This window comes from Dama dama, chromosome 1 (genome assembly GCF_033118175.1).
Source record: "Dama dama isolate Ldn47 chromosome 1, ASM3311817v1, whole genome shotgun sequence".
NCBI classification, from domain to species: domain Eukaryota; kingdom Metazoa; phylum Chordata; class Mammalia; order Artiodactyla; family Cervidae; genus Dama; species Dama dama.
In genome coordinates, this window is record NC_083681.1 from 8142845 (window position 1) to 8214933 (window position 72089).

General features: G+C 41.5%; 2 protein-coding genes and 1 long non-coding RNA gene across 4 annotated transcripts; all 3 read left to right on the forward strand.

The window, feature by feature from the left end:
• Nucleotides 1-1091: 1091 nt before the first annotated feature.
• LOC133057152 (uncharacterized) lies at nucleotides 1092-6519 on the forward strand. Its single transcript, XR_009692979.1, has 4 exons — nucleotides 1092-1234; nucleotides 1539-1743; nucleotides 5665-5759; nucleotides 6129-6519. It is a non-coding gene; the product is annotated as an uncharacterized LOC133057152 (long non-coding RNA).
• A 920-nt stretch (nucleotides 6520-7439) lies between these two features.
• Nucleotides 7440-29320, forward strand: MMP8 (matrix metallopeptidase 8). Of its 2 annotated transcripts, XM_061143334.1 has the most exons (12): nucleotides 7440-7787; nucleotides 7987-8049; nucleotides 16556-16698; nucleotides 18940-19184; nucleotides 20076-20224; nucleotides 20312-20437; nucleotides 23009-23170; nucleotides 25122-25239; nucleotides 25951-26084; nucleotides 26663-26816; nucleotides 27465-27568; nucleotides 27728-29320. In XM_061143334.1, the coding sequence occupies exons 3-12, from the start codon at nucleotides 16594-16596 to the stop codon at nucleotides 27835-27837; spliced, it is 1407 nt and encodes a 468-aa protein (XP_060999317.1). In that variant the 5' UTR covers nucleotides 7440-7787; nucleotides 7987-8049; nucleotides 16556-16593; the 3' UTR covers nucleotides 27838-29320. The 2 variants fall into 2 exon arrangements, with proteins under 2 accessions (XP_060999317.1, XP_060999308.1); XM_061143325.1 differs by lacking the exons at nucleotides 7440-7787; nucleotides 7987-8049; nucleotides 16556-16698 and adding an exon at nucleotides 16851-17266.
• Nucleotides 29321-33521: 4201 nt separating this feature from the next.
• On the forward strand, nucleotides 33522-46681 carry MMP27 (matrix metallopeptidase 27). The gene is made up of 10 exons (XM_061143310.1): nucleotides 33522-33620; nucleotides 34416-34654; nucleotides 35762-35910; nucleotides 36002-36130; nucleotides 40593-40754; nucleotides 40930-41050; nucleotides 42838-42968; nucleotides 43930-44089; nucleotides 44857-44960; nucleotides 46159-46681. The coding sequence occupies exons 1-10, from the start codon at nucleotides 33522-33524 to the stop codon at nucleotides 46398-46400; spliced, it is 1536 nt and encodes a 511-aa protein (XP_060999293.1). The 3' UTR covers nucleotides 46401-46681.
• Nucleotides 46682-72089: the final 25408 nt, after the last annotated feature.

A 72089-nucleotide genomic window follows, 5' to 3' on the forward strand; every position in this document is an offset into this window, starting at 1 on the left:
TGCATTTGCAGGCGGATTCTTTACGACTGAGCCTAATCTGTCTTCCAGAATCCCAAACAAGTTGCTTTCATAGCCAATTTTTAAACTGACAGGCAGTAAATTCTGACTCTTTAAGGGAGATCAGATGCTTCCCAAGTTACCCCAAGGACATCCACAGTTCCTTTGGCTTCCCTGGAAGGGTGAGGTAAATCAATGCTGCCATCCAAGAGGAGGAAATTGGAAAGATGTACTTCTTTGTTGACAATGAGTATTGGAGGTAAAGACAGACCCTTGGAGATCTTAGCACATCAGATCCCTCCTTAGTGGAGGGAAAGTTGTCTTTTAAAATTACTCTCAAATTGGGATAAAGCTGTATCCTCTTCTGTGAATGGACGCAGCCAAGCTGAGTGTCATTTTGTCCCCCGGCTGTTGTCATCATGCCACACCTGTCCTTGGAAGGCAAGGGACTTTCAGGATTGAGTTCCAGAGAATTTTTAAAGGGTTGGAGCCTGAGAAAAAATTTGAATCAGATTTTTTTTAGAACCGATGCCTCTTTAGGTACGGTCTAGGCTGTCTCAGTCTCCTATAATCCTGTTAAACCAGGACACTTTCCAGTTAAAATTCCCTATTATTTTATACCAATGATGAACCCACCCACAGTTGCTTTAACCAGCCATTGGATTTCAGTACAGTGGACATAAAGTTAGCACCTACCTCTCAGATTTGTTGTGAAGATGAAATGAATTAAGTGTTCAAAGCACTTAGAACAGGGATTGGCATCTGGAAAGTTCTTTGTGAAGGCTATTAATCACACACTCTGATATTTTTAATCTATTTTTCACAAGTTCATGGATGCAGATTATCCCAAAGAGATAACTCAAGATAATTCATATCTCTGGCATTGGCAAAAAAGTTCATACTGTTTTCTCCATTTTTTTACTGTAGAAATAACATATGTGCTATTACTTAGATATGAAAGTAAATTACATTCATGAAAACTTGTATTTTTTTAAGAGTTCATGTGGAAAATCATTATTCATCTAATGTGATCATTATCTTTCATTTTATTTCCAAGATTTTTCTACTTCCTTCATGGAAAAGAGAAGTACAAACCTGATCCTAAAACTAAGCAAGTTTTGGTCTTCCTGAAAACTAACAGCTGGTTCAACTGCAGAAATAACTGACTGATATCTCAGTTGATTGATTGATTCTCACAAAGGAGATGGAAAAACTATTTCTACGTCATCCAAGGAAGGTGTGTTTTCTGAGAAACGAGGTATTTCAGTATTGTATTTGAATCTCTAGGTAATAACGAGGCACAGACATATAAACACGACCTTGTTTAACCTCAGTCTGGACATATTCCATGTTGTCTAGATTGTACTGGTTTGTGAACTTATACAACTTAGTTTTAATTGAGTGCTGAGCATGTCAAGGTCATAGTTCATCTTTAGGTTTTCATAGAGAAAAGCTCTTTACCAATATTCTATGATAGTTCAGTAATTACATTTCTCATAGTAACTACATTCTCAAATATTATATCTCTGTGGTCACTTCAGTCATGTCCAGCTCCTTGCAACCCCATGGACTGTAGCCCACCAGGCTCCTCTTCCATGGGATTCTCCAGGCAAGAATACTGAAGTGGGTTACCGTACCCTCCTCCAAGGGATCTTTCTGACACAGGGATTGAACCTGCATCTCCTGCATCTCCTATGTTACAGGAGGATTCTTTACTGCTAAGCTACCAGGAAGCCCAAGAACCAGGTAGGTGCTCAATGAAACATTTTACTAAATGTATGCAGAATTGATGCTGGATGCCAGCAAACCTGGGAAGTCAATAACAAAGTGTGAGGTCAGTTTGACCAACCAAGAAAGGATCCCTTTCTCTGTCCTTCCTGCCAAGATACTAGAAAATTACAGACATGGCAGCAACCCCAGAAATGCTTAGAAGCTGAGAGAAAATTTCTGAGTGGTCCCTCATGGGAGGATCCACTGATGAGAATGAGAAACAAGAGCCGCTGGGGGCAGCCTTCATCACCAAGCACCACATTCCGAGCTGCTTCAAATCCATCCCAGTCCCTAGAGTGGCAAAGAGAATGAGCCAGGACCCAGGTCTAACTCATCTGAAGAGGCTGGGGAAACTACAGTTCATGGAAACATGAAATCACAGGAGAAATATGTACTTGGAATGCATATGTATGACAAAAAGGACTTTCATCTAGAATATGTAAAAGGGCCCTACCAACTGTTAATAAAATGACAAATAATCCACTTAAAAACATACAGAGGTCTTAAATTAGATTTTTTTTGCAAAAAAACACATATAAATGATCAATAAACACATGAAAAATGTACTTATCATCAGTTATCAAGAAAAAAAAATTCTCATAAGGTGCTATATAAGTGAAAGTCGTTCAGTCATGCCTGACTCTCTGTGACCCCATGGACTGTAGCCTGCCAGGCTCCTCTGTCCATGGGATTTTTCAGGGCAGAATACTGGAGTGGAAAGCCATTCCCTTCTCCAGAGGATATTCCTAACCCAGGTCTGTCACATTGCAGATGGATTCTTTACTGTCTGAGCCACCAAGGAGGCCAAGAACACTGGAGTGGGTAGCCAGCTGTAACCTGTTCTCTAGGCTGTAGCTCCTCGGTCCATGGGATTCTCCAAGGCAAGAATACTGGAGTGGGTTGCCATGCCGTCCTCCAGGATAAAGCCACTAAAACAACTAATATTAGTAAGACTGACAACACCAAATGTTGATGAAAAGCCAAAATATCTACAACTCTCTTACAACATAGAAATTGCTCACAAAGTTAATTTACTGAACCTATGATCTCTGGCACATATTTTCCCAAGCTCAATGAGCACATAATATGCAAAAAACTCTTTCAAGTAGGTCCATGGCATTTTTATTCATGATAGCCCAAGTCTGAGTCATACAATAGAATATTATATAAAAATGTAAATGAATGACCCACTGCTACTACTGGCACACCTCGTTTTACTGCACTTTGCAGATCCTGTGTTTTTTTTTTTTTTTTACAAATAGAACATTTGTTACAATCCTGAATCAAATAAGTCTATTTTCCAACAGAATTTGCTTACTTTGTACTGCTATGTAACATTTTGGTAACTCTCAAAATATTTCAGACTTTCAAGGTATTATTATATGTGTTATGGTGATCTGTGATCTTTGATGTTACTATTGTAATTGTTTGGGGGCACCATGACCCATACCTGTATAAGATGGCAAACTTCATTGATAAATGTTGTACGTGTTCTGACTGCTCCAATAACCAGCTGTTTCCCACCTCCCCCTCTACTCAAGCCTCTCCATTTCCTGAGAACAACAATATTGAAACTAGACCAGTTAATAATCCTACAATGTTCAATCCTAAGTGTTCAACTTGCATGGCCCTCACTTCAAATAAAAAGCTAGAAATGATTCAGCTTAGCGAGGAAAGCACATCAAAAGCTGACTTAGATCAAAAGGTAGGCTTTTTGTACCAAACAGCCAAGCTGTGAATGCAAAAGAAAAGCTCTTGAAGGAAAATAAAAGTGCTACTCCATGAACACACAAATGACAAGAAAGCAAAGCAGCTTTATTCTACTATCACCATATAGCACGTGGGGAAAATTCGGTCACTTTCCTGTTAATTCTGAGAGTAACAGAAGGATGCCTACTATCACTGATATTTATTCAACATAGTCCTAGAACTCTGTCCAAAAATTAAGACAAGAAAAACAGTGATGGATATAAAGATTAAAACGGAGGAGTCCAAATTACCATTATTTTCAGATAATTAGATCATTTGCATAGAAAAACCCAAAAGAACCAAAACTCTTTAGACAGAAATTTCAACATTTTCAAATATAACATAAACATATCAAAATTATTTATATTCCTATATACTCACAATAAAAAAGTAGGTAAAATATAGAAAGTAAAATACTAATGGTTACAGTAAAATCTACAATCTATATAAATAATCTAGAAAAAACAGACCTTAACCTTTTAAATAAAATTTTAAGAGTTGTTAGAGATACACTAGAAGCCCAAACACCATATTCATGAATGAATGACTTGATACCCTAAAGATAATCCTTTTCCAAAATTAACTTATAAATGTAATGAAACTTCGGTTAAATCCAAACAGTATTATTTGGAAAACAAAAACTGATTTTGAAGCTTTTGTGAAGGAATAAATACAAACAAAGAGCTATGAATTTTAACAAAGCATAGAGTTGTACCATTAAGACAGCTCACAAAACCATTATAAAACTAACATAGCAGCAGAGATAGGAGCTTATGGAGCCAAATATGAGTCAAGAAACATATTCTTGATGTGATAGAGGAGGCATCACAATTTAGAAGGAAAACAAAGAGTAGTAAATAATGGTTGGAGAAATCTGGTATACTATATGGAAAAGATAAAGGTGGATTCTCTCTCCCATTCAGTGTTCAAGATTAATGCTCTTTACCATGTATTGGCTTGGCCAAAAAGTTCCTTCTGGTTTTTGTAAGATTTACAAAAAACCCAAACACTTTTTGGGCAACTAATATTTCCAGCTCTCCACCTGCTGGCCACAAGGAAGGATGATATTGATATTTCCTAGTCTACTTGCCGGAGAAGGCAATGGCACCCCACTCCAGTACTCTTGCCTGGAAAATCCCATGGATGGAGGAGCCTGGTAGGCTGCAGTCCATGGGGTCACTAAGAGTCAGACACGACCGAGCAACTTCACTTTCACTTTTCACCTTCATGCATTGGAGAAGGAAATGGCAACCCGCTCCAGTGTTCTTGCCTGGAGAATCCCAGGGACGGGGGAGCCTGGTGGGCTGCCGTCTATGGGGTCGCACAGTCGGACATGACTGAAGCGACTTAGCAGCAGCAGCAGCAGCAGTCTACTTGCAGTAGGTGGAGCCACATCACTAGCTCAGACAATGAACTGTGAGTGGTGGTGACATGTGGCTCTTCTGGGCTGGAACATTTAATTGCCTGCACAAAACCCTTCGGGTCTCTTTTTCCATCCAACGTAGGAAATGATGGAACTCAAAACTATGGCTCCTCTGGAAATCTGGGAAACGGGATTACTGCCACAAGCAGAGTCCCTCTGTCCAACCATGATGGTTGCATAGCATGAGCAAGAAGTAAACCTTTGTTGCTTTAAGAGACATTAAAGGATTCCAGGCTTACAATCACAGAATAATTTAACCTATCCTCGTTGGTATAAACCATGTATAAAATCAAACTTTGAATGGATTTAGGAATCTCAGTTTTCTTGCAGGTTCTTCTGAACCCCGTTCCTGTTGATGGTAAGTAGTCATCAAGTATTCAACTGTTACTTAGCAGACTTAAAAATTTTCCTTTTACTAGCAAATTGTGCAAACTGTCCAAAGCAAATTGTGACATGTGTGACAACCAGTGTGTCCATAGATGACCCTATCCGTGGCCTTCTAAAGTTGCTCCCCACAACATCACATTAAAATGTTTCTCTGTTAATGGAGGACAACACTCTGTGGTCAGGGAGTCTGTGGAGTTTCCCATTCTCTATGCTCACCTTCAGAAATTACACTTTTCTGAGCCTTGGTGAGTCTCCAATTCTCAGTCTGCCAATCAACCCGCCTTGTCCAAACCTTCACTAAAGGAGATAACGGCCACCTGTGTTCACGTTTGTTTCAGACTATTGACCTGATAGCTCAGCCGGTAAAGAATCCACCCGCTACGTAGGAGACCCCTGGTTCAATCGCTGGGTCAGAAGATCCCCTGGAGAAGGGGTAGGTCACACACTCCAGTATTCTTGGGCTTCCCTTGTGGCTTGGCTGGTAAAGAATCCACCTGCAATGCGGGGACCTGGGTTCGATCCCTGGATTGGGAAGATGCCCTGGAGAAGGGAAAGGCTACCCACTCCGGTATTCTGGCCTGGAGAATTGCATGGACAGTTTAGTCCATGGGATCACAAAGAGTTGGACAGGACTGAGCGGCTTTCACTTTCACTTTTCACTGACATGATCAAGCAGCTCAGTGCCCAGATGGACTCTGCATGCCCTCTAGTGGTTTCATACGCACATGACCACCGCTGGCTTGGCTAAGGAGGACAGGTCTGTCTTCCATGACTTTATTAGACCTTGTTTGCTACTCTACAGGGCTTCCTTGATGGCTCAGGCTGTAAAGAATCCACCTGCAACGAGAGACACCCAGGTTCAATCCCTGGGTTTGGTAAGATCGCCTGGGTAAGAGAGCGGCTACCCACTCCAGTGTTCTCGTCTGGAGAAGTCCATGGACAGAGGAACCTGATGGGCTACAGTCCCATGGGGTCCCAAAGAGGCACAGGACTGAGTGATTCACACACACACTACACCACATAGCCTTGAAGCATTCTATACTTTACCCTCGGGACACACTATAGTCCTGGAAACTTCTTCTGTATCTAATAATGACAATTCATCTTTAGCATTAAGACAGAAAAATATCTGGATGGAGACATATCAAAATGTTAACAGTGGTCACCTCCTGAGGAGGGAAGTTGAACGAGTGAGGGGCTTGGGCAATTCACATTTGCATTTCATACTTCTGAGTGTGTTTTATGTTGTTTGTTTGCTTGTTTAAACAAGTGAGCACATATTCCTGTATTACTTTTAAGTAAATGACTTTTAAAATAAGTCTTTGGAATAGCCCTTTATGGTTTATAGTCTGCTTTTGGTCTGTTACCTCCTTAGAACCATGGCTATCCTGCGAAGTACTTTCCTATTTAGTTGTCAGAGAACTCTTATTGTGCGCCATGTGCAGGCACTTGCCACACAAATCTATGTTTAATCTTCACAATGTTCCTACCATGTAGGTGTTATTGCCACCATTTTACATAGGAGGAAATCAAGGCTTAGGGATGTGAAACGAGTTGTTCAAGGTTCACAGCTATAAGTGTCCAGAGACATGAAATAGAAGCACAGAGATAAAGCAACCTGTCAAGTTCAAGCAAATGGAAGAAAGGGATCAAACCTGGGTCTTCAGACTTCCCCTCCAAATCACAAGATAAACTGGCTGCCTGTGGGGCCCTGGGGCTTCACTTAAGCTTCCTCTGAAGTTCTGTCCTCACGTGCTAGGCAACCACGCTGGCATAATTTAGAGGAAAGAAGGATCAAAATACTCCCATAGGGACCTTAGTGTACGTTTAAATTAAAGAAGCTAAGATGAAAGGTGGCCTTAGGCTATGACTTTATTGAGCTTTACTGGAAACAGTTTGAAACCAAAACAGAATTTCCAAATCCACTTACATTACAAGCCTGCTAGCTATGTTACCTTGGGTAATTCACTTAACTTCTCTGATCTTCAATTTCTATATTGCTTTAAAAACCCATATAAATAGATTCACATGAAAGTGATCTTGCAAAAGGAACTGCTATAGCCCCTGATTTAGAATGGGTGTTCAGTAAGTACTCACATGATATATTCTTGGCCCTGGAAGTCAAAACGGGGACCAAGGTGGGTGCAGGTCATCCTGGGGTCATAAGGCACGATCTCCTAAAGGACTTTAAAACCACACGCAGACCCACAGGTTCTCAGCTACCGTCCTCTGTGCAATCACCCTCCCCACACTAACCGGCCACTCCCGTCTCTTCTCGCTGAGATTTTCTGCCTGTGGTGAGCATGGTGACAGCCCCAGAGACGTCCACACCTGAATCCCTGGACACCTGTGAATATGCGCATCTATACAGCAAACGAGATTTTACACGTGTGACGAAGGTTAAAGGCTTCGAGCTGGGGAGAGTATCAAGGGTTATCCGTGTGGGCCCAGTCTAATTACAGTAAGTCCCCTACACACATACGTTCAAGTTGCGAGCTCTCAAGAAAACAAACATAGGTTCACGTGTTCAATCACATAAGTTAGCTCACGTGTGTGGTGCACAATTTCACAAGCAGGCACCCGCCACACGTGGCTGTGCTTTTGTGCACTTTACTGCACAGTAGTGAGGAGAATACAGATGACGCCCTCTTTATTTCAAGCCTAGGATGTCTGGAGGCGAGCCTAGCAGCAGCAGTGGTGCAGCTGGTCCTACTGTCCTCAAGGTACTGTAAGAGTCCAAAAACGTTTATGTGTTTGTTGTTTTTATGTACTATTTGTGTGAAAAGTGTTACAAGCCTAGTACAGTACTATATAGCTGGTTGTGTGAGTTGGGGACCTCGGCTAACTCTTGTGGACTTAGGAACAAAATGGACTTGGGAATGCACTCTCGGAACAGAGCGCGTCCACACGCAGGGGCCTTGCTGCTGCAGCGAACTTCTCCCAGCTGCCGCCAGGGAAAGACGTTGAGGGTTAGAGAGGGCGTGAAGGGTTTGAAGACGGAGGAAGTGGCGTCCAGGCCGCCTTGGGAAGCTGAAAGCAGCAAGGAAGCTGATGCCCCGGGGAGCCCCCGGCAGGAGACAGAGCCGCGCTGACAGCTGGATTTTAGCCCTGGAGACCCGTGTCAGACTCCAGACAACCAGACTCCAGGCACAACCGTCAGAGAACGCTCTCTCGTCTTAAGCTGTGGGCTGGCGGTGGTTGGTTCCAGCGGCTGCAGGAGGCTCACATGTGGCTGGAGGCGGGGAGCGGGTCCCCAGCGGGCGTGCACGTCCTTCTGAGGCGTTAAATGGGGAGACCCCAGGGCCAAGGCTGGGGGATCAGGACCGAATGGAGCCCTAAAGAGAGAGAGGTTCATTCAGGGGCGGCCTAGACTCCAGGGGCCCGAGTCTGCGTGGGGAAGAGATGGGGGAAGGCAGCTGGTTTGCCCTGTCTCTTTCCATCAGGAAGCATCTGCAGACAGAGGGGAAGGTGTCAAGGCAGGGACAGGAAGAGGGGGGAGAAGGTGGAAAGAGAACAGGCTCTAGGGTGGAAACAAGAGAGATCCGTGGACACGACGAAGGGCGGTTATCAGGAGTCTGGGATGAGTGAGATCAGCTTGCTTTGGGGGTTTTTTTGCACAGAAGTTTAAGTAACTTCCCTGTGGTAAGAAGTCATGTCTCTTGATGTAGCAAGATGGGATGTGAGGTCAGACCGCGGAGAGTGGAGAAGATGTGGAAATCACATAGCTCAGGAGAAATACAAACCCAGACACCCGATCACAGAGCCGAACCCCTTGAGAAGGGAAGAGAATTTGGGCAAATGCAGTCAGCAGGGATTCCTCTGGCGGCAGAGCGGTGAAGACTGTGCTCCCAGGGCAGGCGGTTACAGTGGATCCCTGGTCGGGGAGCTGAGACCCCACATGCCACACGGTGAGGCCGAAAACCAGAACCTTCAGTCAGCAGTTTCCTCCCTCCAGAAAGAGCTGCTTGGAAGGCAAATGCCTGTCTCTCATCAAGGCCTGTCCTCAGGAAAGTGAAAGTGAAAGTCGCTCAGTCGTGTCCCACTCTTTGCGACCCCATGGACATACAATCCCTGGGATTCTCCAGGCCAGAATACTGGAGTGGGTAGCCTTTCCCTTCTCCAGGGGATCTTCCCAACCCAGGGACTGAACCCAGGTCTCCCACATCGCAGGCGGATTCTTTAACCAGCTGAGCCACAAGGGAAGTCCAACATGGGTCTCTGTCAAATGGTTTTGTGCAGTTATTGAGTATCATCGGATCATTTTTTTCTCCATCTTGCCTTATCCTCAACACGCTCAAGTTGGGAGGGGATGTGAAGTGGTGGCAGAGTCAGCGAGGTAAATGGGAATGTTTGCAATTAAAGCACAAGACGGAGACTGGACCCTAGTTGCCCACTGTAACCGCCCTCTCGTGAGCCTGGGCCGTCTCTGCTCTCAGCCGGGCTTTAGTGGCCTCAGCTGCCTGCTGCGCTCACTGCCCCAGCTTCTGTTTAGTGACCCTCGCCTCCTGCAGGCTCAAGCTCTAACCTGGCTCTCACCTGCCATCCTCGAAACAACGGCTCTTTCTTCATGCAGACACGTGGTATTCTCCCCTGCGGATCCCCCAGCGCACATCTGCCATGTGAACGGTCGTCCTGGAGATGAGAGCTGTGATGGCCCAGGCTCCCTTAACCTCATATCTCCACCACCCATCCTCACACAGAGTGATCTCTCCTCCGCGTGTAGGAGGGCCTGTGGCCACCCAGCGTCAGGGCCTGTGGCCACAGCTCTCCTCCCGCCCTTTCCACGCGCTCCTCCCCACCCCGGCTGTCCTGGGCACTGTGACCCGCTCAGCCCAGATCATCTCTAGGCCCTGCCACCAACAGAGGCTGCTTGTGGCTGACCTTTTCGATATTCGGCTCCTGTCCTTCCCCCATCCGGTTCCAGCCTACCTTGTCAACCTGCTTCTCCTTATAAATTCTATCCTTCCAACCCCACAACCTTGTTAGTCTCCAGCTGTAATCCAAGGTTTCTGTGATGTTGTGGTTTATAAGAAATACTTTTTAATATTTGATCATTTGGAGCTGGAGAAGGCAACGGCAACCCACTCCAGTACTCTTGCCTGGAAAATCCCATGGATGGAGGAGCCTGGTAGGCTGCAGTCCATGGGGTCGCTAAGAGTCAGACACGACTGAACGACTTCACTTTCACTTTTCAGTTTCATGCATCAGAGAAGGAAATGGCAACCCACTCCAGTGTTCTTGCCTGGAGAATCCCAGGGATGGGGGAGCCTGGTGGGCTGCTGTCTATGAGGTCGCACAGAGTTGGACACGACTGAAGTGACTTAGCAGCAGCAGCAGCAACATTTGGAGCCACAGTTTCTGACGCACAGCTCACATAACCCATGGGATTTCCCAAGTGCTGAGGGTGATAAAGGTTGAGGTGACTTTTGGAAAGCACCTAAGAATAGAGGCTGGTCACTAAAAGACACAACTGCCTGATTAAAGGTTGGAACTTTTCTTCCCATTCCCTGATCTCTGGGGAGATGGGGTAGAAGGGTTGGAGACTGTGTCAGTTGCCAATGGCCAATGATTTAATCAATTGCGGTCATGCAATGAAGCATCCATAAAAGCCCAAAAAGAGGGGACTCAGAGAGCTTTCAGGATGGTGAGCATGTGGAGATGAGTGCCCCTCCCCACACACCTTCCTCTCTGGCCTTTCTTCACTTGGGCTGATTCTGAGTTATACCCTTTTATAATAAACTGGTGATTTACTAAGTAAAATGTTTTTCTGAGTCCTATGAACTGTCCTAGCAAATTAATTAATCCCAAGGAAAACGTGGTGTAAACTCAATTTATAGCCAGTTGGTCAGAAGCAGAGGTGATAACCTGGGCTTGTCACTGGCGTCTGAAGTGGGGGTGTGAAGGGAAGTCTTGTAGAACTGAACCCTGAAACTATGGAGCCAGATGTTCTTTCTGGGTAGTGTCAGGACTGAGCTGAATTCTCAAAAACCCTGCTGGTGACCAAGAATTGCTTGACGCATTTGTGGGGCCCTCCACCCCCACTTACCTGGTGGCTCAGAGGTTAAAGCGTCTGCCTGCAATGCGGGAGACCCGGGTTCAATCTCTGGGTCGGGAAGATCCCCTGGAGAAGGAAATGGCAACCCACTCCAGTATTCTTGCCCGGAGAATCCCATGGATGGAGGAGCCTGGATGGAGGAGCCTGGTGAGTCCATGAGGTTGCAAAGAGTTGGACACGACTGAGCGACTTCACTTTCACTTTCCACCCCCACTACACACAGACACACACACTGAAACTGCATCTCAGAATGCTAAAGACTCTCCGGTCTCTGCCTTTGCTCTTTGTTTCTTCTAATCCCACCCTCCTTCACCTCAACGTCGAGGCCAAAAAATGCAGCCCATTGTTTGAAACTTACTGCAAGGCCACGCCCTCCGTGAAGGCTCTGCTGGTCTCTTCAAGTGGGTTTCATTGCTTTTTCTCTTGAGCCCTTAACGTGTGAATGTTCATGTTCTCTATCCTTTTGGACAAAGGGGTTCTTTAACTCATTCTCAGAGTCACTTGGGATGCTCCCTAAAATTATATATGCCTCTGCTCCACCCCCTAGATTCAGATTCAGGGTCTGGAGCTGAGCCCATTGGTGGTGGTTGTTCAGACACTAAGTCATGTCCGATTCTTTGCGACCCCACGGACTGCAGCACGCCAGGCTTCCCCATCCTTCACCATCTCCTGGAGCTTGCTCAAACTCATGTCCATAGAGTCAGTGATGCCATCTAACCTCTGTTGTTCCTTTCTCCTCCTGCCCTCAATCTTTCCTAGCATCTAGGTGTTTTCCAATGTCACCTCTTTGAATCAGATGGCCAAAGTTTTAGAGCTTCAGCTTCAGCATCAGTCCTTCTGATGAATATTCAGGGTTGATTTCCTTTAGGATTGACTGGTTTGATCTCCTTGCAGTCCAAGGAACTCTCAAGAGTCTTCTCCAGCACCACAGTTTGAAAGCATTGTTTCTTTGTCACTCAGCCTTCTTTATGGTCTCACATTAGTACATGACTACTGGGAAAGGCATAGCTTTAACTATATGGACCTTTGTCGGCAAAGTGATGTTTGCCGGACTGCTGCTTTTTACTACGCTGGGTTTGTTATAGTGTTCCTTACAAGGAACAAACGTCTTTTAATGTTGTGACCAGGAAGAATCAAACCTATGCCCTCTGCAGTGGAAGCATGGAGTCTTAACTGCTGGATCACTAGGGAAGTCCTCCACTTATCTGTGTTTTTAATACAGACTCTGATATAGACCTGAGACTAAGAACTATTGTCTTATTTTGAATTTTTCCTCACTGGGAGAACAAATGGGAGATTACCAGGAAAGATAAATGGAAAGGAAAGTTTGAATCAGATTTCTGAACCTCAGTTTGGTTCAGAAACCTTTAAAAGGAGGATAATAACCCCGTCTTCCTTGGTTTATTATGAAGCTTAAGGGAGGCAATATGTAGTAAACATCTAAGACTGAGTCCCACAGAGTGAAGACACTTAATACACACATCCCACTCACTTAATAGTAAAGGCTGCCAGCTTCATGCAGTGTTTAATAAAGCTGGTTTCTGTGATCTTTAACTTAACTGCTTATACTCTATGTGAAGGATGTGTAAGTTACACCCTGACTGCCCTGAGCTCTGGATGCTGAAGAAAGCTGTATGGAAATTACTTCATCACTCAGTGGCTTAATGTTGAAGTACTTCTCTTTCTGGAAACGTGGAGCTTTTCACCACTGTTGACTCAGTTAACAGAATGAGCACAAGAAGAAGCATTACTTCATCCCATTTACAGTGCAGAGAAGAGTGCACAGGAGGGTTTACATGTGACTTTCACATGCACTGTCTCATCCAATCTCCCTGAAGCCGTGCCAGGGAGATGTTGGGGTCCCAGTTACCTAGATGTGGAAGTTGAGGCCCCGGAGAACTTAAGACAATTTGCTAAAAGTTACATAAATAGAAGTGGCAGAACTGCAAATCGAACCCAGCTAGTATTAGTATGATTTCATGTCTGACGCTCTTTACCTTCACCACAAATGATCCCGACAATGATCTGATCATTTGGTCAGAGGGTGGAGACATACATGCTGATCATCACAGTTCGAAAATGCGTGATGCAGGGAACAAGTTTGCCTGTTCACAAATGATTCAAAGACCCATCCACTTCACTGGGTGAACTGCACTCAGCGTGTACTCTTGCCTCTACCAGCTCACATTTGCGTTGGCAAAGTCCTACTCAGCTTTGAAGACTCAGGCCTCCCTGAGCACCTTCAGGTAGCTTTCCCTGATACCTCTGTCACCCAGCTAGCCAGACATATTCTTCTCCTTTTTTCTTTTCTTTAAAGCTCAAGGGAAAACAAGCTGTATCTATGCAATCAGTTTCTTCTTGGACCTAGAAAGCAGAACAGCTATAAAACGTCGACTTGCTACCTCTGCAGTGGAGTGGCACATTGGATGGTGAGATGAGGTTGCTGCCTCCAGGGGGGTGGCAGGATGGAGACAGGATGGCCCTTGCTGCCTTTCACGTCTCTGTCCAAAACTAAATTCCCACCATCTCCTTTGCTTGCTCTAACAAACCTTCATTTAAAAAAATGTCAGCTTTTTTTTTTTTTTTTGGTAAGAAATTGCCTTAAAAGGCAAATGGTTCCCAAGTTCACACTCAAGTGGAAATGACTGATAATTGGTCTTTGCCCAGAAGCAGATTTTCAGAGAAGGGAGGGCCTGAGAGAACTCTGTGTCCTAGGTACCAGCAGAAGGGAGGCGCAGACACCGTGGAGCTGTGTGTCAGTCAAATGTAGAGAAAGGATTCAGAAAGCAGAAGCCAGAGACCCTGACAACAAGTGTGGCCTTCTCCACCACTGTACTGGGGCTGGACCTGTCATCTGGGATCCAAGTCCAAAATTCTGTTTCTTTTTTTTTCCTTATATGTATATATTTTTTCTTTTTATTTTTTTTATTGAAGGATAATTGCTTTACAGAATTTTGTTGTTTTCTGTCAAACCTCAACATGAATCAGCCATAGGTATACAACACAACATTTACAGAAACACTAGAGAACCGAGTTCACTAAAGTTTGGGATTCTTGTCTAAATCATTTCCCATTATGTTCAGGAGAAAGTATATTGACAAACCTTGTAAACAAGACAGTGAATCAAAATAACTCAACATAGGGCGTTCTCATTTAGGCAGAAAAGGTTTTTCCACTAAAGACCTAACACATGGAAAGCCACATCGTGACTAAGCTGTGTGCCCAGGCAGTGTTAACATGGAGAACAGCTTGAACCACTTGGAAAAAGTTAGAACATGGGGACAAGGATCGGATCCCACATCTCTGCACATCCACATTCTGCTTTCCTCTGAGGACAAGCTCAAATTCTACCTCCCTCAGGAAGCCTTCCCTGATTCTACCCACCCTGCACTTTCTGCCAGACTCCCACAGTATTTCACTTGAACCACTTTAACTTAGCTCCAATAACCTAGTACTCAGCACAGCATCTGGCACACAGGAGGTGTCAGGAAATACATCTTGAATGAATGTAAGAATCTACATCATAAACATTCATCTGCTCTCTAGATAGGTTCAAACCCAAGCCTTGTTTCTTCAGCTTGTTTTAAAAGCTGTTAAAAGACTTCAGGAGGGAACTGAAGCACTTACCAAAGCCTCTCAAATAGAGATATTATTGACATATTAACATGTGCTATACATGTTGACATATACATTTATGCACAAGAACATCCTGCCATTACAGAATACAGTTGACCCTTGACCAACATAGATTTAAACTGTAGGCCCACTCACACTTGGTTTCCTTCTTTATCTCTCATTTTATTTACTGGAATATAATTGTTTTCCCACGGTGTGTTAGTTTCTGCTGTACAATGAAATGAATCAGCTGTATGTACACACATATCCGCTCCCTCTGGGAGCCCCCTCCCACCCCACACCCCCATCCCCACCCCTCTAGGTCATCAGAGCACTGAGCTGAGCTCCTGAGCCAGACATCAGGCGCCCACCAGGCATCTGTTTGATACATGGGAGTGTATGTATGTCGATCCTAGTCTCCCAGTTCATCCCACTGGATTTTCTCAATAATAAATACTGGAGTATGACAGGCATGAGCATTGGTTGAATCTGCCAACACAGAAATGAAGATACAGAGGAACTGAGTATACAGAGGGCTCAGTATAAATTACGTGCAAATTTTCAGTTGCATAGAAGGTCAGCACCCCAACCCGACCCCTTGGTAAGGGTCAACTGTATACATGTATGTGCTTAGTTACTCAGTCATATCCGATTCTTTGCAACCCCATGGACTGTAACCCACCAGGCTCCTCTGTCCATGGGATCCTCCAGGTAAGAATACTGGAGTGGGTTGCCATGCCCTCCTCCAAGGGATCTTCCCAATCAAAGGATCGAACCCAGGCCTCCCGCATTGCAGGCAGATTCTTTACCATCTGAGCCACCAGGGAAGCCCAAGAATCCTGGAGTGGGTAGCCTAACCCTTTGCCAGGGGATCTTCCTGACCCAGGAATCAAAACAGGGTCTCCTACATTGCAGGTGGATTCTTTACCAGCTGAGCTACCAGAGAAGCCCCAACTGTGTGTATAAACATGTGTGAATGAATCTATTCAGAGCCCCTGTATGGTAGCAGTGGACATGCACATGCAGTCAGAATAAGTGGGACCGAGGGCCATGGTTTGAAAAGCAGGCCCAAGGGCCCCTGCCCAGCACAGCTGCTACACAGCCACTTTGTCTGGGAGTCCTCTCTGTGTCTTTTCCTTTGGGCGTACACAAGGCATCCTGTGCCCCTTCTTGCTGTCTTCTCCATCCACACAAGCCCGGGCCTCCCAGCTGCTGCAGGCCTGGACCTACAGCTCCATCACGGGCCAGCCAGGTGCTAGAGTGGGAGACTGAAAAGTAAGTCCTGATGAATCAGTCATAGCTGCCAGTTCAGCCTCTCCCTACGATTGAATCCTGGCTCTGCCTCAAGGTTAGCACGTGAGTTATATTAGCCATCTCACGTCTCTGGATTTGATTTTTATCTGCAAAATGCAGATAATAGTAGCATCCACCCTCCAAGGCCTTGTGAGCATGGGCCAAGGTCATATACATATAGCACGTAAGTCTGGAACATAAAAAATGTTTAGCAAACGATCGTTATTATCATTACCATCAGTATTGTTTTCTGTGTCTTTCCAAAGAAAATCCAGCTGGTGGACTGGGGTTTTCTATTGCATTGATGTCAAAGCCACATCTTCCAGAAACTACTCTAGGACCCCCTGATGCATCCAACTTGGTCACAGCACCCACAAGCACACATGCTTCTGACCTACCACAATGGAGGGTAAGTGCAGAGTTTCTCCATTCAGACTCCTTAGTCCCAAGACACCTACCACTAATTAAACAATATTCTACTGTTTAGGTTAACACAGCCTCAGTTTCTGACATATCCAGAAATGCTGTTTATTAACTTCAGAATTCAGTTCTCCTATTCCTTTTCCTTGACAGTTTTGCAAAAGTAAATATGTAAAAGCCCCAAAAGCAGAGTAGCAAATTGTACTTTTCTCCACTGAAAGTCTCCCCCATTTGAGGGTACTCGATCACATTATAACATTGCAGAACTGTCAGAGTGTAATTAGTCTGCGTTTCTTCACGTTCCTGATGGGGCAATCGTTTAAGACATGGCTTTATAAGGGACCAAATGAAGTGGTGAGTGACATGTGATGCTGTGATCTTCGGGGTACCCGTCAAGGGAAGGGGCAGAAGGCAGGCCGGGAGAGGCAGTCTTTGAAGACAAGGCCATGTTCAGCCTGAAGATGCTCCCACTTCTGCTCTTCCTCCACGTGCAGCTTTCCAGGGCCTTCCCAGTGTCTTCTGCATCCCCAGAAGAGAAAAATAGAAACATTGTTCAGGTACCTCAACTATCATTTAGGTGGGTGGATGACTTGCTGGTGATGGGAAAATTGTTTGGGTTATCTTCTCTTTTTAGTTGAAACAGCCTGAAGGAATTACGTGAATGATTTGCTTGAGGCTGAACATCTTGTTTCAATGATTAGGAGAGTTCCAAACGGGGCTCTCTGAAAGCCGGGCGTGCAAACACTCTGGACTCTTCAAACACTCGGAAAACATGCCCGCCAAGCTGCTCCAGCTGGGAAAACCTTTTAGAAGGAATGGTTTTAATTACAAAATGATTTTCTTTCTCACTTACCTAAGATTTCCTTTCTAGAATGTCTACAATGCAGTTACTACATCACTGGTGCTTTCTATATGGACTTGTCTTTGCAGCCAAATATCTCAGGTGTACAAGAGAGTGTGAGGATGGGAAACTATGAGAAACTAGAAATCAGTTCATCATGCAGTCATATTTCCTAAAATCAGACTATGGGGCAGTTTATAAACTCTTGGAAGCATTGTAAAAAGCAAGACTGATAGCTTTTTTCCCATTGTTTAGCAGTATGAAAGTCAGGCCAAGGTTTTAAAGAAACACAAAGGAATGTTGTCAGAAATTTGTCATGCACAATTTTCTTAGCATTACAGTTTTAGAAAAGCATTTTTTTCTTGTTGATTCTTTTTGTTTGACTTAAAAAAAAAAATTTCTTACCATGATACAGTAACCCATGGGATGATAGCCAGAAGTGATTAAGTACTTATTCCGCACAGGGTGCCCCGCTCAGCATTTCTCAGGTATTGTCTCATTTCATCCTACAGCAACCCTGTGAGGACAGATTGTTAATTCCACTTTAGAGATAAAAGTGAATCTTAAATCATCTGAGTGATGTGTCCAGGACACAATTAATCCGTGGCAGAGCTAAGTTTTGAACCCAAAGCTATCTGATCTCCAAGCCTGTGTGAGCACAAAATTGCTGTGTCCTGCGTCACTTGCAAAGTGCCATTTCAGGATGCTTAAGGTGAAAGAAAAAAGCTTCATAATTGGCTCATTAACAACTTTCAGAACCTTTACTTCTTAATGAGTTTCTGGCCCCTCTTGAAGAGTTGCTGTGGCGGATAAGAGGCTAATGAGAGTGATGCCGCTATTACTCCAAAACATGTTTGGTGTTCTTCTCAAGTTCTTCCCAGTTCTCATCTGGGAAGCAACATGGTGAATTGGGGCCTGATTATCATCTTGACAAGTTCCTTATTTTTTTGCATCTTCATGTCGGTGTGAATGATTAACCCTCCTCTACAATAGTGAAAAGAGGATTAAGAAAGAGAATCTGCATGCTGCAACTAATACTTCAAGAAGTCAATAAATGTTTATGCTGTTTTGTTTTGTTTTGCTTTTTAATAAAAATAAGAAGGCAGTCTCCTAACTGTATACCAGCATTTTGCTTGAGATGTCGATCTTACCCCTAATGAAATACCTACTTTTATGAATAATATTAATTGTAGCACTGAAGGGATGAACTATTCTTTCCAGTAGGCACTTTTCTGTCAAAGTCAACCAACAAATTTGTGCTTTTATCTTTGTGGCGATCAGGTTATTAGCCCTGGTTTGACCTCTGCACTAACTTAAAAAGGAATGCAAAACCCCAGAGAACTGAAGGTAATTTCACAGCAAATCCCTTATATGTCTGTCTTTTTCCAGAATTACCTAGAGAAGTTCTACCAATTGCCAAGGTACAAATATAAGTCTGAAAGGAAGAACAAAACTAATGTGATTGTTGAGACACTTAAAAGAATGCAGCGATTCTTCGGGCTGAATGAGACAGGGAAGCCAGATGAGGAAACCTTGGAGATGATGAGAAAGCCTCGCTGTGGAGTGCCCGACTCGGGGGACTTTATGAGAACCCCAGGAAACCCCAAGTGGGAAAAAACTCAGCTGACCTACAGGTGACATTTCTCGAGTTTCAGAGTTTATTCACGGGGCCAGTGTTCACTGAACTCTTGCTGGGTTAGGCACTGACACGGAACTTGGACTCCATTAGAGACAAACAAATGTCCTTGTTCTTACACAGTTTAGATTCTAGTGAATGAGTGAGAGGATAAAGTGGTGAAGATCCCATGGGTTCTTGTCAATCCTGCCACTTTTGGTCTCCTTTCTCTAACAGTCTAAAGAGGTCTGTGGCAAAGTTAGGCTGCCTCTCTAAGAACTCATGTCGGTGGTTCATGGTTTAGTTACTAGGTTGTGTCTGACTCTTTATGACCCCGTGGACTGTAGCCCGCCAGGTTCCCCTGTCCACGGGACTTCCCAGGCAAGAATACTGGAGTGGGGTACCATTTCCTTCTCCAGGGGATCTTCCCCATCCAGGGATCAAATCTGAGCCTCCAGCATTTACAGGCAGTCTCCTGCATTGCATGCAGGTGAATTCTTTACCACTGAGCCACCAGGGACCCCCCAAAAGACTTAATCATTGCTGGAGAGAATCTAGCCTCACCTTTCATCCATTTTGATGATATTAACTAATAATGATACCCAATATTTATTGAAGACTACTATATGCCAAGAAGTGAACTAAATGCTTTATATATATTTGCTCTCACAAAAACCTTATGAGAGGTGTACTATTTTACCATCCTCCTTTTATGAATAAGGAAGCTGAGTTTAAAGACATGTAGTAACCTGTCCAGAACCCAGGTCTGTCTTCAACCCTAAGTCCTTCACCCCTTCTTACACACTGTTTGGTGGTAGCATGTCACACATGCAACAAACTCCAAGCTAGAGCAATTTAATGTACCAAGGGGCTGCTGTTCCGAACAATAATGAGCCTTCTCATTTTGAAGGATTGTGAACTATACCCCATACTTGACAAGGACGGATATAGAAGCACTTATTGAGGAAGCCTTTAAAGTCTGGAGTGACGTGTCACCCCTGACCTTCAACAGGACCTTGGACAAAGAAGCAGACATCCAGATTTCTTTTGCCCAAAAAGGTGGGCTCAAGGAAGCCAGGCGCGATTGTGCTTTCCCTAGCTAACCTGAAACTTGGCAAATACCTAATACAGATTGTTTTATTACAGATCATGGGGACAATTCCCCATTTGATGGACCCAATGGAATTCTTGCCCATGCCTTTCAGCCAGGCCCGGGTATTGGAGGAGATGTTCATTTTGACGCAGAAGAAACATGGACCAAAACCCCTGAAAGTAAGTTAACCAAGGGACCACATGTAGCTTCTAATTGAGCTTTTTCACATTAGAATTTGCACTCCTACACACACACACACACACACACACATACATTATCCTTATTACCTCAAGATACTAAGTTAATTTAGGTTTAGAAAAAATCTTAAAAGCTAAATCCTGACCTTGTTTCCTAAGGCAGGAATCAGAAAACACAAATCATGGCTAAGTCCTTCCTGTTCCTATTTGTATACATGGAGTTTTATTGGAACAGGACCACATACTCTTCCTGTTATGTATCATCTACGACCACTTTCATGCCACAATCTCAGAGTTTAACAGTTGTCATAGAGACCTCATGGCTCACAAAATCTGAAATATTTACTATCTGGGCTCTCATAGAAAAAGTCTGCTTACCACTGACTTACTATTTAGGGCAAATCTTTATTTTAATATTGCGAAATTTTATGATGTTTGAAAAGATTTCTACTTTTGGAAATTCAGAAATATTTAGGTTTATTTAGAACACTGTCCTACCTAGGAAAGAGCAGCCATCTACATATTCTTGTTTATCTAGTTATTTCATCTTCATAGAACTATTTTTTCAAAGATATGTTCCCATATTGCAAACTACCCCTTTCAGGAGAAGACTCAGGGTAAAAATAAGATCACTTGAAGGAAAGAACTGTGTATAAGAAGAGGTATATTCAGACCATATGGTACTTTAAAAGGCTATAGGGTAATGAAAGGCCATGGAACACTTTTTTGAAAATAATAAGAAAGGAACATTTATCTTCACTTGGGACCTGTTCCTCCCACCATTTCCTCAACATCAATGATCTAAGTATTTATTCTACCTAAATCCCTGTGCTTGGAGCTGTGTGTTCACAAAGATAATAAACTCTCCCCATGACTTCAGATTCTTGTTGCCCTCCCCACCAGTTCAGATGGTCATTACCGCTCACCTGATCCGAGTCCCACCTGGACTGTTCACTTCTAGTCTCTGTCCCTCTAATTCTCCCCAACACTGCAAGAAGTTTTGTTCTTGGAAAGCCCATGTCTACATTTGGAAAGCCCAGTATTTACATTTTCTAGGCCAGATATGTCCACTTGACACTGAAAGCTCTTAGGGATCATCCAACGTCATCTTTCATGGCTTGTCTTCGCATTTCACACAGAGCAGCCACACTGCAATTCACTGTCCCCAGATGACAACGTCTGCTCTCCAACCATCCTGCACCGGCTCACGTTGCTTCCTCTTCCCGAAATGCCCTTGCCCATGCCCGAAGCCCCACCTTTCAAAGTCTCCCTTTTTCCATACTGTGTCAACCGGTATGGAAACACCTCATTTTGTCTTCTTCTGAGAATCCTAGTAGCCTTTGTTTTGTCTTCTCTGACTTTCCTCCTCATTATTCTGTGCCTTCAAGTTGTTTGCATGTGTCTCCCTGTCTAGTCTATGCAGATAATAAAAATCCCCCCAAGCTCCTTGCCTAGTACTTCAGGCACTCAAAGATGTTTTTTTTAAGCATTCATGAATGCAAGGTGGAAGGATGTGATGATCAAGGCTAATTATCATCAGGAAGTGTTGAACACTGTGGTAAGGGCACAGGTCTTGCTATCATAACCAGGTTCAACCCCAGCTCTACCACTTATTAGTTGCAAGACGAATAACAAGGTTCCAAAATCTCTGGGCTTCAGTTCCTTTCTTGTAGAAGTATTATTAGAAATAATTCATAAGAATGTTGTAAGATTAAATATTATTACAGTGACTAGCATATAAGAAAGTGCTCTGCAGCTATGATTTTTTTTAAAGTAGGCAGTGTTAGAAAATGCACTGCGTGTTTGTGAGACGACATGTAGACCAGTTGGAGGGAAGGGTTCACATCAGAAATCCAGTCCTCAGACGTCTGCCAGAGCCAGATTCAGTAGTCTTGGACTTGGCAAAGGAGCTTGGGCTTTATTTGACAGGAAGTGCAAGCCTTGAAAGTTTTTCAGTTCCTAGTTATGAAAGGCACGGTACTCATGGAAGTCAAAAGATAAGAGTAGGAACCAATAAGGGGTGGGGTTTGTCTCTTTCTGGTGGTAAATTCCTGATGCTTCCTGGAGAGCTCAGAATCAAGAAAGAGCCGGCGCTAGGCTCTGGGTGGTTGGAAGCCAAAGGGAGTCAACCCCGAACAGGAGGCCCGTCTTGTGGGCTGACCGGCTTCTTTTCTATGCGCCTCTTCACTGCGACTCTGCTCGTGGTGTTGTGGGTCTGGGAGGCTGGCGAGGCGTAGGTGTGCGGACATGGCGGGAGAGGGTCTCTGAGAGTCTTGAGACCTGTGATGGCCTCATTATCATTTCCCTAAACCTCAGGTCCATGACCTATAGGAACTAGAAGAAAGGCAGTCTAAGGCCTGATGAGGCGCTCATTACTCCTAATCGCAACCTATGACTCCTACCTTGTTTCCTTCCAGTCTCTGTTTCATCAGATAATGAAGAGGAAAAGGAGAAGTCAGGTAGTTTGGGCCTGGAAGCTGCATTCCTCCAGATTTTATTCCCACCACCCTTCAATCCACTTCAACCCATTCACCGCACATGCTTGCATTTCAGATTACAACTTGTTTCCTGTTGCTGCCCATGAATTTGGCCATTCCTTGGGGCTGGCTCACTCCTCTGATCCTGGGGCCCTGATGTATCCCAACTACGCTTTCAGTGACCCCAGCACCTACTCACTGCATCAAGATGACATCAATGGCATCCAGGCCATCTACGGTAAGGTCATCTTAAGTACATGGTGATGCCTGGGCACATCAGGGATCCTCACTGCAGTCTGCTGTGATGATGAATGTTGGAGGGCACCTGGGAACCCATCAGGAGGAGAACACACAGGGAAAATATGGTGGATGCAGGCCATACAGTAATGTGCAGCCCTGAGAAACTCTGAATCAGGTGGGCACAGATGAGTCTTTTGGAGAAGGAAATGCAGCCCACTCCAGTACTCTTGCTTGGAGAGTTCCATGGATGGAGGAGACTGGTAGGCTACAGTCCCTGGGGTCGCACAGAGTCGGACACGACTGAGCAACTTCACTTTGTTTCTTTCTATAGTTCCTTTTGGAGAAGGAAATGGCAACCCACTCCAGGGTTCTTGCCTGGAGAATCTCATGGACAGAGGGGCCTGGTGGCCTACAGTCTATGGGGTTGCAAAGAGTTGGACATGACTGAGTAACTAACACACACACACACAGATGAGTCTTTAAAACATTGTGATTCCTGGATAAGAAACAGAATGATACATATCACACAGTGTACAAATTATACAGTGTGTTGAATCCACACAAATTAAGAATGCATATAGACAAAGCAAAGCATTTTCAAGAAACGTGCTAACAAACATATATTTATACATATATGTTGAACATATCAAGATAGTTGTCTGTGACAGAAAGAAGGAAGTGGGATGGAGTATGGAGAGATAGAAATGTTTTTTGAAGCAGAGACATACTTTTCAGGTTTCAGGGAGGGATATAGAGGCCTTTGGCCCTGTCTAAGTGTGGTCTGGACTGGTCCATCTCTCCTTCCTCTTGCCCTCCTGCCCCCTCGTGGCTGTAGGAACAAGAAGCCAGAGAAAGGTTTGCAGCTCTTTCTCTAAAATAAATAAATAAATAAATAAAGTGTGGATTGGATAGTAGTGTTGTGGAGTCACATTGGGTAAAATATTCTCCCTTTCTGGTAAGACAGCAGTGTCAAAACCAAGCTTGCTAAAGTCCCACAACTATGAATTTTTTTCATGACAGTGGAATTTTCAGGAACAAGGAGACCTAGTCTATGACTACCTCTACTTCCCAATTCCTTTTCCTCTGAAAACACCTCCTTTCCTCACTCACCCATATTTTAACTGCTTGTAACCTTTTGTTCTGCAATGAGAAAATACATCACGGTTTAAATATTTATAAGAAAAATATGTCTAAAATTGGACTTAGATTTATGCTGTTTGGCAGAAGACTGATAGACAAGAGCTTCCTGAAGGTGGATTTTTGTGGGAAACGAGAAAGTAGATACCAAGTGACTAAACATGCAGAAAGAGGTGCCAAGAAGGGAAAGAAACATGGGGTTCTGATTTTAAACTGGCAGAGGGGAAGGGGGAGAATTCACATTTCTTTGCTTCACAACCTGGAACTGTCCCTAAAGTCACCACTACTCTTTTCTTTATTTTTTATCCAATTCTTCGGGCGTGCTGGGTCTCCATTCCTGCCCAGGTTTTCTCTAGTTGCGGCGAGAGGCGGCCACTCTTCGCTGTGGTACATGGACTTCTCACTGCAGTGGCTTCTCCTGCTGTGGGGCACAATCTCCAGGGTGCTCAGGCTGCAGTGGTCACGGCCTGTGGGCTCACTAGTGGCAGTTCCCAGGCGCATCAGTGTGGCAGACGGGCTTAGCTGCTCCGTGGCATGAGAGACCTTCCCAGACCAGGGATCAGACCCATGTCTCCTGCCTTGGCAGGCAGATTCTTTACCAACTGAGCCATCAGGGAAGCCCTGTGTAATTTTTTAATTATATATAAAAAAAAAAAAGACTTTAAAGAGAGCCTAATATGTGATTACTTTTTAACAGCTTGTAGGATAGTCAGGTAGCATTTCTTTTCATACGAAGACCCTTCAATGACCTGAGATGTATCGAATATACACCTGTGGGCTTATGTTTATAGTAAGTCTTTTTTTAATTTCAGGACCCTCAAGCAACCCTGTCCAACCTACTGGACCAACCACCCCCACAGCCTGCGACCCCAGACTGACGTTTGACGCTGTCACCACACTCCGTGGAGAAATACTCTTCTTCAAAGACAAGTATGAGAATGAAATATTCCTTCTTTTGACGTCTTTACTGGTTAACTTAAAACTAGATTCTAATTAAGTCACATGGTACACATTGCTCAGCTTTTCCTTTGAATTCTATGCATGTCAATCTCAATGGAATTGGTAGTACTTTCTGGGTAACTCAAAACATCCCAGAAAAGAAAAAAATAGTTTAAACATTTGTAAATATTCAGATGTTTCTGAAGATGTAAACAAACATGGGCTCTAGCTGTTGGAAATTCTGTGGCTGGGTTTCCCCAGACCAAAATAGTATTCAGTTCTACCCAGATTCAGTCAGGTGAATGGAAACTGTCCCTTAATAAGATCCGGGAGAAATCATCTGACTGAATTTTTCAGTCTTCCATTGGCTGTTTTGTGACTGTGGACCCACAGGCTGAGTGTGCTTGTATTCTAAATATCCTCATCATATCGCAGCCCCAGGGATGAAAGGGCCTAACAACAGAAGGCTTGTCAGTGTGTGAGAATGGCGGCAGCGTAAACTGTGACCGAGTGAGGCCGCTCCTGTCCTGTCGGCTCCTCTGACACCTGCAGAGCGCTCACCAGGTGGACGGGGTCACCACAAAGACTGGTCACATGCCGGCCGCCGAGCTGCCAGCCTCGCCTTCCTGTGCGTCATATCCTGTCGGCAGGAGGCCAACTGCGTGGCCTGTCACACGTGCGTCTCTGCTTGTGTTCCACTAGGTACGTCTGGAGGAAGCACCGTCGGCTACGAATGATCGAATTCAATTTCATTTCTCTCTACTGGCCTTCCCTGCCAAACGGCATACAGGCTGCTTATGAGGATTTTGACAGGGACCTGATTTTCGTATTCAAAGGTAACTGCCCGAGGTTGTCCTCTTCATTTAGTTCCTGGTGGAGGGAAGGGTAGGAGGCCTTTGTGCTCTTTTCCAGGTTCAAAGAGGTGAGTCAAGGAGAGAGTGTTGACGCTGGCTGCATTTTTGTTGAGAGACCTGGGTTGGGTCCCCTGTCCACCACTAACTGCTGTGTGAACTTCAGCAGGTTGTACCCTCTTCAGGCATTAATTTCCTCATTTACAAAATAAGAACACTTCATTAGACCAGCTTTAGCATTCTTCCACCCTCATCCCGGGTATAATTCTCCAAGATTCCCCCAAGGTTCTAGTTAAATTTCTGGATAGCCGTCACATGAGATAAGACATCCAAGTGTGGGGCCCTGAATGCCAAGCTAAGAAGTTGGGAATATTTTATTACAGGTGCTGGGGAACCATGAGGGCTATCATAGCCCAGTGATCTTAACTTGACCACCTTTTTCTTTCCAAGACTATTTTTTCCATTTTTATTTCTATGATGAATTTACGCAAAGGTTAAGAAGTGATACACATTTTGTAGGCATGGAAAAACTCTATCTGACATACAACCTGAATCATTGACAGGCACGCAGTATTGGGCCCTGAGTGGCTATGACACTCAGCAAGGTTATCCCAAGCATATATCAAACTATGGCTTCCCGAGCAGTGTCCAGGCAATTGATGCAGCTGTTTCCTACAGGAGAAAAACGTACTTCTTTGTAAATGACCAATTCTGGAGGTAAGATTTGTTTCCATTAGAGATTGAAATCTGTGTTTTTCACCCTGTCTAGAAACCATCAATGATCAGGTATCTGAAGGTTTAACATATCTAGATGGTTTCTGATGAGCATTCTTTTTCACAAGATGATTGATGTTGCTATGGCTTTTGAAATTTTCATCAAGTTAAGACACCTGCACAATGGTATTGAGCACGCTATATCCTGAAAAAGAGCTAACTTTAATGGAGCATTAAAGTGGGATACAAAGGAAGAGTTAGGCTAAGTCTCATTTATTCATAAAATTCTGAAAGTTAAATTCTACTACACTCAAGCAAATGTTATACTGAACTTATATTTATTCAGATAGAGACGATGAATCAATTAAGTAAAAACCTGAGAAACATAAGCTCTTTTTTGAAAGTAACACTGCACCAGCAATCAGAAATCTGCCTTAGTATTAGTGATACTGGTATATTTTATAAATAAATAGGTATGTACCCTTAGGTAGAGAAATTAACCATCATTAGTTCCAGTAAATAGGATATTGTGAAGGACTAATGAGAAAATATGTGTGAAGGCACTTTTTAAAGTATATACAATTTAAAGAAAATCATTATCATTGTATGTTGTATTGGTCTTAAACTATGGAACGATTTTTTTCTCATCAGATATGATGACCAAAGTCAATCTATGGAACCAGGCTATCCCCAAAGCATAGAAAGTTTTTTTCGAGGAATAAAAAGTAGAGTTGATGCAGTTTTCCAGGAGAATTGTAAGTAGAAAGTGAACTTAATAAATGTATTTAATTTTTTAAAAATATCTCATTTGCATTTGATAGTTATAGTAGGACTGGAGTGGGGTTTTTTAATTGAAAATATCCAAGATCTTCTACTAGCTAATTCAATACATTGTATCTTTTTTTTTTTTATAGCCTTCTTCCTTTTCTTCAGTGGACCAAAATATCATGCATTTGATTTTCATGCTCGTAGAGTTACTAGAGTCAACAGAGGCAATATATGGCTTAACTGTAGATACGGTTGAAGCGAAATTAAATGTGATTGTATCCATTTTCTGAATATGGAAGGGAAGTTTAATTTGCACATCTATTACACTGTGTCCTATTTATATTTTCCGAATAACAAATAATGTTGTTTGCTATCACTGTGTTCATTGGACCTGTCCTCAGTGAAATTACATTTGGAGTATCCACTGTTTGCAGAGGTTGATTTGGTTCTCATACATTCCATCTCATATTAGTGAATCCATCACAAGAAGGAGATTAAGTCCTCTTTGCCACCTCAATCAATATTCATTATTTCCTTAACTTGTTTTTTTGACTTTTAAAATGCCCATTTATTCTTAAGTCTTTTAAATATGTCTTAAGTATACCTGATACATGTAATTTAGCACTGTGTTTTGGTTAGAAGTAAGGATTATGACCACAGAGAAGGAAATGGTAACTCAACTCCAATATCCTTGCCTGGAAAATCCCATGGACAGAGGAGCCTGGCCAGCTATAGTCCATGGGGTCGCAAAGAGTAGGACACAACTCTTTGAGTGAATAAACAAGTGTTATGAACAACATAAGCAGTACACATTGCCTTGACCAAAAATGTGATGCTATTTTCCACTCTTGGAAGGAAATATTGTTGATACCTGTTGTGGATTGAATTGTATCCCCCCAAAAATGGTATATTGAAGCCCTCACCCCAAGTACCTATGGAACTAGCATCTCTGTTGATGTAATTAGTTAATATGAGGTTATTCTAGATTAGGGCAGGCCTAAAAACTGATGTTTTTATAAGAAGAGCAGACCCTAGATACCCAGTTGAGAAGGCCTTGTGAAGATGGAGCAGAGTGGGAATGATGCATCTACGTGCCAAGGCTTGACGGCAACCACCAGAAGCTGGGAAGAGGCAAGGAAGGATCCGTCGTAGAGCCTTAGGAGAGAAGGACATGACCCTCCTGACTCCTTGATTTTGATTTGTAGCTTCCAGACTGTGATAAAAAAAAATATTTTCTCTTGTTTTAAGCTACCAAGTTTGTGATACTTAGTTACAGCAGCTCTGGGAAGCTGAAACAGTACAGCTGCACTTAAAGAAATGAATCAGTACAGAAAGACAGAATTGAAACCCCAGTAAAGATGATTGGTATCTTCCCAGGGAAGCAGCAAAAAGGAAGGGTACCACCCCTTCTCCTGCCTCCTCCTTGGCTTCTAGAGTCTGAGCAAATGGGCAAGTTAGATCTGTTGTTCTTTATTTCTGTTTTCCCTGAGCTCCTCAAAAGGACACCTTCTACAGAAAACTAGGGTTTGCCACACAAACAGAACTGTGCTGGGCACAAAATTCAGTAACTCTTATTTAATTGAATTAAACTGAGATGAGATGCATAAATTTGCTAATGGATTGATTTTCTATTAAGAACTTTAAGATTCATGGGATCATAACGGTTAGTCCAGACATTAAAATCATTATAATATCCAGGGAGCTCAGGCTGGTGCTCTGTGATGACCTGGAGGAGTAGAATGGGGCAGGGGAGGGAGACTCAAGAGGGAGGGGACGTGTATATAATTACGGCTGATTCATGTTGACATACAGCAGAGACCACCATAGCACTGTAAGGAAATTATCCTCCAATTAAAAAATCATTATAATAAATTGGCAGTTGTTAGAATGCAGCTAATAAGCTGCATGTTATGTAATAACATAATAAATATGTGAACTATAAAATATATTTAACACTATCATATACTTTGTTCTTTTTCTGTTAAAATTTTTAAGCCCTGCAGATGATTAATTTAGTATAATTTGATACTTAATTTTGGTTCAAAATTTATCTATTAAGTGAGTTCAAAATAAATATTTTAAATGACTGACTTGTGATCTACTGGATTTCTTAATATACTACCACATAGTTAATCTAAAGTATAAAAAGAGAATTTTCAATATATTTGTGGGTATTTTCCCTTATCAGAAATATTATACTATTGATTTTACACTCTTAGATATTGCTTCATAGGTTAATGAAATATTTTGTCAGTATTCAGTGTCTTCAAAGAGTCTCTTGAGTATGTCAATACTTTATTCTCAACTCATTTTATAAGATAAAATAAAAACTAGTATATACTATAATTTCATTTATTCACTTATTCTACAATTAATCACCTACCTGTTCCAGGTACTGTGCTAAGGAAAGTGAGGGAAATGGATAAGCAATTCATTGTACCACTGGCAAATGGCAAAAGGACCTGTAAGAATTTGAGATTTCATTTTTAAGTGTCAATTTCAGACTATGGCATCTTCTAAAACTTCTTATGAAATCAGTTTTTACAGGCACAAAGATGGGAAATTCATCTCAGAACACCTGCTAGGTGCACCAGCTATTTATGACAGATTCCTGGCCCAAGCCTCATCTGTGCATTTTCAACCCAAGAACTGAATTCATGTTATTTCTTTAACCATATTTCATAGGCAAAGAAAGTGAATAGCAATATGAAGTATAGTAAGTAATTTTAAACATTAGCCTTTTTTAAGGTTTCCTTCTGGACAACATGTGGTATTTTCTGGATGCTATGTTGAAGTTTTGAGTACAAGAGATGTGAGAATCTAAACTTAAAACTTAAGAATGATATTACTTTTATCCTAGATTGAGTTCCTTCCAAAGCAAAGGCTAAGGCAAGACCTTGGTGCAGTCATTTTATTGGGGACATGGTCCCAGGAAGCAAGAGTGAGGTTGAGAAAGCAGAGTGAAACAGAAAGAGGGAAAGTTCATTAATTCAAGTATGTGTCGCTGAGGTTTCTGCTACAGGAGCTGGGGCTCAATTCCAGGAGGACTTACTGAGAAACATACAGAACCCCTTTCAGTTGTTCACTTGTTCTCCCGTGGGTGGGAGGCTGGAACATCCATCCTTCAGTCCCCGCCCCACCACCAGGTAGCTCTAAGGAACTGACCTGTCAGTCACCATGGCAGCTCAATGCCCCGAGCAAAAAGCACAAAGACACCCAGTGTGTGGTCAAGGGTGGCCTGTGTCAGTAAGGTGAGTTTTGCAGACCTGTCCACAGCTGCGCAGCTAAGCTCGGAGGTGTGCTGAGAGACTGTCACGCAGGCACAAGAGGCACCTCCTGTAACTTTTTTGCTGGGAGATCAAAGTGGGGAATTGGATGAGTCTTCTTTGGGGAAACTTACTCACCCAAGAAAAAGGATTCACAGATACCCAACCTATAGAAATCTCAGCAGGGCAAAGACTTACTAGGTACCTCTATTAACATGATCCCCTCTTCCTTTGCTGCAGTAAATTTCCTTTGAGGTAGCAATGCATCGAGCTAAAAGACTGTTTTGTAGCCTTGCTTATGACTAGATATGGCCATGTGTTTAATTTCTTGCCAAAAAGTGTAAGCAGAATACTGTATGGGCTTCTAGAAAGAGACTGGGCATTTACTTTCTCTTCCTTCCTCTTTCCTGCTGCCCATACGTGCTAAGTCACTTCAGTTGTGTTCAACACTGTGCAACCCCATGGACTGTAGCCTGCCAGGCTCCTCTGTCGTGGGATTCTCCAGGCAAGAACACTGGAGTGGGTTGCCATTTCCTTCTCCAGCTGCCTGTAATGCAGACGCAGCTGCAGAAGCTTGAGAAGCCACCTGGACCGCGAGGCACTGGCCCTGAGAGATGGTGTTGCCAGGTGTCTGCTGCCTACATCCCTGATGATGTGGTATTGTCGCACAAGCCTTGGATGACCAAATCTGGACTTCTCTCATGTGAGGGAGAAAGAAATGTTTCTTAATCATTTGGTACTTGGATTTTTTTCTATTACATTTCAACCAAATAGTCCAACTAATAGATCATATGAAGTGTCTGGAACCCACCCTACCACCCTGCAGTATAGGTCATTGACCAGCAGCCCTGCCAAAGCACACATAGCTTCCAGCCAGCTTTCTTGTCTCTCAGTATTAAACAGACTGCAGATCACATCTCCAGACATTTTTTAAAAAGCTTCTAATATCAAAAACAGACACCAAAACAGAAATTTTGAAGAAATAAAGACAATCCTGGAAGCAAAAGAAAATGTCAAAATAAATGAAAAAATACTTAACATTCTTTAAAAGTAAGACATAGCTTATGTCCAAAAAAAATGAACAAAATACAAAAAAATTAAAAAATAAAAGGATATTCAGAGAACTAGAAAGAGCTCTTGGACATTAAAAATATAACTAAGATAAACTCAATAGGTGAGCTGGAAATAAAGGTGATGGAAAGTAATAAAGGATATATTGGAAACACAGAGATTCAACCCAAGAATTCCAATAGTTATGTATTCCAGAAAGGAAAAGAGAAAACTAGGTGGAAAGAAATTATCAAAGAAATAATAGAGGAAAATTTCCTTGAAGTTTTCAAAATGAAAGAGCTCTCTTATTGCCAAGCAATGTTAATGCAAAAAGACTCACATTAAGAGATATCTTTATAACATTTCAGAATACCTGGGTAAAGAGACTTCCAAAATTGTTCAGAAATAAAAAGAAACATACCAAGAATAAAAGGCTTTTCAACAACATCTCTATATTCTAGAAGAAAATGGAACAGAAACTTCAAAATTCTAAGGCAGATTGATTTCAGCCTGATATTCCATAACCAGACACACTCTCTGTAGAGTGTGAAGACAGAATAAAGGGTATTCTAGACATGAAAAGACTCAAAACATGCACCTTCCTTGCACTCTTTCTGAGACCCCCATCCCCATTGCCATGGCTGCCTACACGTGCATTTGCTCCAGTGCGGTGAGACCTCCTACAGCTCATCTCTGCCATGGTCCCTGCTTCCCGTGGCCTCCCTCCACTCATATGCCTTCTCCTTTCCTCTGTGAGAACCAATCCTACACACTCTTCAAGAGACAGTGCAAGCTCAACCTGCTTGAAGCCTGTAGACCACACTCGTCTGCAGTGATCTTTCCACCTTTTGGGCCATTTCAGTCTTCAGACTCTTTACTGTGCATTTTGCCACTTTTCTCCATTTTATCTGGCTTTAGTCTGTGTATGTGTCTGAATTTTCCAACAAGTTTGGACGAGTGTCTTATTCTTTCTTGCGTTAATAGTGACAGGCAAATCGTGAGAGCTCAATAAACATCTGATATTTACCCAGTTAATTAGGATAATCTGATTCCTAAATATATTGTCTTTTCATGATACCATGCTTTTTCTTTTTTTGAAAAACAGACATGCCTTGTTTATTAGAAGACAGGAAGTAAGGAAGTATCTGTATCAAGAGCAAGACAACAGGTGAAATCATATTCCTCAAAAGAAGCAAAAAATTACAATTTTGCAAGCATAACAGGTGATTACAACAAAAGATAAAAAGTTTTGCAAAGAAAATTATCTTGTTATACAAATATTGTGGGCTTTTGTTCAAATGAAAATTATTCAACTCACAAGAATTTATGTATAGGAAAGCCTCCAACTTTCCAAGGACAAAAGTAGCTTGGAGCCTCAGTTCGTATTATTTTAAATTCAGTAATAACAGTGACTATATTTACCAAACAAATCATAGATCATGATTGTGAAATCAAGTCAACCTAAGAAAAAAAAAGTATATCATGACACACTCCATGGCAAATGTCCTTTGCTGTTTTTAATTAAAGGATAATACAAGCCGATTCATGCCACGTCTCACTATTATTTTCTAAATTCTATGAAAACAGAACGAGGCTTCAACTCGTTCTCTCTGGAGAGAGAGGAATGAAGAACCGTCTTCTGCTTTTCGTCTTTGTAACACTGTCCTCTGCATTTCCTGTAGACCAAAGGATGGAAGGCGACGAAAACCTGCAACTGACTCAGGTACTGTCTCAGTAAATGTCATTCTTGGCTATCCATAAAAATTTCACTTTACTGATTGTCCGAGGACCTAAAAAGACAGCTCATTCTTACCAAAGAGTCCTGAACTCTTTTGTGAGGAGGTGATTTTCCTTTCCTTGGCCCTAAAGACATCAGGAATGGTGGGGGGTGGAGAGAGGCGTGGGCTAGGAAAAAGGCAAGAGTTGCTATTTACGCATTGGATACAAGTGAAGAGAGAGTGAGCAGAGAAATGGTCAGCTCTGCAAGAATGGAGATCTCCGTAAAAGCATCTGAAGACCAGCCAGGGGGACCCAACTGTAGTTTGGAGCTCCTTATCCTACATGTACAAACCCCACACTGCTTTGGAGATTCTGTCTAAAAATCAATCCAGTTACTTTGCCATATTTGATGAAATTACTTAAATGTGATTACATGTGAATAATCATATTTTCTCCATAATTTATTTCAAGGAAACATGAAATGAAAGTAACAGTAAAAATGTGTATGACACAAGATCATTCAACACACAGAAGGCTGCTTCTTGTCTGTTAAAGTTTGGGATCCCATAGCTCTATGGGTTTAGCCGGTTCTGGTCACACACAGCTCAATGAGCTCTTGGAAACTGAAAGAGAGGGTGACTCTTCTCTTTCCTCTTTGTCTTCTTCCTCTCCCCTTCCTTTCCCTTGTTATTTATTTCTTTTCCCTCCTACTGCCGAAAAAGGATCTTGGAAATTTGGTTATCCTGAGATGGAGGTCTGCTCTCCTGTAGTGTGTACCTTTTTTTGTCTTTTTGGTCAGGCATATCTCAACCAGTTCTACTCTCTTGAAATAGAAGGGAGTCATCTTGCTCAAAGCAGTAACAGAAGTCTCATAGATGGCAAAATTCGTGAAATGCAAGCATTCTTTGGATTGACAGTGACTGGAAAGCTGGACTCGAACACTCTGGAGATCATGAAGACACCCAGGTGTGGGGTGCCTGACGTGGGTCAGTATGGCTATACTCTCCCCGGGTGGAAGAAGTACAACCTCACCTACCGGTAATGCTCCTACTCTTAATCTAAATGAATCTGAATATTATCTCTAAGAAGCAAAGATAATAATGGCTTATTTTACCCAGCACTTCCTGTGTGCATAGTACTTGATAGGTTTTATTTTTCCCACCCTCTCAAAAAACTTGTGACATAGGCACCCCTGTTATTACCACTTTAAACACAGGAGAAACTGGAAGGAAAAAGAAAAAGCTTGTTTAGCATAGTCCCGTTTGCACAGCTCGTCTCAGCAGACTGGCTCTGCAAATATGCTCTAATCTCTAGCCTCTGCCATCTCCATAGAAACTCAGGACCAGAACCACTATGGTCTGACTGCAGATGCTTAAAGGTACACTTGAAGTGTGCTCAAGGGAAAATGAGAAAATGGAGTACAACCAGTTCATGTTGGTGACATGTATGAACTAGATAGTCAAATCTCAGGTGGACCTCGGTTATCGCAAACAAAGGAGCTGGCTTATCGGCAGAAAGGTGTTGAAGGGTACCTGTGACCTGAGATAGAGGCAGTGGCCTTGACCACTGCTCTAGAGCTCTCCTGGCTGGCCTTAAAAAGTCTAATAGTCCTTCCTTCTTCTTGAGCTTTAGGGATTGAAGTAAAAGTGGGTTTAGCAAAACAGAATATAAACAAAAGGAAGATCTTTTCCTGAGAAACAAACTCTTTGTGCCTCTCAAGTGAGACTTAATATATGACACATGCATAAAACTGATTTCTATAAGCTGTTTGAGAAAATGAATCTCAGTTCTTTTCAGAATATATGTATCACACAGTCATATACACAGCAAATCCAAGCATAAAATGAACGATCTTCCACTTAAGATGTGACCTTAGGGAAGTCATTTAACCTCTTAGAGCCTCATTTGTCAATGTTCGATAATACTACCTGATGAATAGCACAGATGAAAGTCTGAATTATTAGCATATGGCATATGTAAAGTACCTAATTTAAATGGTAAAGAATTGTACAAATGTAGCGATAGCACCATACCAAAAGTTACTGCACCATGTGATGGATAAGATAGAGATTATTTTCTTTTCGTAGTATGTGTGTTTCCATGCAAGTATAATAGCCAATTGATATATATCTGTTAATTTGTAAGAATTGTAAACTACACTCCTGATATGGCTCGAGCTGATGTGGATGAGGCTATCCAAAAAGGTTTAGAAGTGTGGAGCAAAGTCACTCCGCTAATATTCACCAAGATTTCCAAAGGGATCGCTGACATCATGATTGCCTTTAGGACCCGAGGTAAGGTTTTCAGCAGAGAAAGCAATATAGCTATTTTCATCTCAGGAGCTTTGACAAGGCTGATCTTCCCCCCTCTGTGACTGTTTCCCAGTCCATGGTTGGTGTCCTCGTTACTTCGACGGTCCCTTGGGAGTCCTCGGCCACGCCTTTCCCCCTGGTCTGGGACTGGGTGGAGACACTCACTTTGATGAGGATGAGAATTGGACCAAGGATGGAGTAGGTGAGCCCAATTTTCTTTATGAACAAAATGTTACTATTCATACAAATCCCTGAAAGGAATAGCTTTGCAATTAGTTGCTTTTTACTTCCCAGTTTCCCTATGATGTTTCATATTCCAGATGACATTGATGAAAGTGTTCAATGTGTATTCAGACAACTGTGCTTGTACGGTTCAGAGCTTTATCCACACAGCACTTTCATAAAGCCACTAATCCTGTTACAATCAGAACATTCTTCCCTTACTCATTTGTTCATTCATACATCTGCAATGCCTGAAGGGCCACTACGTGTCTGGAACTATGCCAGGTGTAGTGCAGAGCACAAAGCTCTTCCAGAAAAGTTCAGAGTTTCATGATCTTGGGTGATGTATAAGGCCTAGACCCACTCACCACCATAAAAGGCAAAAAGTGCCGTGTATTACACCAATGGCAGAGGTCATCTCTAGCTTGAGGATTGAAAGAAGACTCTGGGAGGTGGTAATTCCAAGTTGGTGATTGAAGGAGGCTATGTGGATACATGGCCCATAGGACGTCCATTTATATACATGAACCTCTTCATCTAAGTCTTGCTTGTCTGCCAAAGAATTAGACCCTGGTCTTTATATTTGATTTATTTCTTTAGACCATGGGCAGTGATTTTATTTCTCTTAATGGGCCTCCCTGGCATGAAGACAAGAGATATTTTATTATGTTTCAAATAAAAAAACAAAATTTGTTAAAGTAAAAATATGTACCCCTAACAAAGGAGCAGTTCAATAGACTCTCGGGTTCTCCCTAGTGTTTTTTTTTTCTATCATTGACCACAGTCATCGTGTCTCTGGTTTCTGGTTTCCAGGGTTCCAGCAAAGAGGACGCTGTGGCTTTCTGGTGGGTGGTACGCAAGGCCACAATTCAGTCCTAACCACATAACTCTATGGAGCCTGTGAGTCAGTCATAGTTTCTGCAAAACTGAAAGCCAGTGACTCAAAATGACGCTAGGGTTCTCCTTGCTAAGTCTGAGCACGTGATGGAAGTGTTCTTCCAAGAGCTAGGAAACAAAGAGGGGGAAGGACTCCGTGCTGGCTGGACTTCAGGGGGAGTTTGAGTTGGTTGCTGCACTTCCACATGAGGTAACATTACAGCCAAGAAAGTGAAAGAGGTAGGGTGACCCCAGGATCCAAATGACAGAGGAGTTGGAGACCGAGTCTGTCTCCTGCTGAGACGTGTTCCAGTGTTTTCCTGGATTTGGCCTAAAGGTCGCGTGGATACATCCAATCAGGCAGGTATAGGAAGTACTCTAGTGCTCACCGAAGTCAGAATGACTCCCCTCACTCAGCCAGGCTTTACTTGCATATCTAGAAGCAGAGATTAGTCTCAGGTTTCACTGTCATTCTTTAAAAATATTTATTTATTTATATTTAGCTGTACTGGGTCTTACTTGCAGCAAGTGGGCTCAGTTGTTCCATGGTGTGTGGTATCTTAGTTCCCTGACCAGGAATTGAACTCATTTCCCCTGCACTGCAAGGCAGAGTTTTAACCGCTGGACCACCAGAGAAGTCCCCTCATTATCATTTTATCCCTATTAGTTCCAGTTTGTTGCTGTTTGTCGCTAAGTTGATTCCGACTCTTTTGCCACCTCGTTGACGGTAGCCCACCAGGCTCCTCTGTCCATCCGATTCTCCAGGCAAGAGTACTGGAGTGGGTTGCCATGCCCTCGTCCAGGGGATCTTCCCAATGCAGGGATTGAATCCATGTCTCCTGCACTGGCAGGCAGATGCTTCCCACCTGGGAAGCCCATTAATTCCAACACTTAGTGGTAAAAGTACTATTCCCCACACTGCAACTGGCCCCTTGCCAAAGGGGATGTGTGGAATGGATTATGAAAAAATCCAGAGGGTCCTGGGCTCCAAGTTGGCAAAACTTGCCTGAGCAAAGCAGAGGATAAACATAGCACTCCATTAAGTTCTGGGTGGATAGCCAGGCAACAAAACTAAAAAGAGGCATTTTGTAACTGCTTTATTATAATACATTCCCTCAGGGTTGAAATTATTGGCCCTGGGGGGATCCCTAATGTTGTAACTCTCAGCTTTCTGACCTACACGGGAAAATGCTTTCCTGTTCTCTAATAAAAATGTAAAATCTCAAGCATCTGTAACCTCTAATCAAATGGATTTTTTAAAATAGAAAATTTGGCAATAATGTATAATATATGATTACCTTTTTATGTATATGTGGGCTCTCTTTATGCAAAGGGCACAAAAGTCTTAGTGTAACTCCGTCAAAAGCAATAGACAGCAGTCATCTGCTAATCCCACTGCTTCCTAAGGGGTTGGAAGTCACTGCACAGTGATATCAGAGAGACTTGAGCACATGGAGAGGGTTTCCTGGGAATCTCCCACAGTGAGGCTAGTTTCAAACCTGTGTGTGAATGTAAAAGCTTCACACATGCACTGGCACCAGGCAACGGAAGCAGACCTCAGAGACCACTGCAGGTGCAGGGCTGGGACGGAGCAGAGCGATGGTCTGTGGCACGGGGGAGCTCACATGCAGCAAGATGACACAACTTATCTGCAATAAAGGCAGAAAAACCTTGCAAGGCACCAGTCCTTAGCAAACATTCGGAAAGTGTTTGACACTGATAATTATGTTGGTGATTATTAATACTAATGATAATGGAGATGATTAAGTGATTTCTAGGAGACAAAAAATTCACAAAGGTACTGATGTATAATACCCAAACTTGCCTATTTAGTTGCATCTCCAAGAAGGCAGAAATGAAATCTTTTTTCTACTGCATCATACATCCTATAATAGTCAGTACATGAGAAATGTTCTACAAATAATAGTAAATGAAGCCTTTCAACAATCCTTTACTCAAAATCTACTCTCATCCACGCTCTGTTATAGAAATGGAATATACAATAGTGTACAAGACACAGACCCTGCTCTCCAGGGGTTTACAGTCTAGATGGCACACTCTATCAAATGGCATTTAAAATTAGTATGATCAACCTTGGGATAAAAGGAACTATGGTAATGTAATAGGAGTGCCTAAAAGAAATTCCAGCCCATATACAGAGGTCAGGGAGGAAGTGACGCCAACTGAGACTTGAAGGCTCTGCAGGAATTCTGAAGCAAAGTGGAGTAAAAAGTGTTCTAGACAGGATAACCCGACCAACTCAAGTACTAGAGTTGTAGTGGAGCAGAAGGCTAAAATGGTGTAGGTTAGAATCCTATACAGAGGGTCTTGAGAGCCACAATAAAAGTTTGCTCTTCGTTTAGATGATCTGAGTTTCAATGACTTTTTTAAAGAGTCACTTGTCCCACCCCTGTCCAAAAGCACACACAGTGATATTGCCAGCCAGACAAGGGGAGGCAGCAAAAGCCAGAGCAAAAAGCATGAGAGTCCATGAAATAATTCTTTGCCTTTCCATGTTTGTTTTATGCAAACATCACTGGACAAGGCTCCATCACAAAAGGCTCAGCATTTTCCTTAGTATCCATAGGCTTAGCTGCAAGTCCAAGGACAGTCTCTTTTACATACTTAGAAGCTTACAGACTGTAGGAGAGACAGACAAATAAAAGGGCAATTCCAGCCATGCATGGTACAACTTCTGGCATGGGTAAGTACAGGGTACCACAGTCTTGTCCAGGAGGAACATCTAACCATCCTTTCATCCAAATAAAACCCTGGATATCCAGCACCCATTACTAAGCTGTTTATCAGTCCCCAGGAAGATGATTAAGACATGGTCTCTGGACTGAAAGGGTGCACACTTAGTGAAAGAAAGAAAGAATGCAGTACTTATTTGCAAAGGCAGAGTTAAGCTCAGTCTATAGAAGTGGAGAGAGGTGCAATTAAGTCAACCTGGATAGGAGCTGGGGGAAAGAAGTTTCGTGAAGGAGATGACTCTGAAGGGGATTCCTAAGGACTAAGTAGGACAGATGAGTGAAAGGGGGTGAGAAAGGTTATACTCCAGGCAAGAAGTGATAGAGATACAAAGACATAGATTAAAAAGAGCATGGCATAGGTGAGAAATGCAAATGATTCCACATGGCTAGCTCAGGGAAAACGAAAATAAAATATGAGGCTGGGGAAAAAAGCAGGGACTAGTTCATAGAAGGCCATGTTTAGGTATTTGGACTTGATCCTACAGCCAATGGAGAATCTCTGAAGCATGTAAGTAGGGGAAATATGATCACGTACAGACTCCTAACAACAACCCAAAACTGGTGGCTTTTTTTTTTTTCCCCCACTACTATCCATTTCGAGACACCTGTTTTCTGCCATCTGCTTGCTCTGGGTTACATTTCTCCATGATGTGACTAATACCAATTATCAGTGTTGAAAAATTTCCCATATAAATGATGGTTCGTATGTTATAACAAGCCTTTTTTTTCATTTCTCTCAGTTACTTCCTAATCTCAGATGCAATCATTCTCCTGATTGACTAACGTACTCGTGTTTTCCCTGTTTTTGTTAAGGATTCAGCTTGTTTCTCGTGGCAGCTCATGAATTTGGTCATTCACTGGGGCTCTCTCACTCCAGTGATCAAACAGCCTTGATGTTCCCAAACTACGTCTCCTTGGATCCTAGCAAATACCCACTTTCTCAGGACGATATCAAAGGAATCCAATCCATCTACGGTGAGCAACAAATCTGAATATATGTAAACAGAACTGAAGGCTTTCAGGAAGGAAGTTGAGAAAAATCACTTCTTGAAATATTATTCTGAAGAAAATATTCTCTTGGGAAAGATCCTTCTGTAGGTATTTCCACATGCCTTCTTAACTCACTGAGGTATTTCTTTTCTCATCAAAGGAGAGCCACCTAAGTTACCTGTGAAGCCAAAGGGACCCACTGTACCTCATGCCTGTGACCCCGATTTAACTTTTGATGCTATCACCACTTTCCGCAGAGAAGTAATGTTCTTTAAAGGCAGGTAAACCCATTCCCTTAAACACCTCAACTTCCTGTGAAGTTTTTCTTTTCAAGAGATTTGGGGATAAGGGGGTTGTTGGGATAGTGAGAATGTGTCTTTGCTTTTTGTTTTATAACTGTCTACATAGCTTGAATGTTTTACTCTGTGCACATATCTCTTACCTGTTTGATAAATTATTCTTTTAAAATGGTAATTATCTGCTTAATTTTTTGAGTAACTGCCATTCCACTTTCCATAGAGGCGGCACCATTTTACATTCCTACCAGCAACAACCAATGTTCCAGTCTCTCCACATCCTCACCAATACTTGTGTTCTGTTTTTCCATCCCTGCTGATGTCACCTCTCAGAGAATGTGTTCCGTGACATTTCTCTCTACCCTCCTAGGTAGAGGTGAGCCACTCTTTCCTCTGTGATACCATTGTTTTCATTTACACCCCATCCCTTCCCCCATCAGTCATCCAGTAGCTCTTGTCAAGTCCTACTGCACATACATCTATGGCCTATTCCCACTCCCTTCTCTCTGTCTCCACCACCATCGCCCGCTCATCCAAGCTACCATCATGTCTCATCTCCTACTCCAGAAGCCTGTTTACTGGCTTGCTTGTTTCTGCTCCCATCTTTCATACATGCAATAGCCAAAGGGATCTCACATTGATAAATTAATTTTTAAATGTTTTTAAGCAAATTTTTAAATTGCCATTGAACCGGAGTCTACTTTCAGTAACCTCTTAGCTAAAATAATACCCCAATCCCAACCATGTCCTGGACCTGGCTTATACCATTTTAGGATCCAATTATTAAATTTTCAAGAATTTTGTAAACTAGCTCATATTGATTTAGTAGCTTGAAATTGGCCTTGGTTGGAGTACCTACACCCTGAAAATCACCAAATGATAAAAACTAGGTCTTTTTCCTACCTGGAGAGCCAGTTGTGAAATATGCATCAATGGACCATTCCTCGAAGTTGAATCAACAAAATGTTAACTGTGGTAGGAAATCTCTCCTCTCACTCTGTAATTACTGCACTTAACTTGCAACATGGTGTGTCAGTTATGTATACCGTGGCCACACTTTCAGAGCAAAGTGTCAGGACATATACCATCTGACAAGGATATGGGGGCAAAGGGAAAGAATATGTGAAATCAGACTCCTTCCACCCATGACTACGTAGCACTACAGTTCATGGGGTCACAGAGTCAGACACACCTTAACAACTGAACAATAACAGCAATGACATGCTGTCATACCATGCTCCTAATAGCTGAGGCTGAAAGACCACTTGTCAGGGATGGGTTCCCAGCATGAGAAGAAAAATGAACTATAAGGACTTTTAGGTCTTGCTCACAGGCTCAGAGCTTTGCAGCTAGAAAGGAAATTTGAGGAAATATTTAGCAATGACAATAATAACATTTTTAAATTCTAGCAATCAATACCAGAAATGTTTTCTTAGAATGCTTGGTGTTGGCTTAGAATATTGGGAATTGTTGCTTTGGCAAAAATGAGGTGGCTGAGTACACTGAGAACTGTTAATGAGACTTCCATGGGTGGTTTGCTACTCTAAGCACCCTAAAGAGTGGGCACAAAGGCATGTCCTGACTTTGGCAGTCCAAAGGGTAGGACTGAACTCATAACCACCTAAAATTGCTGAGGAAAATTGTGCTAATGCTATAAATTGTTTGAGGAAAATATCGACCAATTAGATAAAGTCAAGTCTAAGTTTGTAGTGATTTCATTGAAATAGATACACATAGACTGTATATAAAGTATGGTTTCCTGTCTAACACAGGCACATATGGAGGATCTATTATGACATCACTGACGTTGAATTTGAATTAATCTCTTCATTCTGGCCATCTCTGCCTGCTGATATTCATGCTGCATATGAGAACCCCATCGACAAGATTCTGGTTTTTAAAGGTAACATTGCCTATCACTATTCCTCTTCTCCTTGTGTATGCCTGAACTAGTTAGCAGATATTTTAATTCAAGGAATATAATCTTCATGCATGAGCCAAAAGGACAGGGCTTCCACTCTGACCTTAAGTTCCTATTATAAGAACAACTATCCAAGGATTCTTTCTGGCTATAAAGATAAACACCATCCCAAGTGCACAGGAGAACAGAAACTTGTATAACAAAAACTAAAAAGTCTTTTTTTTCTGCCAAATAAAGGTAACCCATCTCTCTTCTTATATTCCCTTTTTACTAGGGCTGCTAGATGTGGCAAATAAAAATACAAGATGCTTTGAATTTCAGACAAAAAAAATTAACTTTTTAGTTTAAGTGTGTCCATTGTAATGTTTTGGATATACTTATACCAAAAATTAGTCACTGTTTACTTGAAATTCAGATTCAGATTCAATTGGTATCTTATATTCAATCTAGCAACCCTACTTTTCAGGTGGATTTTATCAGATTACTTGCCTTTGAGAACACTAGGGTGTGGAAATTTAGGAGAACAAATATACTCGACGGTTTTGTCAGAATTAGAAAAGAATCAATATAATGAACTCAACTGACATGGGTATGCATATTATTAACTGTGAAAGTGAGAGTGAAAGTGTTAGTTGCTCAGTCATGTCTGACTCTCTGTGACCCCACGGACTGTAGCCTGCCAGGCTTCACTGTCCATGGAATTCTCCAGGCAAGAATACTGGAGTGGGTAGCCATTTCCTAGGTATATATTATTTGTGTAGTATTAATGATATTTAAGCAGCTAAAGAATGTGGTAAGAATAAATGAAGACACAAGATTACTAAATCTTTAAGATTTGAACCTGAAAGGAACTAGGAATCTAATTATTTTCAAACTTCTTAAGATGCCTATTTCTCCCTTTAGGAAATAAATCAGAAAATACTGACTCTCCCTCTCATCCTAGATGACAACTTCTGGGTGATCAGAGGATATGCTGTCTTACCAGATTATCCCAAATCCATCTATACTCTTGGCTTTCCAAGACGTGTAAAGAAAATTGATGCAGCTGTGTGTGACCGCAGCACAAGAAAGACCTACTTCTTTGTGGGCATTTGGTGCTGGAGGTAAGTTTGCTGACAATTGGCCCCTTGTTTTATTCTGGAGAAAAATATCCACAAAGCATCACTTTAACACAGTCTTCCAAAAGTGTATTCACCAAACAAAAGAATGTTTCAGTCAGGTCTTTCTCCAGCTTATAAAAATAAAGAGGGTGGGATGTTTCGAGAGGACAGCATCGAAACATGTATATTATCTATAGTGAAACAGATCACCAGCCCAGATTGGATGCATGAGACCAGTGCTCGGGCCTGGTGCACTGGGAAGACCCAGAGGGATTGGGTAGAGAGGGAGGTGGGAGGGGGGGATCGAGATGGGGAATACATGTAAATCCATGGCTGATTCATGTCAATGTATGACAAAACCCACTACAATATTGTAAAGTAATTAGCCTCCAACTAATAAAAATAAATGAAAAAAAAAGATAAAATAATAAGGCTGGTGGTGCCAACCAAGCTGGCAGTGACAAACATATTCAGTCAAAATCATTGAAACTCTGGAAAGAGTCCTTTGATTTAACAGTTCCTCAGAATAGTATCGATCTGACAAATTATGTGGCTTTTTTCCCTCATAATTCCTTGTTTTCAAGACACTGTCAGTGATCTGACTGAACATACTCTTTGCCATTTTTAAACTATTGATCCAACTAGTTTTCTTCCAATAAGACTACTCTTTTTAAACATCTTTTCTTGACTCCAAGTTGTGCAGTAAAAAAATTAATCCTCTCCCCCTGAAACAAAGGTCCCCTGAAAACCTTTCAAATCCATGTCTCCAGGTATGATGAAGTGACCCAAACCATGGACAAAGGGTACCCACGGAGAGTGGTAAAGTACTTCCCAGGAATTGGTCTCCGAGTGGATGCCGCCTTCCAACACAAAGGTAAGCATCAGCAGCTGACTGTTAGGATACTTAGAAGACTTTACTGACTGTGAAAGAATTCAGCACGAAAACTTAAATGTTTCCCTTTTAATGTCATTTTACTGCTTTGAGTACATGTAATAATAAACTTTGAGGAACTGATCAAAATTGAATAGTAAGTTCTGAGTTATATTCTCTGACATACTACTTCAAAACTATGCAAAAGGTACCAAAATTATCACTGATCATAGATATCTGATAAAGATACCCCTGAAGCGTTTTAAGTGTGAAACAATGACTGAGCATCTGAACAGTGATTCTCAAGCCTCAATGTATATAGCATATGCACAGTTTAGGATTTGTGTATGAAGCGACACGGAGAAGGCAATGGCACCCCACTCCAATACTCTTGCCTGGAAAATTCCATGGATGGAGGAACCTGGTAGGCTGCAGTCCATGGGGTCGCTAAGAGTCGGGCCCGACTGAGCGACTTCACTTTCACTTTTCACTTCCATGCACTGGAGAAGGAAATGGCAACCCACTCCGGTGGTCTTGCCTGGAGAATCCCAGGGACAGAGGAGCCTAGTAGGCTGCCATCTATGGGGTCGCACAGAGTCAGACACCACTGAAGCAACTTAGCAGCAGCAGCATGAAGCGACAAGTTCCTTAGAGTTTCTGAGGCAGTAGGATTGTGGGTAAGATCCAGGAATCTACAGTTTTAAAAGAACCTCAGGCAAATTAATGAATCAGTCCAGCTACTATATCTTCAAAGACAACAAAGCAGACCATGGAATAAGCAGAAGTCTAAAGATATTTTTGAGTATCACCATCTTTTACTAGTGAAATCTAACATGGAACCTCAGAACTTAAAACAGATAAACCAGAGCAGCTCTAGGAAAATGAAATAGGGCCCAAGGCCATACTCACAGAGGCCTCTTTCTCCCCCTCACTGAGACATTGTTTGAAAATCTAGTTTAAGAACCTCTGGTATAAACTACAGCCCCTTGAAATTCATGTTTCATACCTTGGCTTTTTCCTCAGGGAAATAAAACTAATATTTTTTTATGTGACTGGGTAAAGTAAAATGTATGTATATAGTTATACATTTATTTTCTCTCCATATCATGTTCAATTATTGTATTCTACATTCATAAAATTGAAAAGTATGGAACAATTATACAGTTGCATAAGATAACTAATCATGATTCTCTCTCTCTAGGATTCTTCTATTTCTTCCGTAGATCAAAACAGTTTGAATATGATCCTAAGGCAAAGACCGTTACCCGAATAATGAAAACCAATACTTGGCTTCAGTGTAAAGAACTGTTAAATTCATCATCTGATTTTACTATCAGTGAGGAAAAAGTACATTCAGGAGTGGAGATGTTTCATTATAAAAATTTAAATTTTCTTATTTTTAGTATTGTTCACATGATGAACAAAATCTACAGTTACCAATAAATTCATAGACCTAATATAAACCTCAAGGGATCTTTTAATCTGAACTCTGCTTCAAATTAGAACAGAACTGTTCTTTAATGTCAAGTCACCAGGCCTAGTTATAAATATCTATTGAATGAAGAGTGAAACAGCTATTTTGAGCTGCCTGATTCTTTTTACAGGAAGTTATGTATACACAAAACTCTCACTGGACTTTAAGCGTATTTTATGTTTTGTAGACTTGAAGAAGTAAGCTCTATGTCTTGTAATAACAAAATACCGAAAACATTTATTAAACCAATCTTTAGCATTCTATTTTGTCTGGACCAGTTGGAGAGGCTCAATAAACTGCAACCCACATCCCTACCCATGTTTTGAATCTGCTGAGAAATATACAGTTGGGAGAGTATTATACCACCTTTATTACTGAAAAGCTTATGCTCGAGAATGTATCTGTGGACGAGCAACCTTCCTAATATCAAATTCTAGAGTGAGACATACTTACTCACGTGTCATGGGAAGAACTGGAAAGCACCCTGCCTCCCCAAGGAAAAGTCAGCTACCTGCAGACTGCAGGGAGCCCAAAGAGAAAGAAGTGAGGATGGAGGTACATGTACCTAGTTTCTGCTCCCAAATTCACAAATCAAATAAGCTATTCTGCCTCCCGAAGAGAGGAGTGAGAACCTAGAGAGATGCAGGAAGTGCTACACTACAAATGACCCCCCAACAATTCAGAAACTAGCAGGAGTAGGCAAGTAATGTTCCCTCCAACCCTCACCCTCCAAGCAGAGACCATTGAACCATTCCTCAGAAAGTTTAAAAGCAAGTTTTGTGCACACTGTCCTCACATATCATGTACAAGAAATGTGGAAATTTCTTGTGTTTCCTGTGTATATGGGTCGTGTGTGTTCAGTTGTGTCTAACTCTTCACAACCCAGTGGACTGTAGCCCACCAGGCTCCTCTGTCCACAGGATTTTCCAGGCAAGAATACTGGGTTAGGTTGCCATTTCCTTCTCCAGTTTATGGGTCATCTGTCCTTATACCTATTGGTAGAAAGTTCCTGTCCTCTGTTATACCATGTACATGTTGGGCTTCTAAATTCTTGTGGTTAAGTTTTGCCTTTACATCCTCATAGCTAAATGCTTAGCAAAGCTCTACACAAGTTTTGTGACCCAAAAGATGGGCGGTTGTCAGTTGAAATTGAATCTGATTAGGTGATAAATTGAGTAGGTGTCAATTGATAGAAAGTGAGAACAGAAAATCTCAGGAATTCCTACAGCTGGTCCTCCAACTCACACACTTTTCCTTGAGTTAAGTATTATCAGGTTCCTAAAAGAATGGGGTGTTCTTTTATCCCAAAGAAAAAAGTAGTTGCACGTTTGAAATAGTAAGTTTTAAGAAGTATAGTTTAATACCTAGCATATAGGAGATAGTAGGTCAGTCTTTGGAAAAAAAAAATAGTGCTGGAATAATCAAATATCCAAACACATAAAAAACTTAGATTAACTCACACTGTTCACAAAAATTTACTAAAAATGGGCCATAGACCTCTAAATAGAAGAATTAAAAATATAAAGCTTCTAGAAGAAAATATTTTTTAAATGTTGTAGCTTTGGATTAAGCAAAGATTTTTAGATTTTTCAATAGGACATAAAAAGTGTGAACCATAAAAGAAAAATTGGTGAATTGAACTTCATGAACATTCAAAAACTTTGCTTTTCAAAAAAAAGAATGAAACACCACACATTGGGAGAAAATATTTTCAAAGTATGTGATAAAGTACTTATATCCTGAATATGTAAATAATTCTTACAACTCAAAAATAAGAGGACAAACAGCTCAATTTTTTCAATGGCTAAAATATTTGCTATGAGTGGCAAATAAACACATGGAAAGATATTTAACATCTCAATCATTAGGAAAATACTAATTAAAAACACAGTGGGATACTACTACCTATCCACCAGAATGGTTAAAATTTAACACTGAAAATACCAAATGTTGACAAGATGCAGAGTAACTGGAACACTCTTAGAGTGTTGGTGAGAGTGAAAAATGATGCAGCCATTTTGGAAAATGGCCTGGCTGTTATAAGTTAAACACATACACATCATGTGACCCAACGACCTCACTCTTAAATGCTTAGGAAAAATGAAAACTTGCTAACATAATTAGTTATACAGAAATGTTCATGATAGTTTTATTTATATGTAAAACCTGGAAACCACCCAAATGTCTATCAAACTGGTACATCTAGACAGTGGAAAACTATTCAGCAATAAAAAACAATATATGAATGATACATGCAACAATATGGATGCATCTCAAAAGTATTATGGTAAATGAAAGCAGACAGACACAGAAGACTTCATATCATATGATCCCATTTATATGAAAAATTTTAAAAGGCAGACTCTAATGATAGAAAACAGATGGCTGGTTGCCAGTGGTCAGAAGTGGAAGAAAGGATTGACCACAAAAGAATATATGTGACAGAAATGTTCAATGTCATGATTATGGTGGTGGTGACGCTACTGAATATATTTTTTAAAACTGTACACCTAAAATTAGTGAATTTTATTATATGCTAATTCTATTTCAACGTTGCTTATTAGAAAAAGTAGTGCAGCTTAGTATTTAACATTGGGCTTCTCAGGGTGGCGTCAGTGGTAAAGAACCTGCCTGCCAATGCAGGAGACATGAGATGGGGGTTCGATGCCTGGGTCAGGAAGATCCCTGGAGGAAGGCACTCCAATATTCTTGCCTGGAGAATTCCACTGACAGACGAGCCTGGCGGGCTAGAGTCCATAGGTTTTTCGAAGAGCCAGACATGACTGAAGCAACTTAGCACGCATGCAGATTTTCAAATATTCATCAAACTTCCTTTGTTTCCTTACATCTGTTCTCAGTTCTGTGGCATAAATACCTGGAGTATTTAGAGAGCATCTGAAATTGCTTATATTGATTGCAATATATATTGATTATAGACAGTTACTTTCTCCTTAATTTTCAACACATAAATCTAAATATAGGAATATCTAAAAACAGTTTTCCAAGGAATCTATGTTGACTATTAGAGCTTTATTAAAGATTTCTAAGTATAAGTCAAAGATCAGCTGATTTTATTCATTCTTTGAAATTTTAATGAACATCATTTTGAAAAGCCTCTGGAGTTTTCTAAGGCCCACCACTAAGCTATTGGGGAAAAAAAATTCATATTCTTAATGTCCTTTACCCAACCCACCTCCAGTCATCTCACCAGTCACTTCTCCCCTGGATTCCACCCTCCTGCTCCTCTGTCTGACCCCCTCTCTGCTTTGCCCTCTGTGAGGAACCCCAGCTCCTCCTTACTGAATTATTTTTCTCTTTAAACATAAAGCAGTTAAGCTGTAACTTCATGTGCTGTCTCTTAAACATGCCATCAGGGCCTCCCTTTACTTGGAAAAGCAGCTTATTTTTTTTCTCCAAGAGAAGAGGACCAAAATGCACTTTCAGCTTGCTTCATAAAGAAGATGATTTGGTTTCCCTTTACCAGCTTGGAGGCAGGGGAAGAGTATGCGCTCAGGAGCCAGGTTGCTTAGACTTGCAGCCCACTTCCTCTGCTTAGCAGTTGTGGAAGCTTGGGCAAGTTACTGACTTCTCTAGACCTTGGCTTCTCCATTTGTGAAAGGAGAACAGGAAGGGACCCAGATGCTGAACAACTAGTTACATACAGCATGTAGAATTAGCACTTGAGACACACTGCTTGACAACTGTGAGCCATCATTATTGGAATTAGGCAAATTAAACTGTTTCTCCAACAGTAAGTTAAACAATTTATCCAAAAGTACAAACAATTGGAAAAACTAGAAGCCTGCTATATAATACACTTACTGGGGATAAATTAACTGGAAGAACAAACTTTGTTCCAGTTTGCTGTGTCCTTTCTGGTTTTCTCAAGGACCTGTGCTCAGGTTTTCAAAGAAAGAAACAGCTTTAAAAACAAGCATGAACAAAACTATGTTAACAAATATTTATTCATTTTGGAGATTTGAGCAGCTGAGATGGAACAGAATTAAATTCACACGCAGAGAATGTTTTGAATTATTCTTGCCTTGGGACAAAGAGAGAAGCTCATCATAATCTTTCTGTTCTTCATCATGGACGGACTCTCCTTAAGAGTGTCATCTAAATGAATCATCTGTCCCAGAGGAAAATGTGATGATTTGTTGTTTTTGGTTTTGGTCTTGAAGTTATTTTGAATTCGACATCTCCTTAGGTTGAAATTCAGTCCCCTGTTTGTCTTCAGGTATAGAGAATCTTAAAAAGGAAGATCAACACCTACAAAATATTTTCAACATACTGAAACTGGTCACAAAATCATTCATTTTGGGTCTTTATTCACTCCCCAATACCACTATCTATCTGCAGTTTCCACAAGAAAATAAAAATCCACTTTGAATCACTTAGAATTTGATCTCTAGGAACATCAAGAAAATACAAGATAGTTAACAATGAATTTAAAATCTCTTTACAGTTGTTAAGTTCCCAGAACAAAGAAGTGTTTCTGTCTGACCACTATGTATAGTTTTATGCAGTATTTATTGCTTAATTGACCATAAAGCCAGATTTTATTTTAATCTTGAGCTTTGATTAATTAATGATTTTTGTCCATTTTTGTGAATTATAGTGCTCAGTTTTATTGGTAACAAATAGAAGCATTTATTTCAAAGTTCTTGTATTTTTTATCACACTGAGTTCAGAATTTCAAGTTTCTTGAACTATTTGTAAAACTGAGAAGCAAAGTACTTCAAATAGGAAATTCCAACTGACGAATTCATGAAGTTGAAGTGGAAACAAAATGGGTCTAAAAACCTCAAGAAATATGATTCTAAGGATCTGAGGGAACTATATGTGAAAACGTGTCTTAGATGATAAGGTTTTCAAGCCAACCTGATTTGATCTTCTCAGGAGTCTTGTGTTAAAAATCTGCTGAAATGGATTTCATCGAAGATGGCACATTGTTATTTTTCACATAACACTTACCTGGGTATTATAATTGCTAATCAGTCTCAATTATTCAACATATCTAATGCCTGCTGTAAATCAGATGCACTGTCTGTTAAGGATTATCCTTTCATGCAACAATTATTTATTAAGTGCTTACTCTGTGCCAGGCACTGTTTTAGGGCCAGGGATAAAACAGTGAACAACACTGCAAAGCGCCAGGCTTCATGGACCAGTCAAAATAAAAGAAATGACAAATAAACCCAAAATTGTAACTATGTCAAGGATAATAAATGCTCTGAGGAAAAGCAGGGAGCAGACTCTGGATGCTGGGCCTGCTTGCCTCGGGCTTGGATTCCCCACTCAGAACGGGGTGGTGGTGGGCGCCGCCGCCTGCAGGCCGAGCTCCGGCCTCAAAGAGTTCGTCTGAGGAGAGGCTGAGAGCCCTGGACGAAGGAGAAGACGCCTTCCCCGGCAGTGGGGGCCGTTTCCCCAGACTCAGCTCTGCCACAGCCTCTGTGCTGCCTGCTCCCTGCCGGTGACGCGGGCGGCTTCCCCCACCTTCGCGGGGAGACGAGGACTAGCGGCTTCCGGTGTTCCTAGCTCCTGGGTCGCTGCTTTGTCTCTTCCGGCTTCGCAGCCATCACTCAGGGAACGAATTTCCTGCGTTAAATCCCTCCTGTTTCAAATGCTTGAGTGATTTCTGTTTTCCAGTTGACACTTGACTTAATTCTTTGAGTAAGGGGATAGGGAGCGTGGCGGACGTGGGTGTTTCGGGGAGAATCACGCAGAGCCCTTGCCGAAGAGCTGACCGGACAGCTGCCGGAAGTGAGCAAGAAACCCAACCTGGGCAACAGGGCGCCCGGGAGGAACCGCGGGGCAAGGGCGGTGAGTTCCTGTGACCTGGGGAAACTGGGCTAGGGGTGCAGGGAGGGACGGAGATGAAGTGAGGGAGGCGGCAGGGACGACAGGTGGTGCAGCGTCTTGTGGGCCTTTGTACAGGCTTTAGATTCTAGAGGTTTAAGAAGAGAAACATCACTTGACTTGCGTTGTAAAAGAATCACAGGCTACTCTGAGGACAATAAACTGTAGGAGCGAAAGAACAGCAACGGGAGGTGGTGGCACCATCTCAGAGGGTGGTGGCAGCCGCCAGAAGCCTGAGGGTGTACTTTGAAGGTAGGACCGCAGAACTTGCTAGCTGACTGGATGCACGGTGCCGTGTGAAGAGAGGAGTCAGGTGTAAGCCAACTTTGTTTCTGCACAACTGGAAGACTGGGGTGTGTATTCACTGAGGTGACCGAGTCCTGGGGAGGAACGACTCTGAGGAGAAAATCATTGTGTCCAGTTCCCAGTCGGATACACAGACCGGAAGTTGGGAGGGGAGCCTGAGCATGGGTGAGAGGGGTCCATCTGGGGGATACTGTGTAGAGACACAGGATTGGACGGGGTCACCTAGGCAGTGACTCAGATAAAAAAGACATGGAGAACTGATCCCTAGTCACTGACAGATTAAAGATAAAGATAAACTGTGTTGTGAATTTGATCCCCACAGCAGTTCTATTTATGTACCTGGGCACATGCTTCCTGCTGGGTGTGCATCAAGTTCATGCCAACAATATATGTCATCATTATATTTTATATGTACAGCTAATAAGAGCTTCCCAGGTGGCTCGGTGGTAAAAGAATACACTTGCCAGTGCAGGAGACACAGGATACATGGGTTTGTTCCCTGGGTGAGGAAGATCTCCTGGAGAAGGAAAAGGCAACCCACTCCAGTATTCTCGCCTGGGAAATCCCACGGACAGAGGAGGCTGGCAGGCTACAGTCCATGGGGTCACAAAGAGTCGGACATGACTGTGCACACACATACACACATACATGTAATACATTTTTATCAGTGTGGAGAAATCTATAAAATGAGAAAGCTTCCACTATGCCATCCTGAGGAGAGACCTATTATCTGTGGTGGAGGAGAACTGTGCTTCTTTTCCTTGCTAAGCGGCCTGCAAGCTCAGTTTCCAGTGGGCTCTTATGACTTTATTTTAGCAAGCATTATAAACACTGACTGATGCGAAGAGCTGACTCATTTGAAAAGACCCTGATGCTGGGAAAGATTGAGGGTGGAGGAGAAGGGGATGACAGAGGATGAGATGGTTGGATGGCATCATCGACTCGATGGACATAGGTTTGGGTGGGCTCCAGGAGTTGGTGATGGATAGGGAGGCCTGACGTACTGCGGTTCATGGGGTCGCAGAGTCGGACACAACTGAGCAACTGAACTGAAAAACACTGAACTTTTTTTTTCTTTTTCTATAAGAATGGAACTTGTTTTTAAAAAACACTAAAAGAATCAATGCAAGAATTTAAGGTTAGAGGCGACATTTCTTTAAAAATTCATTTGATTGTTTTCCACCTCAGTCATTCAAATCAGGAAAGCATCTTCCTCAACACATATCAGAATGGAGCACCTACCTTATTTGAAGCAGATACTCAAATGGAAAGTAAGTTTTATATTTTTAAGCCCTTATCTTCACTGTTAAAAGTAGGTTATCTGCAAGCTTATAAGAACTCTTTAAATAATTATGGTAATAGTGACCATGTATTAAACACAATATTTAACAGTGCTAGTTATTTTATGAAATCTCATTTATCCTTGTAACAATCCTAAAAAATCCTAAAACTCCTATTGCACTTTATAAATGAAGAAATGGGGTTTAAGAGATTATTTTATTTTTCTTGCCCAAGGTCATATGATAAATGTCAAAATCCAAATTCTGTCTCATAAAGTCTCATTTTCAATGTTCTCATGGAATGTGAATGTTTTAACACTCTATTATGTCCAGTACTCACCACCACTCAAAACAAAGCAATACATAATTCCCTTGCACACATTTGTTACCTACCTATGAGAACCTGATTCTTCTGTTAACTCCCCAGGCTACAGCAGCACCCAGCAGGCTCTATTGCAGCATGTTTCCTGGTTCTTCTGTAATATGTTCCACCAGAGTTCTGATTTCACAGTTGCTGTGGTTTATTTTCTCAATATGTGTGAAGGAAAAGGAAAGAACACAGTACCTTCCCTGTTAAGCAATCCTACAACACACCAAGTAACCAAAGGCTGTAACCGCAGTAACCCAGCTTATGGTTACTGGACCCAATGGTGCCTGCATCCTTCCATGAAAACACTCCTGCTGAATGCAGTCATCAAAGAGGCTCTGGGAAACCCAGAAGTCTCAACTCTTCAGCCTCTTGGCCAGGAACTCCCTTATTTTATAGTAATTAAAAAATAACTAAATTATTGACTTGCAAGTGATTTGTACAGAACTGCCTAAGCAAAGTATGACAATATGATGATTGAAATTCCATGTTTCACTAATTATTTCACATCCATGACCTTATTTGGTTCTCAAGATGACCTTGGGAGATAAAAAAGAGAATGGTGGTAATAAGTCTATTTAATGCAGAAAAAAAGTTAAGATACATCCTGAGATGATAACAAAGATGGAATTCATATTAGATACCCTGGCTTGTGGTTCTTTGTTCTTTTTACTATAACTCTTTTCTGTATAATATTCTTTGCTTCTCCAACTTCTTTTATGTTGTTCTTAATATTGTTTTAACATTTACTGACTCTTTCCCTAAATATAAGGACCATGCCTTAGGAAGTTTTATATTTAATATAACTTCTAATACCTAAGAGGCCTCAAGGAATATGTATTGGATTGGAATAAGTGATCTTGTAGTCATACTGTTGTGATTTTGTTTGGGTCTTCATGTTCCCTGCATTTATTCCATGAGAAATAAGCCTGCCTGAAGTCCCAGTAGTGGTTTAGAAAATATTAAAATCCAACTCACTGCCTTGCATCAGCCAAAGAAGATGAGTATTCAGGAAATTTAAAATTTAACACCCCAAAACATAAATGCCAGTCACCCTAAGGGTTATAAAACAGTGGAAGCAGCCTTAAGTGGAAACAGCTGTTCACAACCCACAGAGTTGCAGCTTTCTAAAGAGGTCACATATACAGACAGTTTGTTAACCTGAATGAACAAGATGCTGATGTTTTTTGGGGAGGCTGCAGGTCAATCCTGATGGCCGTCCAATTGGCAGGGGCAGTCCTAACCCTCTCCAAATACTGCCCTCCCCTCTCCCCTGAGCTGGCCTCTCTGCTGGCTAAACTCAGCCGGGCCTCAGGCAGAGTCCAGACTGAGTCCCATCACTTCTCATGGTGGGACCTGCCCACCTTTCTCCTTGGTTGCAGCCTCTGGGCCAGTGATCCTGGGCTGGGTTGGAGTTGGAGCTAGACCCTCGTTTTCTTATTCCTCATTTTGGTTTTTCATGGCCATGGGTAGTAGCTAGATCTTAGTTCTTTGCTTCATTCCCTTACAGGAACCTGAAAATTTCAGTGAATGATGTTGAGCTATTTATAACACCTGGACTAGAGTCATCATCTAGTGCTGAAACTCTGAAACCTACCCACTTTGAGAAAAAGCTGTGATAACTGAGCTCTTCTAACTGAGCTCCAGTAAATCTGCAAAGGAAAATCATTTAAATCTTTTAATATCTGTGTGGAAGGGACTATCTTTTCTCCCCCCAAAAAACATAAAATACACTTAACAATTTCTTCCTGAGGGCAGTAATTCTTAATTCTAGAGGCATTCCTCAGTCAGTTTGACTGCTATAACAAAATACCATAGACTGGGTGGCCTAAACAACATGGATTTCTCGCAGTTCTAGCGGCTGGAAGATCAGAGTGCCAGCATGGTGGACTTCTTTGTGAGAGATCTCTGCTTGGTTATGTCCTCACATGGCACGTTATATCCTTCTTGGTGTGTATAAGCAGGGGGAGAAAGAGCGATCTCCTGTCTCCTCCTCTTTTTATAAGGACACTGATTTCATCATCAGGGCCCCACCTTTATGACTTAATCTAACCCTGCTTATCTCCCCAAAGCCCCACGTCCAAATACCATTACACTAGGTATTATTAATAGGATTTCAACATATGAATTTTGAGGGGATACAAACATTTGGTCCAAAGCAATGCCAATGCACAATTAGAATCATTTGAGAAGCTTTTTAAATTACTAATAATTAGGCTCCTTTCTCCCAGACCAGTTACATTAGAATCTCAAGAGAGTGGGGCTTGAGATTGCACATTTCTAAGAAGCTCCCAAATGACTATCAACTACAAATTGGCATTTGCCAGGAGCATTTGCCACCTGCCAATGCAGAGATTAAATTCTGTGCTGCTGCAGCTGTTGACCCTCAACATGCCCTGAAGGAAGTTCAGGGTGGAGAGTGAGGCACTCTGTGCTCCAGGGAAACTGGGGAACAAGTCTTTAGATATTTTCAGGAACTGATTTCATGATCCCAGTCCTTTCATTTCCTCCTATCTCAAAAAGCTTTCATGGTGACATGAGCCCCTGGTGACTATTACTTACTTTTGTAAAGTAAGCCTTGATTGCATTGATCACCTTCACCAAAATCTATGCCCATGTGACACAATTACTAAAGCCTGCCAGCCTAGAGCCCATGCTCTGCAACGAGAGAAGTGGCCAAAATGAGATGCTCACATGCCGCAACTACAGCGTATCCCCAACTCACCACAACTAGAGAATGCCTGCATGCAGCAATGAAGACCTATCACAGCCAAAAATCAATAAACAAATTTTCAAATTAACTGGAAGGTTTCTAACATACAGATTGTTAGGCCCCACTTTAGACTTAAGGATTCAGTAGGTGATGTTGACACGGTTGGTCTGGAGATCCCACTTTGAAATCACTGCAGTGTGCCCTGCCCCCATCAGCATCGCTCCTGCTTTTTTTGTCCTGCTAACTCCATTGTGGTTGCAATAGTGAAAGTCCGAGAGGACAGAAAGCACAACCAAGGAAGACAGGTAGAAAACCCCATCTCTTGACTGTGCTTGGATCTGGGTCTTTATGTTGTTATTGTTGTTTAGTCCCTCAGTCCTGTCTGACTCTTTGCCACTCCATGGAGGCAGCACGTCAGGCTTTCCTGTCCTTCACCAACTCCCGGAACTTGCTCAAACTCATGTCCATCGAGTCGGTGATGCTATCCAACCATCTCGTCCTCTGTCATCCCCTTCTCCTCCCGCCTTCAATCTTTCCCAGCATCAGGGTCTTTTCCAAGGAGTCAGTTCTTTAAATCAGGTGGCCAAAGTATTGGAGCTTCAGCTTCAGCATCAGTCCTTCCAATGAATAATCAGGGTTGGTTCCCTTTAGGATGGACTGGTTTGATCTCCTTGGTGCCCAAGCGATTCTCAGAAGTCTTCTCCAAAAACCACAGTTTGAAAGCATCAATTCTTTGGCGCTCAGGCTTCTTTATGGTCCAACTCTCACATTCATACATGACTACTGGAAAAAGCATAGCTTTGACTATACAAACCTTTGTCAGTAAAGTAATGTCTCTGCTTTTTAATACACTGCCTAGGTTTGTCATAGCATTTCTTCCAAGGAGTAAGCGTCTTTTAATTTCACAGCTGCAGTCACTGTCTGCAGTGAGTTTTGGAGCCCAGGAAAATAAAGTGCTTGATTGCATTCTGTTTAGTCAACTCCAGAATTTGGATCAAGGCAGCTGGCAGTCTGACTCTCTCCACAGTCCCCATTCATCTGTCACAGTTTTACCAAATAGGAGCCAGCCTCGCATTCACTTGGGCTTCCTCATAAGCAGCCGCTTAGTTCCCAAAGAAATTAGGCAACTCCCCTGGCCGTAAGTGTTTGGAGCTCTGTAGTGAGTGATTAAAGACAGCTGTGACATGAAGGAGAGCGTGAAGTATTACAACTCCAGTGTTCGTGACAGCCCATGGTTTTGTGGCTTAGCTGGTAAAATATCTGCCCGCAGTGCAGGAGACCTGGGTTTAGATCCCTGGGTTAGGAAGATCCCCTGGAGAAGGGAAAGGCTACCAAATCCAGTATTCTGGCCTGGAGAATTCCACGGACTGCATGGTCCATGGGGGTCACAAAGAGTCGGACACAACTAAGAGACTTTCACTTTCACTTTACTTTCACTTTTCAGGGCAGTCCAGGCTGCACTAACCAACTGCCCCGGCTAGCTGGACTTTGGAGTGAGCCATTACTAAGTAGGGTGATTCCATCAGGGAAGGTCAAAATTCCATTTCTAGGGGTTAATAGAAATCAATCAGGTTCCACAAACTTCTGCAGAGTTATTAGAAAATATGGGGTTCAGCCATCGACAACATTCAAACCACTGACTAGAAGAGAATGAAACAAGATTACAGAACAAGGCACAGACCTGGATTAGCTCTCTCTTAACCTCTGTCTTAACCTCTTTCAACTCTCATAGCTGAGTGGACCCAATAGGTCAAGTCTGGTTTTTACAATTTGCTGAGCTTAATTCTTTGAATCTTGACTATTTAAAAGTCTCCATGTGTCACCTAGTGGAAACTTTTTGAGCTGAAAAATGTGCTGTTTCATCTTCTGCAGGGTCTGACCACTGTTTAGTAAAGGGGAAAATACAAACATATACAATCTACTCCAGTGCTTCTCTGATGTTAATGGGCATTTGAATCACTGAGGGAGCAGGGTAAAATGAGTTGTAAAATAGCCTTGAGTAGAGCCTGGGATTCTTTGAAAAGCACTTGAATCTATCCCGTCTGAACTGGTATCATAGATTATATCACAAATGTCAAAATACTGAAAGAAAACATGGGAGAATTTTTAAAAACTTTTTTTTCCCCTTTCTACATAAGTTACAAATCCAAAATCACAATAGGAGAAAACTGAAAAATATGACAAAAATCTAAATTTCCCCATGGTAGAAAGTACTATAATCAGGACAAAACAGGAAAAATATTTGCATATGGAAAGGGATTGTTTCCCTTTTTAATGTCGAAATTTCTTCACTAAGAAAGTGACTGTTAACTTAGAAAAATTGTCAAATGACAGGAACAGTTCAAGGTCAATAGAAGGAAGGCTTACATATGAATCTATGCTCAATATCACTCATAGTTGAAGAAATAATATGAAAAGTCATTGAGATATACATATGTATATATAGATACAAATAACTTTGATGATCTTAGAGGTAATATGCATTTTACCTCTAAGATCATCAAAGTTATTTGTCTGCCTTTTAGTGTGAAACATTGTTGATGAGAGTTAATGAGAGTATAGGATAAAAACCATCACCACATCCTGCTAGTAGAGATGTAAACTGTTGCAATGTAGTTGATGGATAATTAAAATACATACAGCTTATGATTCTGTGAAGACCATGTCCAGGAATTTATCCTAAGGATATATTTTCACATATACATATGTGTATATGTGCACATGTACACAAGGTTGAGTTTCCCCAGAAAATCACTGTGGCTCTGCTTTTAGTAAATTGTTAGAAATAATCAATGTGAATAAAGGACCAATTAAATAAATTACTCTACATCATTACAACTGAATACAATGCAACCACTAAAAAGACTAATATATCATCAATATTAAAAGGTATCTAAGAACTTGATCATAATTAAAAACCTTTGCCCCATGAAAGGCCCTTTGAAGATGACAAAGAAACAAGCCACATTCAGAAAACCCTGGACCCCACAGCCAGCCATATAAAGAACTAGCCCCCATCCACCATCAGGCACAAAATCAGGGCCCTTCAGCCAGAGGCCTCAAGAAATGGCTCGACCCACCAGCTGGGTGGCACCAGATCTCAGACAACTTGCACCCCTCAGCAAAACACCCCAGGATCAGCTGTACTCACCAGTGGGCCAACAGCAGCTTTGGAACACCCTAGACCCCACAGCCAGCAGTGTCAGGAACCAGCCCCACCTACCAGCAGGTCAACACTAGAACTGAGATACCTGACCCTGCAACCACCCACCCCAGAACCCAGCCCCACCCACCAGCGGGCCATCACCAGTCTGAGACCCCAGGTTTCTACAGTCAGCTGCCTCATGATGTGGCCCTACCCACCACCAGCCAGCAGCCTCCTCAGGCCAGGGGCCAGCGGTGCCTACCAGACTTACCATAATAGTCAACCCTCTACAACAGAAAGATTCAGAGTTCCCATAGGGGGCACCCTTAGAAAACAGTTCTGGTGACCAGAGAGGAGTGCATTTCAGGGATGCATAGGATGTCTCATACCAAAGGCCACTTCTCCAAGGTTGGGAAATCTAACCAACCTACCAAATACATAGAAATAAAATTAGCAAATCAGGCAAAATGAGGTGACAGAGGAACATGTTCCAGATGAAGGAACAAGATAAAATCCCAGGAGAAGAACTAAATGAAGTGGAGATAAGTGATCTACCCAATAAAGAGATCAAAGTAATGACCATAAAGATGATCAAAGAACTTGAGAGAAGAATGGATGAACAAAACAGAGAAGTTAGAAGAACCAGAGATACAGAATACAATTAATGAAATAAAAATTACACTCAGTTCAGTCACTCAGTTGTGTCTGACTCTTTGTGACCCCATGAATCGCAGCACACCAGGCCTCCCTGTCCATCACAAACTCCTGGAGTTTACTCAAACTCATGCCCATCGAGTTGGTGATGCCATCCAACCATCTCATCCTCTGTTGTCCCCTTCTCCTCCTGCCCCCAATCCCTCCCAGCATCAGGGTCTTTTCCAATGAGTCAACTCTTCACATGAGGTGGCCAGAGTATTGGAATTTCAGCTTCAGCATCAGTCCTTCCAATGAACACCCAGAACTTATCTCCTTTAGGACGGACTAGTTGGATTTCCTTGCAGTCCAGGGAACTCTCAAGAGTCTTCCCCAATACCATAGTTCAAAAGCATCAATTTTTTGGCGCTCAACTTTCTTCATAGTCCCAACTCTCAGATCCATACATGACCACTGGAAAAACCATATCCTTGACTAGACGGACCTTTGTTGGCAAAGTAATGCCTCTGTTTTTTAATATGCTATCTAAGTTGGTCATAACTTTCCTTCCAAGGAGTAAGCGTCTTTTAATTTCATGGCTGCAGTCACCATCCACAGTGACCTTGGAGCCCAAAAAAATAAAGTCTGACACCGTTTCCACTGTTTCCCCATCTATTTCCCATGAGGTAATGGGACCAGATGCCACGATCTTAGTTTTCTGAATGTTAAGCTTTAAGCCAACCTTTTCACTCCTCTTTCACTGTCATCAGGAGGCTTTTTACTTCTTCACTTTCTGCCATAAGGGTGGTGTCATCTACATATCTGAGGTTATTGATATTTCTCCCGGCAATCTTGATTTCAGCTTGTGCTTCTTCCAGCCCAGCGTTTCTCGTGATGTACTCTGCACATAAGTTAAATAAGCAGAGTGACAATATACAGCCTTGACGTACTCCTTTTCCTATTTGGAACCAGTCTGTTGTTCCATGTCCTGTTCTAACTGTTGCTTCCTGACCTGCCTACAGGTTTCTCAAGATGCAGGTCAGGTGGTCTGGTATTCCCGTCTCTTTCAGAATTTTCCACAGTTTATTGTGATCCACACAGTCAAAGGCTTTGGCGTAGTCAATAAAGCAGAAATAGATGTTTTTCTGGAACTCTCTTGCTTTTTTGATGATCCAGCGGATATTGGCAATTTGATCTCTGGTTCCTCTACCTTTTCTAAAACCAGCTTGAACATCTGGAAGTTCTTGGTTCACGTATTGCTGAAGCCTGGCTTGGAGAATTTTGAGCATTACTTTACTAGCGTGTGAGATGAGTGCAATTGTGCGGTAGTTTGTGCGTTCTTTGGTATTGCCTTTCTTTAGGGATTGAAATGAAAACCGACCTTTTCCAGTCCTGTGGCCACTGCTGAGTTTTCCAAATTTGCTGGCATATTGAGTGCAGCACTTTCACAGCATCATCTTTCAGGATTTGAAATAGCTCAACTGGAATTCCATCACCTCCACTAGCTTTGTTCATAGTGATGCTTTCTAAGGCCCACTTGACTTCACATTCGAGGATGTCTGGCTCTAGGTGAGTGATCACACCATTGTGATTATCTGGGTCATGAAGATCTTTTTTGTACAGTTCTTCTGTGTATTCTTGCCACCTCTTCTTAATATCTTCTGCTTCTGTTAGGTCCATACCATTTCTGTCCTTTATTGAGCCCTTTTTCAGAATAAATAGTAGATTAAATTATACAGAAGAATGAATCACTGAGCTAGAAGACAGTAATGGAAAGCACTGATACTAAACAGAAAAGTGAAAAAAATAAGAGAAATGAGGACCATTTAAAAGACCTTTGAGACAACAAAGAGTAACGTTTTAATACTAACATTTGCATTATAGGGGTCCCAGAAGGAAAGTGAGAAAGAGGCAGAGAATACTTGAAGACATAGTAACTGAAAATTCCTCTGACCTGGAAAAGGAAAGAGACATCAAGGTCAAGGAAGCACAGAGAGTCTCAAATAGAATCTATTCAAAGAGGACCACACCAAGATACAATATATTTAAAATGCCAAAAATTAAAGATAAAGACAGATTATTAAAAGCAGCAAGGGAAAAGCAATAAGTTATGAAAAAGGATACTTTAATAAGGCTAAGAACTGACTATTCTGAAGAAATCCTGAGGCCAGAAAAAAATGGCACAATATATTTAAAGTGATGAAAGAAAAAAACCTACAACCAGGAGTATTCTATTCAGCAAGGCTTTCATTCAGATTTCATGGAAGAGATCAAAGATTTACAGACAAGCAACTGCTTAAAGGGTTCCACTCCACCTAACTAGCTTTACAAGAAATGTTAAACAAACTTCTCTAAGTGAAAAAGAAAAGGCCACTACTAGAAATATGAAAATTACAAGATAAAAAGCTCATTGATATAGGCAACTATGTAGTAAAAATGGTAAATCAGCCATGTACAAAGTTAGTAGGAATGTTAAAAGACAAAAGTAGTAAAATTAGCTATATTCACAATAAGTAGCTAAAGGATATACACAAAAAACAATGTAAAATATGATGTCAATAAAGTAATTGGGGTGAAGAGGGGCAAAAATGTAAAAATGTGTTTGAAACTAAAGATCAGGAACTTCAAATAATCATTCATAACCAAAAATCTATAATAGGTACACATAGACACACAAAAAAAGGAATCTAAACACAACACTAAAGACAGTTATCAAATAACAAAGGAAGAAAACAAAAACAGAATGACCAAAAAGAACTAGAAAACAACCTCCAGTTAACAAAATGGAAATAAGAACATACATATTAATAATTATGTTAAATTTAAATGGAAAAGCACTCCATAACAAACATAGGATGGTTAGATGGATATTAAAAAAGACTCATACATGTGATGCCTACAGTAGACTCACTTCAGACCTAAAGATTCACACACATTAAAAGAGGATGGGTTAAGGTATCCTTTATAAATGGAAATAAAAAGAAAGCTAGAGTAGCAAGACATATCTGACAAAATAGACTTTAAAATAAAGACTGCAAAAATAAAACAAAGACTGCAGTAAGAGACAAAGAAAAACATTACAAAATGATCAAGGGATCAGTCTAAGAAGAAGATATAACAATTTAAAATATATATGCACCAAATAAAGGAGTGCCTAAATACATAAATATTAACAGACACAAAAGGAGAAATTGACAGTAACACAATAATACTAGAAGACTTTAATACCCCACTTACATCATTGGGCAATTCATCCAGACAGAAAATCAATAAGGTATCACTGGCCTGAAGGGACACATTAGACCAAATGAACTTAACAGATACATAAAGGACATTCCATCCAAGAGCAGCAAAATACATATCCTTTTCAAGTGCACGCATAGAATGTTCTCCAGGATAATCAGATGCTAGGCCACTCAACAAGTCTGAATAAATTTTAAAAACCTGAAGTCATATTAAGGATCTTTTCCAATCACAGTGCTATGAGACTAGAAACCAACTGCTTGGGAAGAAAAAAAGTACTGTGAAATACAGAAGCACTTGGAAACTAAGATACTACTAAACAACTTATGGTTCACTGCTGAAGTCAAAGAACAAATTTTAAAAATACCTGGAGGCAAATGAAAACAAAAGCACAACTTTACAAACTCTATGGGATCAAGAAAAAGAAGTTCTAAGAGGAAAGTTTATAGCAATACAAGCCTACCTCATGAAACAAGAAAAATCTCAAATAAACAATTTAATCATATGCCTAAAGCAACTAGAGAAAGAAGAACAAACAAAACCCAAAGTTAGCAGAAGGAAAGAAATCACAAAGACCAGGGAAGAAATCAGTGAAATAGTGACTAAACTAGAATAGAAAAGACCAATGAAACTAAGGCCTGGTTTTCAAATAAAAGAAAGATAAAAATTGGTAACATTTATCCAGACACAAGAAATGAAGACAAGCTCCTCTTGGAATCAATAAAATTAATAATGAAAAAGGAGAAATTACAACCAACACCACAAAAATAAGAACAATCACAAGAGATTACTAAGAATAGCTATATGCCAATAAAATGGACAAACTAGAAGAAATGGACAAATTTCTAGCAATGTACAATATCCCAAGAATGAACCAGGAAGAAATGGAAAATATAAACAGACCAGTTATCAGTAATGAAATCGAACCAGTAAAAAACAAACAAATATAATTTCCAACAAAGAAAAGTCCAGGACCAGATGGCTTCACAGGTGAATTCTACCAAACATTTACAGAAGAGGTAAACCTACCTTTTCAAACTATTCCAAAAAATTAAAGTGGAAGAAATGCTTCTAAACTCATTCTACAAGGCAAGCATAACCCTAACACCAAAATCAGACAAAGATATGACCAAAAAAAGAAAATTACAAGCCAATATCACTGATAAACATAGATGCAAAAATCCTCAATAAAACGTTAGCAAACAGAATTCAATAATATATTAAAAGGATCATACATGATGATATAGTAGGATTTATCCCATGGATATAAGGATGGTTCAGCATTCACAAACCAATCAGTAAGATACACCACATTAACAAATTGAAGAAAAAATAAACATATGATCATCTCAATAGCTGCAGAAAATGCTCTTACAAAATTCAACATCTTTATATGATAAAAATTCTCAACAAAATTAGACACATAGATCAATAAAATAGAGATTCCAGAAGTGAACCACACAATCTATGATGAAGGAGGCAGTAATATACAATAGGATAAAAGAAAGCCTCTTCAAACAATTTTGGGAAAATGAACTGCTGCAAGCAAAAGCAAGCAAACTGGACTACTCTCTCACATCATGCACAGAAATTAATTCAAAATGGATTAAAGACTTAAATGTAAGACCTGGTACAATAAAACTTCAGAAGAAAACATAGGCTATAAGCTCTTTGATATTGGTCTTAGCAATAGTTCTTGGGATGTGTCTCCTCAGACAAGGGAAACAAAAGCAAAAATATACAAATGGGACTACATCAAACTAAAAAGTTTTTGCACAGTGAAGGAAACTATCAACAGAAAACAAAAAGGCCACCTACTGAGTGGGAGAAGATATTTGCAAACAATATATCTGAGAAGAATTTAATATCCATAATACAGGCTTCCCTGGTGGCCCAGCTGGTAAAGAATCCAACTGCAATGCAAGAGACTTGGGTTCAACCCCTGGTTTGGGAAGATCCCCTGGAGAAGGGAACAGCTACCCACTCCAGTATTCTGGCCTAGAGAAGTCCATGGGGTCACAAAGAGTAGGACATGACTGAGTGACATTCACCTATTTCGGTTATCCATAATATGCAGAGAATTCACGCAATTTAACATCAAAAAAGCAGATAAACAAAATAAAAATGGGCAGAAGATCTAAAGAGACATTTTTTTCCAAAGATGATATAGGGCTGACCCATAATTAAATTAAACAAACATCACTAAACACCAGGAAAATGCAAACCAAAACCACAATGATCTTAGTGATCATTTTGAATTGTATAAAATATTGAATTACTATGTTGTCTAACAGGAACTAACATGGTGATGTAGGTCAATTATACTTCAAAAACAAATAAACTCATAGAAAACAAGATTAAATTTATTGTTATCACAGATGGATATTGGGGGGAGTTGGAATTGGGATGAAAGCTGAATTGGGATGAAAGTCAAAAAGTACAAACTTCTAGTTATAAGATAAATAAGTGCTAGAGATATAATGTATAACATGATAAATATAACTAACACTGCTGCATGTTATAGATGAAAGCTAAGAAAGCTAATGCTTTTATTTTGGTTTTTAAAGTTTTGTATCTATGTAAGATGATGGTCAACTATTAATATATATAAGATTATGGAAACTAAACTTAGTGTGATAATCATTTAATGATATATGTAAGTCAATAAAACAAATCATTACACTGTACACCTTAAACTTACACAGTGCTATATGTCAATTATATCTCAATATAACTGAAAAAATTAAGAAAAAGTAATTTTAAAAATTGCTAGATAAACAAGCTACAGACTGGGAAAAATATTTGCAAATGATATATCTGACAAAGGCATTTGAAAATGCCAATTAAAAATGGGCAAAAGACATTAAGATACTTCCTCCTATTTGAAAAACTCCAATTAAGAAATGGGCAAAAAACATTAAAAATCTGGAGACCCCACTTTCCATGGGCCTCGGTTCTTGGTAGGACACAAAGGGGAATCAATACCCAGTGCAAGAAAATTTGCTGATGATAAGGAAAGAAGGAACAGAGAGAACACCTCAGGATAGAGGTGGGTCAGGCCAAGTGAGGCAATGGCCCAGGAGGGCTGGCGTACAGAGTTTTTAAGGCAAAGTCATTTGCATAATCCAGGGGTTGTTGGCTGGCGGTCTTGATTGACAGGTTATATAAGTTGCAGGTTATATAAGAAGATTCTCTACCATGCATATCCTTCCCATAATTCAGCCTGTGATAATTAGATGCATGTATTCATGGAACATTTATAAAGTTAATGAGTCCAGTGGGCTTCCTTTGTGCCTCAGCTGGTAATGAATCTGCCTGCACTGTGGGAGACCTAGGTTTAATCCTGAGTTGGGAAGATCCCCTGGAGAAGGGAAAGGCTACCCACTCCAGTATTCTGGCCTGGAGTATTAAAAAGCAGAGACATTACTTTGCCGACAAAGGTCCGTCTAATCAAAGCTATGGTTTTTCCAGTAGTTATGTATGGATGTGAGAGTTAGACCATAAAGAAAGCTGAGTGCCAAAGAACTGATGCTTTTGAACTGTGGTGTTGGAGAAGAGTCCCTTGGATTACAAGATCAAACCAGTCCCTCCTAAAGGAAATCAGTCCTGAATATTCATTGGAAGGACTGATGTTGAAGCTGAAATGCCAATGCTTTGGCCACCTGCTGCTAAGAACTGACTCATTGGAAGAGACCCTGATGCTGGGGAAGATTGAAGGTGGGAGGAGAAGGGGACAACAGAGGATGAGATGGTTTGATGGCATCACTGACTCAATGGACATGAGTTTGAGCAAGCTCCGGGAGTTGGTGATGGACAGGGAGGCTGCAGTCCACAGGGTCTCAAAGAGTCGACACAACTGAGTGACTGAACGGAACTGAATGAGTCCAATGGCACCAAAGGTTACTTGAGTACCTGATATCATGAGATGCGTGCATGTGCTAGAGTAGGGACAGTCCCACCAGGTGGTCAGTGGGGAATTTTTCTAGCCTCATGACTATTTTGGAGTACTGAGGGGCATATTTGGACTGGGGCTGATAAATTGGTTGGTGGGATTAGGCAACCATTGGATGTTTAGCTGAAGGGGCTGCCTCTCATTGCCCTTGGCTGCCTTCCTGTCTAACAAGACCACAATGATAGATCACTGTATCTATTAGGACAGCTAAAATGAAAAATAGTGACAATACCAAATGTTGGCAATATGGAGAAACTGATCTCTTATATATTGCTAGTAGGAATGTAAAATGGTACACTTGGGATATCAGTATGGCAGTTTTTTTAATAACAAAATGTACATTTATACAATGTAAGCATTTCAATTTCAAGCATTTGTATCAGAGAATGAAAACCTAGATTCACATGAAACCAGTAAATAATTGTTATAGCAATTTTAAGGTTTTTTTTAATTAAAGTATAATTGACATAGTTTCAGGCATTCAGTATAATGATTTGGTATTTTCATATATTGCAAAATGATCACCACAATAAGTCTGATAAAAACCTGTCACCATAGATGGTTACAATTTTCTTATTCTGATGAGAACTTTTAAGATTTACTCTCTTAGCAACTTTAAAATATGTACTATAGTATTATTACCTATAGTTACCATCTGCGCATTATACCCCTAGGACTTACTTATTTTACAATCGGAAGTTTGTACATTTTGACCCTCTTCATTCATTTCATCCACTCCCTACTCCCTTGAGTCTGGTAACTATCCAACTGTTCTCTGTTAGTCAACTGTATCTATGAGCTCAGTTTTTTTGTTGTTTTAAATTCTACATGAGTACTATAGCAGCTTTATTTGTAATAGGCAGAAACAGAAACAAACAAAGTGTACCTCAATAGGAGTATGGCTAAACAAACTGTAGGACACCTATGTTAGGGGAAGCTCACTGACTCAAACCACGCACCCTGGCCAGGCACCATAGTAACCATTTGCATGAGTTGTTTTACGACAGGAGGTCCTGGTAAGGAACATGGAACTAATAAGCCACCACCAACCGGAAGAGTTCAGGATAGTTCAGGAAAGTTCAAAAATTGACACCACGTATCCAACCACCTCCCAGTATCCTCACCTCTGGCATCCATCTTGGCTGAACAAGGCATGCACCACCAGGAAGGACTCTGAGTCAGAATGATTGGCTAAAAACAACCTGGAAACTAATCCCATCATCATAAAACCCGAGACTGCCAGACCTCTTCTCCTGGGTTCCGTTACCCTACTGCTCTCCACCCGGGCACCCGTTCCCGATAAAATCTCCTGCTTTGCCATCACCTGTGTCTTCTCGAACAATTCTTTTCCAAGTGTTAGACAAGAGCCCACTTTCGGGCCCTGGAAGATGTCCCCCTTCCTGCAATACCTATAGTGTGAAAATAAAAAGAAGTGGTCATGTATGGATGTGAGAGTTGGACTGTGAAGAAAGCTGAGTGCCGAAAAATTGATGCTTTTGAACTGTGGTGTCGGAGAAGACTCTTGAGAGTCCCTTGGACTGCAAGGAGATCCAACCAGTCCATCCTGAAGGAGATAAGTGCTGGGTGTTCATTGGAAGGACTGATGCTGAAGCTGAAACTCCAGTACTTTGGCCACCTCATGCGAAGAGTTGACTCATTGGAAAAGACCCTGATGCTGGGAGGGATTGGGGGCAGGAGGAGAAGAGGACAACAGAGGATGAGATGGCTGAATGACATCACTGACTCGATGGACATGAGTATGAGTAAACTCTGAGAGTTGGTGATGGACAGGGAGGCCTGGTGTGCTGCGATTCATGGGGTCGCAAAGAGTCGGATACGACTGAGCGACTGAACTGAACTGAATTGAACACACAAGAATATGGATAGATTCAGAAAGACATTATGCTAACTGAATTCCTCCTGTCTTATGTACCTCCTCCTATGTGGGGCCAATTCTGTTTCCTTGTTTACTTTGCTTCTTGCATTTGCCAGCTCCTCAGCAATCACTCTGGCAAGCATCTGATGAATCGAGGTTTGGGGAGCCCTCATTCACATCTGGAGAACAAAAATCGCTGATGGCTGTGACATTTCTTATTAATATGGCAAGACATATTTTCATTTCACATTTTAAAATGCTTTTAAGCCCATAAAATATATGATAGCACATCTCTTAAAACACTTCTAAACTACTCAGTGATCAACAATCCAAATGCCTAATGGGCCAGGCAGGTAAGGTAGATATGTCTCTTAGGCCATGCGTTGTATTTAGGAAATGGCTGAGACTGTGACAAGCTGGAAAGAACTCCAAGACAAAGCACTCAAATGCAAATGTTTATAAGACTCAGCCTGGGCCAAAAAAACACAGCAATGACCTGCTAGCAGTCAGGAGCAACCCATCCATGTCTGCCTGCTGTGGCATCCTGTTTCACTGCAGACAAGTCTGATTACTAGAAATGTCTTTATGCTGAGCTGATATTTATCTGTGGCTATTTCTCCCTATTAGCTCTAGTTCTGAGCATTTCCTTCATATGAGAAGCGTGGACCTGATTTCAGAGTACATTAACTGGACTTGTTGGCATGCAGTTAAGAATTAGTTCCTTTTACTAAGTGCCCAGAGCTGCCTACACGTAAGCCATGTTTGTCCTCACACAAACCAGGGTAAAAGCAAACTCTGTCATTTAACATATGTAAGACATTGAAAATGTGATTTAATCTTTAGATATCTTCCTCTTCAAAATGAGGATAATAATAATAATGGCCAATTTGCAGAGTTACTGTGCGGATAAAATACGAAAACATTAAAATGCCAAGGAAAATGACTGCTTCTGTCAGAAAATGATTGTGACAGAGGACACCCTGGGGCTTATTCAACTTTCTTGGATTTTGTGAGAGTGGAAAATATGCAAATTTTCATAATAATTTCATAGCCAAAGATTCAAGGTTGAGCTTCCTCTGTTCCCAATCTACCAGGCTTGTTTCCTCATTTTGCCACTAGATGGCAATTGCTCCCCAGAGCATTTAAGCTCCAAGGATGTAAAATCTCCAAAGCTTCCCCGAGGCTTACTTTCTTGTTACAAATCAGGCCTAGAGCTGCACCAAGTAACAGGGTGGGCTTGCAAAGAGAATTTGTTTTACTCAGTAATTATGAAATCCAGGGCCCTTTCCTGAAACTGAACCGGGCAAGGGGTGATGGTCCAGAAGAGCCACACATGACTCCTTCACTCCCTCAGCCAGCCCGGGTTTGCTCCTGCTGCACACAAGGCCTTTCCACTTGCCATCGCACCCTCCTGGACCCGCTCCCCGCTGCATCTGGACAGCACACTCCGTTATGTCTTTACTTACAAGCTCGCAGCCCCCTTACCATAAGTCCCAGGACAGCTTGGGCTGTGTCCTGTTCCCTAGATCATCCCCAATATCAATAACTGTGCCCACTACATAATAATAAACATTCGCTCGGTAAGAGTACCAAAGTTCTCAAACGTTGCTCTTCCTCTAGCTGAAACAACACTTGCTCTTTTCCTTATGAAAGCAAATCCAGGTGCCAGAGAAAGAGAGACACTCCAAACAGCCCGGAGCTGGATGTGGCAATGGTCCCCACCCCCCACCGGTGGAAATCACATCTCATCTCCGACATGTATCTTGAGTCTCCAAGTGATGACAGTAAGGCTAATAGACTAACCTGAGCTAGTTGGGGGAGAGTTAGGTATATGCTTTCCTTTCCTTATCAGTAACATGGCTTCTAATGTAATAGTCATTGTAGAGAAAAAGCTGTTGCCAAAATCCCAGATTCCTTTGTTTAGTACGTGCCTCAAACTCAAGTTAATTCATCCTCTCCATCCACAGTCTGTCCCTGATGATGGCGTCCCAGCTGCAGGACTTCAGTCATTGCTCTCCTTGACCCCACAGGTAATCGTCACCCTCTAATGATCCTGCCTCAACCTTGCCTTGACGTCCCCCTTCTCCATCCTTCCCTGAGCTGTCACAAAAGGCTATTTGATAAAATGCACAGCACGGACTGTGACCTGCTCAAACCCCTCTATGGACACTTTTCGTTTCATCTTGTTTGTGAAACCTTTTCTCTCCCTGCCCTTCTGAATAGAAATGAACCTCTGTTCCATGTGCCTCCACTTGTCTCATGTAGATTTCTCTCAAAGCATCTA

Bases quoted from the DNA above. Each gene is read 5' to 3' on its own strand.
- MMP8 (XM_061143325.1), top strand. From the start codon at position 17,156: ATGTTCAGCCTGAAGATGCTCCCACTTCTGCTCTTCCTCCACGTGCAG. The intron at 23,171-25,121 runs GTAAGGTCATCT...TTTTAATTTCAG, and splicing joins TGGCATCCAGGCCATCTACG to GACCCTCAAGCAACCCTGTC. The intron at 26,085-26,662 runs GTAACTGCCCGA...AATCATTGACAG, and splicing joins CCTGATTTTCGTATTCAAAG to GCACGCAGTATTGGGCCCTG.
- MMP27 (XM_061143310.1), top strand. From the start codon at position 33,522: ATGAAGAACCGTCTTCTGCTTTTCGTCTTTGTAACACTGTCCTCTGCA. The intron at 42,969-43,929 runs GTAACATTGCCT...CTCTCATCCTAG, and splicing joins CAAGATTCTGGTTTTTAAAG to ATGACAACTTCTGGGTGATC. The intron at 44,961-46,158 runs GTAAGCATCAGC...CTCTCTCTCTAG, and splicing joins TGCCGCCTTCCAACACAAAG to GATTCTTCTATTTCTTCCGT.